Source organism: Hibiscus syriacus, unplaced genomic scaffold (genome assembly GCF_006381635.1).
Source record: "Hibiscus syriacus cultivar Baekdansim isolate YM2019G1 unplaced genomic scaffold, ASM638163v2 tig00016637_pilon, whole genome shotgun sequence".
Classification (NCBI taxonomy): domain Eukaryota; kingdom Viridiplantae; phylum Streptophyta; class Magnoliopsida; order Malvales; family Malvaceae; genus Hibiscus; species Hibiscus syriacus.
In genome coordinates, this window is record NW_024062389.1 from 593,665 (window position 1) to 665,753 (window position 72,089).

A 72,089-nucleotide genomic window follows, 5' to 3' on the forward strand; every position below is an offset into this window, starting at 1 on the left:
ATTTTAGTTTGTTTTTCATCGATTCACGACGATCGAGTCATCCGTTTACGACACCTCCTGCACCATTGTGTTCCTTGTTCCGTTCCGAGTCTGCCGGTGTCATCCTTGGTCTCTGTCGACGGCAGCGCATGAGGAGGTGAAGCGATCAAAGTTTCTGATTCGTTGAAATCGAGCTCTCCGCTGTTCAAAATTGTGAACCGAGCTTTGTAAGTATCTCAGAATCGCTCAAAATAATTTTTAAGAATTTTTGCATGATTTTTAGGTAGCCAGAAGAGGCCCCACGCGCCGCCACTGCGCGTGGGGATGGTCCAAATGATCGGTTTGACCAGTTTTGGAGCAGAGTTGACCGGTTTGACCGGTCACAACCCGACCCGACCCGTTGATCCGACCCGTTGCCCGTTGACCGGCGTTGACCAAAACTTTGACTGGCTTTGACCGGGCATTAAACGACCTTTGACTTTGATCGAGTATACCTATCCTGACATTTTTCGACGTTCCAAATCCGATTCCGCTGTTCGTTTTTCAAAATTCGAACCCGAAGACCTCAAAATTGCCGGTCAAACCCTTTGACTTTGATTTTGACCGAAAATTCCAAATTTCTGAAAAGTCATATTTTATGCTTTCGACGTCCTGAATCCGAATCCGAAGTTCGTTTCGCCAAATTCGAACCCGATAAGCTGTTTTTCACTGATTTATCACCCAATTCGATCCGTTTATCGTAATTAAGCTCCGTTTTTTATATAATTTATGTTGATATGTATCTGAGGAATTATTGGAAGTTGAATAGAAGATCAAAGGCGTTCGAATGGAAATTTTATGGTCGATCAATATTGCACGGAAATTGAGGTAATACTTTACTACCTCTTTATGCTTTATGGAACATGTAAATATTGGTAAATGCATGATTAAGATAATGTTGATCTCATTTGTGTAGTCAATTAGTTTCTACACTCGATCTGAATACGGTAAAAGGGTTCAGTAATTGATTATGGTTTAGATGATTTTTATAAGAAATTGAGGGATTGTTAGAATTAAATTACAAGTTCTATGCTTAGTGATAAAGAAATCAACATGGATTTGTAACTTATAGTTTATTTCATCAAAGGTTAAATGTTAAAGGTACTTGGATGGGAAATTATGATAATTCTCCGATAGGGTAAAATTACAAAAATACCCTTAAGTTGTAAGATGTCAAGAATTGTCCCTGGAAATTGATTAATAACTCTGGAAGGATATATTGATATGATAAAACTATAGATGTGCTTAAGAAATGCTAGATTTTGCTTACGAAATACGGATAACCGGTTTTTAACCCATAGAGGGTTTGTGCAAGGTATTAGAATTCTATTAAGGAATCATTTCAAGATAAGAGAATGTTCGGGAAAGCAATTGATCATAGGATCTCTAAATTATAATTATTTTCGTTAAGAGCTAATATTGAAATTATCTTGTTAAGAAATTACGAAAATGCCCGTGAGAGATAAAATAGTCTGAATTGACCCTGAATGAGAGATTACTTTGAGGATTTGTACTTAACTCGATTAAGTACGAATTTAATTGTTAAGATCCTGTCTTTGTACAGAAAAATTTATGATATTCTGTTTGTAGAATCTGAGAAGACACTTGACCCGAAAATATTCGAATAATGAGTAAATACTTGAAGAGTAATTTATCGGAGGTATTCTGCTGTCAGAATTGCTCGAAAGGACTGAAGTAAATGATAAGATTGAATTAAATAATAAGATCGAATGGAAGGAAATGATTGAAATATTCTAGAATTATAAAATGACCCAAATACCCCTTGAATGGAAATGACTCAAGAATGTCACCAAGCTCAGGAATGAATGGATACACTCAAGCTTTGAAATGAATAAAAAAACGTTGAGCACCAAAATGACCAAAATGCCCTTATGACCTAGAATAAGCAAATGTCTTGGATTAATTAAGAAATCCAAATAAACATGGATGTTGTGATACCAGTAAAAGTTGTGGAATGCAACTTAAGTGATAAACCAACGTTAGTGCTATATCATTACCTTAATGATATAAGTACCACTTGAATGTTTGTTTATCTTCTCAAATTTGGATCGATGATAATTCTGGAAGTACTTGGCTCAGCTCAACTCTAGAGTGCATACAGTACTAATAAGTGGGTATTCGTGAGTCAAATCAACCACGAATACCATAATGACTTTATTATATGAATAAATTGAACTGAAATGAAGTACAACGTGTATTTGAAATTCAAAAACGTCTGAATTATTCTGGAAAACTTTAAAGTTATCGGGATAGACTTGCTTACTAAACGAACCAAGTAACATCAATAACTGAGGATTAAATAGGTGATTGGATGAGTTTGGAAACACTGTTGAACTTACATGATGAATTGTCCTTATGGGTTATGAGCCATGGATCAAGTACGTCTGTATTTCCTGATATTGTTGAAACGTGAAAATGAAATAAAGACCGTTGGAAGATTTATTCAGTGATGATTATGGGGATGATCTATGGATCTGCATTATGGTATTAAAGAGTGAATACACTGGAAGGATAATGAATTGACTTGTTGACATGCATCAGTTTGGGAGTTGTGTAACTCGAGTTGTTTGATAATATGATCGATAGTCGTAGATTGTAAATGACTTGAATCTTCGATTCTATATTTTCATCTAAAATCACTTCGGTCATGTCGGAAAACACAAGTAACGCTGAAGGAAAAGATTTTGAATACCTCATTTGGTTCAATTGGGCTGAAATTCTATGAATTCAAAGTATATTCCTGAATACCCCTGATTGTTTGGGTAATGGAATCACTCGCAGTAAATCTGAATTTAGAATTATTATGTATAAAGGTTCCTGAACGTTTTCCTGATGCATATAGAAACTTAGTGGAATTCTAAAAGTATCAATCTGAAATGTCTGATTGGATCGGTTAGAAATTGATTCTCTTCAATAAGATCTATTTATTGGAATCCGATCAAATTGCACAGGTTCATGTTATCCATATTGATAACTACAAAATGCATATGAAAAATAATTGGATTCTCTAGTGTGTTCCTTATATTTTGAAAAATTGTTTTATTGTTTTAACATATGGTACACTGAAATCTATGGTTACTGTTTTATGGATGCACCGACTTAATAGTGATGGCTTATGGATTGTATCATTGTATAAACTGTATCTTAGAGATACCGATTTGTAAAGTACAGCTCTGATCAAGCTGAAAATTTTTTATGGACCTAATGTGACCCTTAGGTAGGCTCTACGGCCCTGAGATCATTCTCAGGTAGGCCTTGCGGCCATAAGATATGTTCTTAGGTAGGCCTCACGACCCTGAAATATATCTTGGGTAGGTTCTCAGGCCCTAAGATGTTCCCTTAGGTTAACTCTTTGTAAGATGGTTTTAAAATACGAGTTTAAAAAGCTCCACTACATTATGGTTTTTGGGATTTTACTGAACTATCATTTGATTAGTGTACCTATTATGGTTTTATCATACTAATAGAACACACTAGACATCCTATTCGACCTCATGAAAATGTGATAGTATGAAAGGTTTCTTATGAACTGAGATTCATGGCTTCTACTCGATGAACTTCTAAGAGAACCCCAAATTATTCCACCCACTGGTATACATATGATTCGATAAGGAAATTATGGTTTTTCAATTATCTGCATGTCATGTAGCATCGTCTGGTAGTTCTGTATTACTGAGCTTTTCGAAGCTCACTCTATTAATCATCATTGCAGGTTAAAAGAATTGTACCAGTATCACTATCAACATCAGTAAGGGAGTTTTCCGGTGTTGCTTGCAGAGTATGGTACATGTGTTTAGGGGGCATGTAATTGTATTTTGATTTATATACGAGTCTGGAAATCTATTTTATTTCTGCATACTGATAAATCATTTTATAAGTTACATATTTTAATAAAAGTTTTAAATTTTCCGCCATTTTTACAGTGGGTCGCTCCGGTGGCCCTAATCCCGAATCGGATCGGGCTATCCGCATCGGTCTGGGGGGTTACATTTAATGGTATCAGAGCTATTGTTTGAGTCAAACTTTTTCAAGATAGACCGGTCGGTCGAATGTCAAAATATGTTTGATCAGTACATGCCCTTAGAATACAATCGTACCTCTCTGAGCCGGAACACCAAGGTTGAGTCCCTATCTGTAACAAGTAAACCTAAGTTTCTATTCGTTAAAACTCTACCTTTGCAAAAAGGAATACTAGTAACATCTGTATAAATGCTATAAAGTACCTCATGAGCCATGTGAGAGTTAATTATCCGAGAAATTTGAATAGACTCCGGAAATGAAATTGGGATATGTTAATGCTCTATGAGCCTATTCTCATGACCAAGACTGAAATTGATTCTACAAGGATATTTCTGTTATGATTCTTTTTTTGAAATGAGGAAAAGTTCTGATAAGAATATATGCTCAACTGGTTAAGGATTAATGGAGGATCTGTATTTCTATAAAAGCTACATGAAAGATGTGAAAAAAACCTGATGGAAGTTTTATTTCTGTAATTATGTGACTTGAATGAATTTCGAGGACGAAATTCTTTTAAGGAGGGGAGAATTGTAACACCCTAATTTAGGGGCTAAAATTTAGAAATTATAAAGTGGTGAATTTAATTGGTATTTTTTGAAAGAAATTGGGGATTAAATTGTAAAATCGTAAAGTTGGCATACCATTTTAAGAAGTGCAAGAATTTCAGTGACTAAATTCATAATTTAGCCATTTTCCTTTATGAGAGAATTTATAACCCCCTCTCCCATGCTGCAGAATTTATTTTTTCAGTTTTTCTCTTCCGTTGACCTAACTTTCAACTCCGATCTACTCGTCGTCCGACCTCCGATCGATGAGCCGAAACCACCATCGTGTTCGCTGTCAACCAAGGAACAAAACCCCTCAAACCTTTCGTCGTGAATCGTCACCATTCGTAGTTAATTTCAGTCGGAAGTATCATCGGTAGCAACTCAATTTTAGTTGGTTTTTCATCGATTCACGACGATCGGGTCATCCGTTTACGACACCTCCCGCACCATCGTGTTCCTTGTTCCGTTCCGAGTATGCCGGTGTCATCCTTGGTCTCCGTCGACGGTGGCGCGTAAGGAGGTGAAGTGGTCAAAGTTTCCTGATTTGTTGAAATCGAGCTCTCCGCCATTCAAAATTGTGAACCGAGCTTTGTAAGTATCTCGGAATCGCTCAAAATAATTTTTAAGAATTTTTCCATGATTTTTAGGCAGCCGGAAGGGGCCTCACGCGCTGCCACTGCGCGTGGGGATGGTCCAAATGACCGGTTTGACCGGTTTGGGAGTAGAGTTGACCTGTTTGACCGGTCACAACCCGATCCGACCCGTTGCCCGTTGACCGGCGTTGACCACTGTTGACCAAAACATTGACTGGCTTTGACCGGGCATTAAACGACCTTTGACTTTGACCGAGTATACCTATCCTGACATTTTTCGACGTTCCAAATCCGATTCCGCTGTCCGTTTTTTGAAATTCGAACCTGAAGACCTCAAAATTACCAGTCAAACCCTTTGACATTGATTTTGACCGAAAATTCCAAATTTCTGAAAAGTCATATTTTATGCTTTCGACATCCTGAATCCGAATCCGAAGTTCGTTTCACCAAATTCGAACCCGGTAAGCTGTTTTTCACTGATTTATCACCCGATTCGATCTGTTTATCGTAATTAAGCTTCATTTTTTATATAATTTATGTTGATATGTATCTGAGGAATTATTGGAAGTTGAATTGAAGATCAAAGGCGTTCGAATGGAATTTTTTTGGTCGATCAATATTGCATAGAAATCGAGGTAATACTTTACTACCTGTTTATGCTTTATGGAACATGTGAATATTGGTAAATGTATGATTAAGATAATGTTGGTCTCATTTGTGTAGTCAATTAGTTTCTACACTCGATCTGAATACGGTAAAAGGGTTCAGTAATTAATTATGGTTTAGATGATTTTTATAAGAAATTGAGGCATTGTTAGAATTAAATTACAAGTTCTGTGCTTAGTGATAAAGAAATCAACATGGATTTGTAACTTATAGTTTATTTCATCAAAGGTTAAATGTTAAAGGTACTTGGATGGGAAATTATGATAATACTCCGATAGGGTAAAATTACGAAAATACCCTTAAGTTGTAAGATATCAAGAATTGTCCCTGGAAATTGATTAATAACTCTGGAAGGATATATTGATATGATAAAACTATAGATGTGCTTAAGAAATGCTAGATTTTGCTTACGAAATACGGATAACCAGTTTTTAACCCCTAGAGGGTTTGTGCAAGATATTAGAATTCTATTAAGGAATCATTTCAAGATAAGAGAATGTTCGGGAAAGCAATTGATCATAGGATCTCTAAATTATAATTACTTTTTTTAAGAGCTAATATTGAAATTATCTTGTTAAGAAATTATAAAAATGCCCTTGAGAGATAAAATAGTCTGAATTGACCCTGAATGAGAGAGTACTTTGAGGATTTGTACTTAACTCAATTAAGTACGAATTTAATTGTTAAGATCCTGTCTTTGTACAGAAAAATTTATGATATTCTGTTTGTAGAATCTGAGAAGACACTTGACCCAAAAATATTCGAATAATGAGTAAATACTTGAAGAGTAATTTATCGGAGGTATTCTGCTGTCAGAATTGTTCGAAAGGACTGAAATAAATGATAAGATTGAATTAAATAATAAGACCGAATGGAAGGAAATGATTGAAATATTCTAGAATTGTAAAATGACCAAAATACCCCTTGAATGGAAATGACTCAAGAATGTCACTAAGCTCAGGAATGAATGGATATACTCAAGCTTTGAAATGAATAGAAAAAACATTAAGCACCAAAATGACCAAAATGCCCTTATGACCTATAATATGCAAATGTCTTGGATTAATTAAGAAATCCAAATAAACATGGATGTTGTGCTACCAGTAAAAGTTGTGGAACGCAACTTAAGTGATCAACCAACGTTAGTGCTATATCATTACCTTAATGATACAAGTACCACTTGAATGTTTGTTTATCTTCTCAAATTTGGATCGATGATAATTTTGGAAGTACTTGGCTCAGCTCAACTCTAGAGCGCATACAGTACTAATAAGTGGGTATTCGTGAGTCAAATCAACCACGAATACCAGAATGACTTTATTATATGAATAACTTAAACTGAAATGAAGTACAACGTGTATTTGAAATTCAGAAACGTCTGAATTATTCTGAAAAGCTTTAAAGTTATCGGGATATACTTGCTTACTAAACGAACTAAGTAACATCAATGACTGAGGATTAAATAGGTAATTGGATGAGTTTGGAAACACTATCGAACTTACATGATGAATTGTCCTTATGGGTTATGAGCCATGGATCAAGTACGTCTGTATTTCCTGATATTGTTGAAACATGAAAATGAAATAAAGACCGTTGGAAGATTTATTAAGTGATGATTATGGGGATGATCTATGGATCTGCATTATGGTATTAAAGAGTGAATACACTGGAAGGATAATGAATTGACTTGTTGACATGCATCAGTTTGGGAGTTGTGTAACTCGAGTTGTTTGATAATATGATCGATAGTCGTAGATTGTAAATGACTTGAATCTTCGATTCTATATTTTCATCTAAAATCACTTCGGTCATGTCGGAAAACGCAAGTAACGCAGAAGGAAAACATTCTGAATACCTCATTTGGTTCAATTGGGCTGAAATTCTATGAATTCAAAGTATATTCCTGAATACCCCTGATTGTTTGGGTAATGGAATCACTCGCAGTAAATCTGAATTTAGAATTATTATGTATAAAGGTTCCTGAACGTTTTCCTGATGCATATAGAAACTTAGTGGAATTCTAAAAGTATCAATCTGAAATGTCTGATTGGATCGGTTAGAAATTGATTCTCTTCAATAAGATCTATTTATTGGGATCCGATCAAATTGCACAGGTTCATGTTATCCATATTGATAACTACAAAATGCATATGAAAAATAATTGGATTCTCTAGTGTGTTCCTTATATTTTGAAAAATTGTTTTATTGTTTTAACATGTGGTACACTGAAATCTATGGTTACTGTTTTATGGATGCACAGACTTAACAGTGATGGCTTATGGATTTTATCATTGTATAAACTGTATCTTGTAGATACAGATTTGTAAAGTACAGCTCTGATCAAGCTGGAAAATTTTTATGGACCTAATGTGACTCTTAGGTAGGCTCTACGGCCCTGAGATCATTCTCGGGTAGGCCTTGCGGCCCTAAGATATGTTCTTAAGTAGGCTTCACGACCCCGAAATCTATCTTGGGTAGGTTCTCAAGCCCTAAGATGTTCCCTTAGGTTAACTCTTTGTAATATGGTTTTAAAATACGAGTTTAAAAAGCTCCACTACAATATGGTTTTTGGGATTTTACTGAACTATCATTTGATTAGTGTACCTATTATGGTTTTATCGTACTGATTGAACACACTAGGCATCCTATTCGAGCTCATGAAAATGTGATAGTATGAAAGGTTTCTTATGAACTGAGATTCATGGCTTCTACTCGATGAACTTCTAAGAGAACCCCAAATTATTCCACCCACTGGTATACATATGATTCAATAAGGAAATTATGGTTTTTCAATTATCTGCATGTCATGTAGCATCATCTGGTAGTTCTGTATTACTGAGCTTTTCGAAGCTCACTCTATTACTCATCATTGCAGGTTAAAAGAATTGTACCAGTATCACTATCAACATCAGTAAGGGAGTTTTCCGGTGTTGCTTGCAGAGTATGGTATATGTGTTTAGGGGGCATGCAATTGTATTTTGATTTATATACGAGTCTGGAAATTTGTTTTATTTCTGCATACTGATAAATCATTTTATAAGTTACATATTTTAATAAAAGTTTTAAATTTTCCGCCATTTTTACAGTGGGTCGCTCCGGTGGCCCTAATGTGACACCCCGAATCGGATCAGGCTATCCGCATCGGTCTGGGGGTTACATTTAGTGGTATCAGAGCTATGGTTTGAGTCAAACTTTCTCAAGGTAGACCGGTCGGTCGAATGTCAAAATATGTTTGATCAGTACATGCCCCTAGAATACAATCGTACCTCTCATAGCCGGAACACCAAGGTTGAGTCCCTATATGTAATGAGTAAACCTAAGTTTCTATTCGTTAAAACTCTACCTTTGCAAAAAGGAATACTAGTAACATCTGTATAAACGCTGTAAAGTACCTCATGAGCCATGTGAGAGTTAATTATCCGAGAAAATTTGAATCGACTCCGGAAATGAAATTGGGATATGTTAATGCTCTATGAGCCTATTCTCATGACCAAGACTGAAATTGATTCTACAAGGATATTTCCGTTATGATTCTTTTATTGAAATGAGGAAAAGTTCTGATAAGAATATATGCTCAACTGGTTAAGGATTAATGGAGGATCTGTATTTCTATAAAAGCTACATGAAAGATGTGAAAAAAAACTGATGGAAGTTTTATTTCTGTAATTATGTGACTTGAATGAATTTCGAGGACGAAATTATTTTAAGGAGGGGAGAATTGTAACACCCCAATTTAGGGGCTAAAATTTAGAAATTATAAAGTGGTGAATTTAATTGGTATTTTTGGAAGAAATTATGGATTAAATTGTAAAATCGTAAAGTTGGCATACCATTTTAAGAAGTGCAAGAATTTCAGTGACTAAATTCATAATTTAGACATTTTCCTTTATGAGATAATTTATAACCCCCTCTCCCGTGCTGCAGAATTTATTTTTTCAGTTTTTCTCTTCCGTTGACCCAACTTTCAACTCCGATCTACTCGCCGTCCGACCTCCGATCGATGAGCCGAAACCACCATCGTGTTCGTTGTCAACCAAGGAACAAAACCCCTCAAACCTTTCGTCGTGAATCGTCACCGTTCGTGTTCCTTGTTCTGTTCCGAGTCTGCCGGTGTCATCCTTGGTCTCCGTCGACGGCGGCGCGTATGAAAGTGAAGCGGTCAAAGTTTCCTGATTCGTTGAAATCGAGCTCTCCGCCGTTCAAAATTGTGAACCGAGCTTTGTAAGTATCTCAGAATCGCTCAAAATAATTTTTAAGAATTTTTCCATGATTTTTAGGCAGCCGAAAGGGGCCCCACGCGCCGCCACTGCACGTGGGAATGGTCCAAATGACCGGTTTGACCGGTTTTGGAGCAGAGTTGACCAGTTTGACCGGTCACAACCCGACCCTACCTGTTGCCCGTTGACCGGCGTTGACCACTGTTGACCAAAACTTTAACTGGCTTTGACCGGGCATTAAACGACCTTTGACTTTGACCGAGTATACCTATCCTGACATTTTTCGACGTTCCAAATCTGATTCTGCTGTCCGTTTTTCGAAATTCGAACCCGAAGACCTCGAAATTGCCGGTCAAACCCTTTGACTTTGATTTTGACCGAAAATTCCAAATTTCTGAAAAGTCATATTTTATGCTTTCGACGTCCTGAATCCGAATCTGAAGTTCTTTTCGCCAAATTCAAACCCGATAAGCTGGTTTTCACTGATTTATCACCCGATTCAATCCGTTTATCGTAATTAAGCTCCGTTTTTTTATATAATTTATGTTGATATGTATCTGAGGAATTATTGGAAGTTGAATTGAAGATCAAAGGCGTTCGAATGGAATTTTTATGGTCGATCAATATTGCACAAAAATCGAGGTAATACTTTACTACCTCTTTATGTTTTATGAAACATGTGAATATTGGTAAATGCATGATTAAGATAATGTTGGTCTCATTTGTGTAGTCAATTAGTTTCTACACTAGATCTGAATATGGTAAAAGGGTTCAGTAATTGATTATGGTTTAGATGATTTTTATAAGAAATTGAGGGATTGTTAGAATTAAATTACAAGTTCTATGCTTAGTGATAAAGAAATCAACATGGATTTGTAACTTATAGTTTATTTCATCAAAGGTTAAATGTTAAAGGTACTTGGATGGGAAATTATGATAATACTCCGATAGGGTAAAATTACGAAAATACCCTTAAGTTGTAAGATATCAAGAATTGTCCCTGGAAATTGATTAATAACTCTGGAAGGATATATTGATATGATAAAACTATAGATGTGCTTAAGAAATGCTAGATTTTGCTTACGAAATACGGATAACCGGTTTTTAACCCCTAGAGGGTTTGTGCAAGATATTAGAATTCTATTAAGGAATCATTTCAAGATAAGAGAATGTTCGAGAAAGCAATTGATCATAGGATCTCTAAATTATAATTATTTTCGTTAAGAGCTAATATTGAAATTATCTGGTTAAGAAATTACGAAAATGCCCTTGAGAGATAAAATAGTCTGAATTTACCCTGAATGAGAGAGTACTTTGAGGATTTGTACTTAACTCGATTAAGTACAAATTTAATTGTTAAGATCCTGTCTTTGTATTGAAAAATTTATGATATTCCGTTTATAGAATCTGAGAAGACACTTGACCTGAAAATATTCGAATAATGAGTAAATACTTGAAGAGTAATTTATCGGAGGTATTCTGCTGTCAGAATTGTTCGAAAGGACTGAAGTAAATGATAAGATTGAATTAAATAATAAGACCGGATGGAAGGAAATGATTGAAATATTCTAGAATTATAAAATGACCAAAATACCCCTTGAATGGAAATGACTCAAGAATGTCACCAAGCTCAGGAATGAATGGATATACTCAAGCTTTGAAATGAATAGAAAAAATGTTGAGCACCAAAATAACCAAAATGCCCTTATGACCTAGAATAAGCAAATATCTTGGATTAATTAAGAAATCCAAATAAACATGGATGTTGTGCTACCAGTAAAAGTTGTGGAACACAACTTAAGTGATCAACCAACGTTAGTGCTATATCATTACCTGAATGATATAAGTACCACTTGAATGTTTGTTCATCTTCTCAAATTTGGATCGATGATAATTCTGGAAGTACTTGGCTCAACTCAACTCTAGAGCGCATACAGTACTAATAAGTGGGTATTCGTGAGTCAAATCAACCACGAATACCAGAATGACTTTATTATATGAATAAATTGAACTGAAATGAAGTACAACGTGTATTTGAAATTCAGAAACGTCTGAATTATTTTAGAAAGCTTTAAAGTTATCGGGATAGACTTGCTTACTAAACGAACTAAGTAACATCAATGACTGAGGATTAAATAGGTGATTGGATGAGTTTGGAAACACTGTTGAACTTACATGATGAATTGTCCTTATGAGTTATGAGCCATGGATCAAGTACGTCCGTATTTCCTGATATTGTTGAAACGTGAAAATGAAATAAAGACCGTTGGAAGATTTATTCAGTGATGATTATGGGGATGATCTATGGATCTGCATTATGGTATTAAAGAGTGAATACACTGGAAGGATAATGAATTGACTTGTTGACATGCATCAGTTTGGGAGTTGTGTAACTTGAGTTGTTTGATAATCTGATCGATAGTCGTAGATTGTAAATGACTTGAATCTTCGATTCTATATTTTCATCTAAAATCACTTCGGTCATGTTGGAAAACGCAAGTAACGCAGAAGAAAAAGATTCTGAATACCTCATTTGGTTCAATTGGGCTTAAATTTTATGAATTCAAAGTATATTTCGGAATACCCCTGATTGTTTGGGTAATGGAATCACTAGCAGTAAATCTGAATTTAGAATTATTATGTATAAAGGTTCCTGAACGTTTTCCTGATACATATAGAAACTTAGTGGAATTCTAAAAGTATCAATCTGAAATGTCTGATTGGATCGGTTAGAAATTGATTCTCTTCAATAAGATCTATTTATTGGGATCCGATCAAATTGCACAGGTTCATGTTATCCATATTGATAACTACAAAATGCATTTGAAAAATAATTGGATTCTCTAGTATGTTCCTTATATTTTGAAAAATTGTTTTATTGTTTTAACATGTGGTACACTGAAATCTATGGTTACTATTTTATGGATGCACCGACTTAACGGTGATTGCTTATGGATTTGTATCATTGTATAAACTGTATCTTGGAGATACAGATTTGTAAAGTACAGCTCTGATCAAGTTGGAAAATTTTTATGGACCTAATGTGACTCTTAGGTAGGCTCTACGGCCGTGAGATCATTCTTGGGTAGGCCTTGCGGCCCTAAGATGTGTTCTTAGGTAGGCCTCACGGCCCCGAAATCTATCTTGGGTAGGTTCTCATGCCCTAAGATGTTCCCTTAGGTTAACTCTTTGTAATATGGTTTTAAAATACGAGTTTAAAAAGCTCCACTACAATATGGTTTATGGGATTTTACTGAACTATCATTTGATTAGTATACCTATTATGGTTTTATCGTACTGATGGAACACACTAGGCATCCTATTCGACCTCATGAAAATGTGATAGTATGAAAGGTTTCTTATGAACTGAGATTCATGGCTTCTACTCGATGAACTTCTAAGGGAACCCCAAATTATTCCGCCCACTGGTATACGTATGATTCAATAAGGAAATTATGGTTTTTCAATTATCTGCATGTCATGTAGCATCATCTGGTAGTTCTGTATTACTGAGCTTTTCGAAGCTCACTCTATTACTCATCATTGCAGGTTTAAAGAATTGTACCAGTATCACTATCAACATCAGTAAGGGAGTTTTTCGGTGTTGCTTACAGAGTATAGTACATGTGTTTAAGGGGCATGTAATTGTATTTTGATTTATATACGAGTCTGGAAATCTGTTTTATTTCTGCATATTGATAAATCATTTTATAAGTTACATATTTTAATAAAAGTTTTAAATTTTCCGCCATTTTTACAATGGGTCTCTCCGGTGGACCTAATGTGACACCCCGGATCGGATCGGGCTATCCTCATCGGTCTGGAAGGTTACAACCTCATTCTTTCCATCAACAATTACATACACACGCATATATATATATATATGTGTGTGTAAACTTATCTATTTCTACAATTTTGTTTTAGTCGTTCAATCATATTTTCTTTTAAAATTATATCTAATATTACGTTTTAGTTCTATTTTGATTACCAGTCGTTAAAAATGAACGATGATGTTGAATTATCGCCATAAGAGAATGTCACGTCATCGTTGAAAAAAATTCATATCAACAACACTATTTATTTTTTAGCGGTAGGTGACCAAAATGGAATCAAATCGTAATATTGATATAATTTAAAAAAAATAATTTGGTGACCAAGACAAAACCATATGAATAGATGAGTGACTAAATATGTAACTTATCATATATATATATATATATATATATATATATATATATATATATATATATATATATATATATATGTGGAATGCGTCGTGAGAAATATTAGAGACGACAAATATAAAATTTCATTCGTCAGAAAATCGTAAGCAGAAAAATAACAATACAAAATTTCAAATCCTCATGAGAAACATAATGCGGAATGCATCGGATATATAATTCTGAATCACGACGAGGACGATCAAAAAGCTCAACATGTGTCCTATTTTCATCCTCGTCTAGTTCCCCATTGATTTTCAACATCCTAATCTTCTTCTTCTTTTTCCTCTTCTTCTTCGTACTCACCTCTTCTTCCATGGTCTCCGCGGGATCATCATCTTCATCAAGATCAATCCTGCCAGCAGACTCAACAGGCTGTTCAAGCTCATTTCTTCCTACAGAGAATAAGGGGCTCTTCAATCATCCTCAACTGAAATTACATTGCCATCCAAACTTATAAGAGAAGCATGAGCAATCTTGGGCCAATCCACTCCAACTTCTTGTTTGCATCTTTCACTTAAAACAGGACAACCTTCAATATGCAATCGTTTGAGGAGCTGCATGGTTTCTGGCAGACTTGATAATCGTCGGCAACGTGCGATCTCAACTTTTTCAAATGATGTGAGATCGTGCCACTCCGGTGAAGCTGTGAGATTCTCACAGTCTTTAATTATCAGATTCTTAAAAGTGTTGGCAGATCGCCGTAGAAGCCAATGGGGTAGAGCCTCCAGCTTTGGTAAATATGTAGTTTCCAATGATTGAAGGCTGAAACCTTGATGATCATCATCTTCTTTCTCTTTGAATCCCTGCAGCTCACTCAAAACAAGCTTCTCACAAATCTCAATGACTAGAGTTTGTAATGCAGTAAGATTATTCAAACCATGTGGAAGTGATACCAAGTTCTTGCAACTGGCAACACCCAATGTATGAAGAGATGTGAGGTTTTGAATCCCTTCAAACAAATATTCCAGATTATCACAGCCCCATATGATCAAGAATTGAAGAGATTTCAAGTGTTCTAATCCATGACCATTAAGGTCTCGTTGTTTTGTAGTTAATGATAAGAATATGAGACGGGTCATCTTCCTCATATCCTTAGGTAGCTCTTCAATTTGATCACAACCAGCAAAACCAAGACTGAGCAGATTCTGCAACTCGCAAATGGAGTTGGGGAGTTTCTTGATGTGGTGACAGTCACAAAGGTTGAGATACCTTAAATGCTTCAAATTACCAATCCAGTTGGGCAACACCTCGAATGCAGACCCAAAAAGATCAAGCACCCTCAAACGTTGGAACCTACTGAGACAATTTTCATCCAAGGATTTGCTGGTTGCAGTCTTTCCCATATTTGTAAACCTTAGTGTACGCACATGTCCTAATTTACCAAGGAAATCGGAAGCACTTTCGTTGGAGGAATCGGAGTTTATGAGGCACACATGCCGGATACTTGGGGCAATCTTTTGCTTGAAAGTGTTTTGTCGTAACTGGTTTTAGTCCGGGCACGAATTATTACTTGACGGGAAAATTGATGTGAATAAATGGTTTTGAAAATAATTTGGGAGTCGCCATCGGCCTTTTGGGTCAGGTAGGTCGAATACCTAAAAATTATCTTTTAACAGAGTTTTTAAGAAAACATCAGTTAAAAGATGAATTGATCTGCGTTTATAACCAAAAATTCTTTCTTTTTAATAATAAAAAGGGATTCGTGGTCGGTTACGTTTAGGGAAGGATTAGCACCCCTACAACGCCCAAAATTGGTACTTTTTAATTATAAATTGTCTCTATTATTAGAAATTTAAAAATTCAAAATATATTTAATTTATAATCCTATTATTTCAAAATTATAATTATGAGAAAAAAGAAAAAAAATAATTTATATATTTATAAATAAAATATTTATTTATTTAGAAATATCAGAAAAGGACTTCTAGGTGCCTTAAGACAGCTCTTTTCTTCGATATTAATAAATATTAATATAATAATTTAAATAAAATTATAATTTTTTTATAATATTTAATTTTAAAATACCAGAATAGGACATCCAGTTGTATTAAGACTGCCCTTTTCTTCGATATTGAAAAATAAATAAATAAATATTAAAATATGATAAAAATAATTTATGTAAAAAAACACATAAATTATTATTTATTATATATATATATTTATATGACTATATAATATTAATAAAAATAATATTTATTTATATAAACAAGTAAAATTAAAACGATAAAAATACAATTAGAACTATATATTTAAAAGCAGTAAAATAAATGAAAATTTTTAAAATTAGTGACTAAATTATAATTAAATTAAAATTAAAAACCTAATTCAATATTAATTAAAATTTTAGGGATTAAACATGTTATTTTCCTTATTTATTAATTTAGTGACTAAAATAAAATTATATAAAATTCGGATATTAGATTAAAATAAATTAAAACATACTATTCAGATTAAAATATTAATTATTAAAATTAACGGACTAAATCTGTTATTTACCCTAAATATATTATTTTAATACAAAGGACTAAAATAAATAAAATTAAAATTAAAGAACCGAATTAAAAGGATTATAAATTGATTTAGTGACTAAAATGGAATGTTTACAAGTTAGGATGACTGCGGACGGGATTTAACCTTTAAAAATTAAACAAATAGCCCTCCCCGAAACGACGTCGTTTGGGAAGGGCTATTTAAGCCCGAAACCGGCTGGCCCTTCGGGCCATCTCTCATTTATTTTTTTTATTTCTCTCTCTAACTGAGAGAGAATAAAAAGCTCTCCCTTCTCTCTAGCTTCCCTCATCGGAGGGAAGCCGGTCACCGGGCGGCAGTCGTCTGCCGTCGTGATTCTCACCGCCGGCCACCGCATCCGGTGGTCGGAAAAATCTATTTTTACACCACAATATAGATCGGACCGTCCTAATGACGGTTCCAGTGATCTTTTCTTCTAATTAGCTCCCGATTGGAGCAAATCTAAGAAAGTACCTTCGATTTTCGAAGGTTTTGGTGAGGTTCGGCGGTCGTGGCTTCCTCGGTAAGCTTCTCTTTTTTTTTGTTGTTGTTGTGTTGTTGCTTTCTGTTTTTTTTGTTCTCTGTTTTTGCTGGGGTTTTTTTTTTGCTTGCAGGGGAACTGAGGCTTTATAGCCTCAGTGTGGCTCTCGTCGGACCGGTCTGAAGGATGAAACGTTCGGTGAGTCACCAAAGCTATGCTGGTGACTCACCATAGAGGCGACGTGGACAGTCGGGGTTGTGGCAGCAGAGCTTCTGGAGGCTTCTTCGGGGCGGCTTCGTGGCATTGGTGGAGTGTAGGCAACGGACGTGTGGCCTTCTGGAACCAACGGCGGTGGCTGAGGACTTCTGGAGGCGGCGGCAGCAGTAGTGCTAGGGTTTAGAAACCCTAGCTAAAACCCTAAATTGGTTTAGGGTTTCCTTTTGGGTCTGGGCCGATTCTGGTTGGGCTTGGGATTTGGGCTTGTAAATTTTTTAATAATAATAATAATAATATATATAATAATAATAATAATAATAATATAAATAATATTTAAATGAAAAAAATGAGTATCTTCAGCTGCCCCTCTTTGTTTATTCTTGTGTTAATAAGAATATAGCAAAGACGAAAAGATAATAAGTTTTTTTTTCATTTGACTTTACTTGATTATGATGGAGATGTTGATCTAATTCTTCTTTGGGATTAGTTCTTCTCATTATGAACTTTTCCACTGGGGATGATGTTGACCTATTTCCTTCTGTGATAGAGTCATTCAAAAGATTGAATAAGCTCTTCTCATTATGAACTTCTTCTTTCTCCTTCAGATGAGTTCTTCATTATGAACTTTCTCTGGAAAGGTTGATGCTAATCTATCTGTTTCTGTGATAGAATTATGCAAAAGGTTGAATAAGATATTCTCATTGTGAACTTTTTCTTCAGATGAGTTCTTCTCATTATGAACTTCTCTGGAAAAGCTGCTCCATCAAGTGATGGATTTGAGCAAAAGGTTGAACAAATTCTTCTCATTATGAATTTCTTCTTCTTCTTCAGATTACGAGTTCTTCTCATTATGAACTCTACCTGGCAATGTTAATCCATCAAATGATGAATTTAAACAAAAGGTTGAACAAATTCTTCTTATTATGAACTTCTTCTTCCTTCTTCAGATGAGTTCTTCTCATTATGAACTTTCTCTGGAAAAGCTGATCCATCAAATGATGGATTTGAGCAAAAGGTTGAACAAATTCTTCTCATTATGAATTTCTTCTTCCTTCTTCAGATGAATTCTTCTCATTACGAACTTCCTCTGGAAAGTTTGTTCCATCGAGTGATGGTTTTGAACAAAAAGTTGAACAAATTCTTCTCATTATGAATTTATTCTTCTTCAGATGACGAATTCTTCTCATTACGAACTTCCTCTTCCTTCTTCAGATGAGTTCTTCTCATTATGAACTCGACCTAGCAATGCTGATCCATTGAATGATGGATTTAAATCTTTGCTAAAATCTTTGAAATTCCTGTTAAAAATTCAACATGGATGAAAATGAATGAAAATGCACCTATTTTTGCAAACACCTAAATATGATGCATGAATGTTAAGTTATTTGATTTCAGATTGGTGAACTGAGTATTTCTTCAGTTGTAGAAACCCAATAGATCTTTCTTCTTCAAATCAGAGAATCTATCATCTTTGACAAATGTAGATGTAGATATAATGTCACAAAACCTCTTGAGAATAAAACTCAATAGTATAAGCTCTTGAAAAGCTTGCATTCATGCAACATGTTAATTCTGATAACAACTCATCTGATTATGAAGTGATCTTTCAAGATGATTTCACAGATATCGATAGTTCTTTTAATACCGAGAAATCTTGAATTCTAATTCTGATGAGGAGAATAAACTGTTATACTTGACAAAAATGGGATTCTCAGAGGTTGAAGCTTCAATAGCCATGGAGAGATGTGGTCCAGATTCATCAATTGCAGAATTGACAGATTTTATATGTGCTGCTCAAATGGCTAAGGCTGTTGACACATTTCTTCCGGTAAAAAATGGGAAGCCATTATGCAATGATCCCAATTACAAGAAAAAGCAAAACTTGGGCTATGATTTTTAGGAAAGGAATAAACAGAAGAAGCTTGAAAAGAAGCTTCTTAATGAAGACGATCATGCAATTCATCTTTTAATTCCAATGATTGGTTCTGGGTTTTATATTAAACCAGATCAGATAACTCAAAGAACACTTCCAGAAGATGCTATGAGCACATTCATCTTCCAAATTCAATGATTGGTTTTTCGGGGTTCATACCAAACCAGATCAAATAACTCAAAGAACACTTCCAGAAGATGCTATGAGCACATTCATCTTCCAAATTCAATGATTGGTTTTTGTGGTTCATACCAAACCAGATCAGATAACTCAAAGAACACTTCCAGAAGATGCTATGAGCACATTCATCTTCTAAATTCAATGATTGGTTTTTGTGGTTCATACCAAACCAGATCAGATAAGTCAAAGAACACTTCCAGAAGATGCTATGAGCACATTCATCTTCCAAATTCAATGATTGGTTTTTCGGTTCATATCAAACCATATAAGATAACTCAAAGAACATTTCCAGAAGATGATATGAGCACATTCATCTTCCAAATTCAATGATTGGTTTTTGTGGTTCATACCAAACCAGATCAGATAAATCAAAGAACACTTCCAGAAGATGCTATGAGCACATTCATCTTCCAAATTCAATGATTGGTTTTTGTGGTTCATATCAAACCAGATCAGATAACTCAAAGAACACTTCCAGAAGATGCTATGAGCACTTGTTCTACTTGAATCTGATGAAGTGGAAATACTTCTAGGTTTCCCTAAAAACCATATACAAGGATCTGTATAGAAACATGTTCCATGGTGGTATCAATGTCCTGTCTCTTTTCTCTGGGATCAATGATGCAGAGGTTGCCTTTTACTGTCTTGGCATACTTTTGAAAATAGATGTGCAAGAACTGAATAATGATCGGTTGGAACAATTGATGAGTAGTTTTAACGGTCTTGATCTTGTGGTCGGTGGCATCCAGCGTAACAACCTTATTGGAAGAAAAAACATCATTCATGGGCTTGAAGATTTTTGTTGGTGCATTTACTTGCAATGATTGCTACAACAAACTGTCTCTTCTGCTGCTCCAATATATCCCATTCTTTTTGAATCATGGAACAGTTTAGTTGACAGTAAAACTTGTCATCTTCAACTTTTGGAATACTGTAACTAATGTTACCCTATATAACCAGAGTGCAGATAATGACTTGTTCATGGCTTTATGATGATGATTTGCTTACTTTGTATTCCATGCCTTTAAAAGTATTAACATAAAGTGATATTCAGAAATCTTTAACTTATTTCAAAATTATGTTAATTCATAGAAGAATAAATTGAATTTTCAAAAATAAATTGAATCTCAAATAGATAGAATTGTATTCAAAGTTATGGCAAGCATAAGATTGATAAAAATTCAAATGACTCAACAAATTATTAGCATAAGTATTTCTAAATTAATCAAATTGACACAATTTAGAGTAATGATGTAAGCTATTGTCTGAAAGATCTCAAACGTTGTCAAAATGCTTGTAGATGTGAAGTTTCTCCCAAACTGTCAAAATCTTAAGAGGGTTCAATCGCCAGATGCCTAATATCAATATGCATTTGAGTCGCCCATTCAGGTTTTCAACTCAAATCCTTCCTTCAATTTCCAGATGCCTAATATCAATATGCATTTGAGCCGCCCATTCAGGTTTTCAACTCAAATCCTTCATTTGGTTACAAGATGCCCTTTGCGGGTTTTCATCTTGACCCCCCTTTTTTCTTTTTTCTCTTTTTTTTAAGCATAATATTTCTTGACAGAATCCGAGTTTATTGGATTTCTCAGACTTTTTCCATCCATTTCTGCCAAGATCAATGCTCCTCCAGAAAAGGCCTTTTTCACAACGTATGGCCCTTCCCAATTAGGCATCCATTTCCCACGGAAATCTTTATGTATAGGCAAGATCTTTTTTAGTACTATATCACCCTCTTGGAATTCTCTTGGATGTACTTTCTTGTCATGAGACTTCATCATCCATTTCTGATACATCTGTCCATGGCAAATAGCTTTCAATCTTTTCTCTTCAATAAGGTTCAATTTATCAAATCTAGCTTGGGTCCATTCGGATTCATCTAATTTTGTTTCTCTCAGCATTCGAAGTGATGGAATCTCAACTTCAATTGGTAAGACTGCTTCCATCCCGTAGACTAAAGAAAAAGGTGTTGCCCCAGTAGATGTTCGAACAGTAGTTCGGTATGCATATAAAGCAAAAGGTAACTTCTCGTGCCAATCTTTGTAAGTTTCAGTGGTCTTTGTAATGATTCTCTTGATGTTCTTATTTGCTGCCTCAACTGCCCCATTCATCTTTGGACGATATGCCACTGAGTTTGCATGTTTGATCTTAAACTGTGCACAAAGTTCGGTCATCATTTTGTTGTTCAGGTTCAGAGCATTATCTGTAATGATCCTTTCTGGTAGGCCATACCGACAAACTATCTCTTTCTTTATGAATTTACAGACTGTGGACCTCTTAATATTGGCATATAAAGCAGCTTTAACCCATTTGGTAAAATAATCAATTGCCACAAGGATGAAACAATGTCCATTCGATGCTTTTGGTGTGATTGCACCAATGACATCTATTCCCCACATAGAAAACGGCCAGGGCGCTGTCATTACATGTAAAGGAGATGGGGGTACATGAATCTTGTCTGCATATATCTGGCATTTATGACATTTCCTTGCATAATCAATGCAATCTGTGTGCATGGTAGCCCAATAATATCCATATCTCATTATTTTTCTGGCCATGGAAAGACCATTTGCATGTGTTCCACATATTCCACTGTGTACTTCTTCAATGATGCTTCTGGCTTCGCTGGTATTTAAACATCTCAATAGCATTTGATCATTGCTTCTTCTATACATAATCTCTCCATCAAGAAAATATCCAGCAGCCATTCTTCTCAAGGTTATTTTATCAATTTAAGATGCATTTTGTGGATAACTTTGATTTTTGATATATTGCAGGATATCATAATACCATGGTTTACCATCTACCTCTTCTTCCACACTATAACAATGTGCAGGAATTTCATATACTTGCATTTTGATTGGCATCATATCAACTTTCTTAGTTGCCTGAAACATAACAGCTAATGTAGCCAAAGCATCTGCCATTTGATTTTCTTCTCGAGGAAGATAATTGAAGGTGACTCTCTCAAATTCTTTCACTAAGTCGAGGGTAAAATTTCAGTATTCCAACAATTTGGGATCTTTTGTTTCCCATTCTCCTCGCAATTGATACACCACTAATGATGAATCTCCATATATTTTGAGACATTTGATTTTTCTTTCTATAGCTGCTTTCAATCCCATGACACAAGCTTCGTATTCCACCATGTTATTGGTGCAAAAGAACTCCAGTCTACTTGTAAAGGGATAATAAATATTTTCTGGAGAAATTAACACTGCCCCGATTCCTCGTCCCAAGGCGTTGGATGCTCCGTCAAAGTAAAGCTTCCAAGATGCAGATGCATCATTTGTTCTGACTTCTTCATTCATGTATATGCACAACAAATCTTCATCGGGAAAATTGAAATTCAAAGGCTGATAATCATTTGATACATGACTGGCCAGAAAATCAGCTATGACACTTTCTTTTATCGCTTTTTGGTTGACATATACAATATCAAAATCAGATAATAACATTTGCCATCTAGCCATTCTGCCTGTCAAAGCTGGTGATTCCATTAAGAATTTCAAAGGATCAAGTTTGGATATCAACCAAGTAGTATGATATAACATATATTGTCTGAGTCTTCGAGTAGCCCACACCAAGGCACAATATAATTTTTCTATTGGTGGATATCGAATTTCACAATCAGTAAATTTCTTGCTCAGATAATAAATAGCTTTTTCTTTTCTTCCAGATTCATCATGCTGTCCTAGTACACATCCCATCGAATTTTCAAAGACCGTCAAGTAGAGAATTAACGGTCTATCAGGCATTGGTGATACTAAATGGGGGCATTGGATAAATATTTCTTAATAATATCCAAAGTTTCTTGACATTCATCATTCCAGACTTCAGGATTGTTCTTTCGAAGTAATTTGAACACTGGATCACATTTGTCAGTTAATTGAGAAATGAACCGAGATATATAATTTAATCTTCCCCAAAAACCTCGAACTTCTTTTTTTGTATTGGGTGGTGGAAGATCTTGAATTACTTTTACTTTATCTGGATCAATCTCGATTCCTTTTTTGCTGACCACAAATCCCAAAAGTTTCCCGGAAGTTACCCCAAAAGTGCATTTAGCGGGGTTGAGCTTTAATTGATACTTCCTCAATCTCTGGAAAAGCTTTCTCAGATTTTGAATATGTTCTTCTTCAGTTCGGGATTTGGCAATCATGTCATCTACATATACTTCAATCTCTTTGTGCATCATGTCATGAAACAAAGTTACCATGGCTCTTTGATACGTTGCCCCTGTATTTTTCAATCCAAATGGCATCACTTTATAGCAGAATGTGCCCCACATGGTTACAAATGTTGTTTTTTCCATGTCTTCATGATTCATTTTTATCTGATTATATCCTGAAAAGCCATCCATAAATGAAAACCATGCGTTTCCTGCAGTATTGTCTACCAAGGTGTCTATGTGGGGTAATGGAAAGCTATCTTTTGGACTAGCTTTGTTAAGATCTCTGTAATCCACACACATTTGAACTTTCCCATTTTTCTTCGGTACGGGAACAATGTTGGCTACCCATTCTGGGTATTTGGCTGCCTGTAGGAAACCTGCATTAATCTGTTTCATTACTTCCTCTTTGATCTGTAACAACATTTCTGGCCTCATTCGCCTGAGCTTTTGTTGGACCGGTTTATATTCTGGATTGATTGGAAGCTTGTGCATCACTATATCTGTACTCAAACCAGGCATATCTTGATAAGACCAGGCGAAGATATCTTTGAATTCTTGAAGAAGATTTATCAATTCTTGTTTTATCTGGATTGTCAGAGTAGTACCAATTTTCACCTCTTTCATTTCTTCATCTGTTCCCAGATTTACAGTTTCAATCTCTTCTTTGTGAGGTAGAATTTGTTTATCTTCTTTTTCTACCAGTCTTAATAATTCAGTAGGAACATCACATTCCAGTTCATCCTCATACCCATTGATTTCTTCCAGACATATAGGCTGCTCTAAATTTATCTCTTGATTAAATTTAGGAATAAACATGCTATTAACGTTGTGACACCTGCAAATTTAAGTCGGACATATTTCTGAAAGAATATAGTAAATTTATGAAATAAATAAATGTAAAATGTAAGAAAATGTAAAGAATGATTGACATCTAAAAATTTTGAAGAAAATTTCTTATATTCAACCTAATTTCCTTTACAAGATAACAAAAAGTTTTCATACTTTTGAGCTAAACATAAAGATTAGTTCTGAATATTACTCTGTGTTAATATTAAAACCTATAGGAAGGTCTTCAGTGGTCCAATTGTTGAGTGTTTCTCCAGGAAAACATGGGCGAATCCTATCCAAGTATTTTCCAGTCTTGTTGTCATTCCTGATCATGTTGATAAATAATCCATTCATAGCTTCTTCAACTATTCTTTGATCTTTCGTCAACTTTTCTTCTTTAAAGGCCTCAACAAGCTGTTGTTCTACATTAATTGTTCCTCCTGATCTGAATGTGGTCTTCAATTGTGGGAATTTCATGTGTTCCCAAAGGATTTCTTCCCCTTTCAACCTTGCCTTTCTATCTTCACACCTTCTTTTCATCTCTTTGTTCTTTTGCTGAAAATTGGGCTTAAATCTAAGCCCAAAACGATCTTTCTTCATCTTTATACTTACAGGAACTGAAATCCCTTGAAGATTCTTTCCTAAACCTTTCCCAGCTTTAGCTCCGATGCCTAAAGTTTGTCGTACCGTCATCTTGGTACAATCAGATAATCTGGGATATGGAATTTTGCTTCCTTCTGCAATAAAGGTTGCATTGACAAATTCAAGAGCTCGGAAAGAGCATTCGAGAGCATCATCATTGGTTTCAATATATGGAACATCACTTGTTACAGACGAAATGATTTCTTCTTCAGCTCCAACGCATATTAGTTGTCCATCAACAACAAATTTCAATTTCTGATGTAATGAAGAAGGAACGGCTCCTGCTGAATGAATCCATGGCCTCCCTAATAAAAAATTATATGTAGGGTGGATGTACATCACCACAAAGTCAATATTGTACACGACTGGTCCAATTAACAACGGTATTTCCATTTTCCCAAGCACCTCTTTTTGAGTACCATCAAAGGCTCGTACTACATTCTGATAGCTCTTCATGTGTGATTTATCCACAGGCATTCTTTGAAGTGTGACTAGAGGCATCAAGTTGAGAGCAGATCCATTGTCAATCAATACTCCTGGCAAAACATGACTATGACAATGTGTAGTGATATTCAAAGCTTTTACTGACCCCATTCCGCCTTCAGGTATTTCATCATCCGTGAACGTTATGTAATTGTCAGCGGCTATATGTCCCACAATTCTGTCAAGTTTATTGAGGGATATATCTTCAGGGATAAATGTTTGGTTGAGCATTCTCATCAAAGCATTTCTATGTGCTTCTGAATTCATCAATAGATCAAGAATAGAAATTCTCGCTTGTTGTTTGTGTAGTTGTTCAACCACACTATACTCACTATGTTTCAGGAATTTCAAAAATTCTTGAGCTTGTTTTTCTGTTACAGGCTCATTGAATACTGGAGGGGATTCATCATCAAATACTTTTTGGGGTATTACCATGGTTTTTCCTTTTGTTTTCACTTGTTCTGAAGCATTGGATGTTTCGGGAGAGTAATATCTCCCACTTCTTGTAAAGAATCCGACTTCACTTACTACTTCAGACGTCGAACCCAGACTCTGTACTTTTTCTTCTGTTTTTTCTAGAGAAACAGATCCTCCTACCATTGAAACATTGGTAGTATAATTCCAAGGTACTCTGCGAGTATCTTTGTATGGAAATGGTAGAGGAGTGGTGATAACTACTTTCGGCTTTATTGGTGCAGGAATCACCGTAGATGATTTCACATTAATGATCACAGGATCATTTGTTCTTTGACTAGGTTTAGAATCCTCTGATGAGCAAACATCATCTTCTTCTTTTTCTGGTTTTTCTTCAAAGAATTCTATCTCTCTGCTATTCATCAATTTTTGAACCAAATCCCTAAACTCAGGACAGTTAAATTTCATGCCCCTTCTCTTGATGATATTCACAATAATTCTTGCCTTCATTATGCTTTGGCCTGAATTGTTGTGGAATTATACCGGCTAAAGAGAGTTATTGGAATACCCAAACAAAAGGAGATTTAATTTCAGAAATGTTAGTTTTTGCTTTCTTTCTGTCCTCTTCCTGAATTGCATTCACGTTTTTATCTCCATGATTCGGCAATGGATGATTTGATGTAGATGGTGAATTGAATTCCAACTTTCCAGTGTTGATCAAATTTTGAACCACCCTTTTGAATGCCAAACAGTTTTCAATAGAATGACCCATAATTCCTTCATGGTAAACACAGTGTGCCTTTACATCATACCATGGAGGGAATGGTGGTTGCATGGGAACCAAAGTATAAGGCCGTATGACATCTGCTTTTAACAGCGAATCATAAATCTCAGCATATGGTACTGGTAAAGGTGTAAAAGACAACCTTTCATTTTCCTTTCGAGATCCTCTGGACTCTGCTCGATTAGTGTTTGTTTCCTCTTTCTTAACCCTTGGCTGGGTTATTGTAACACTTTTCGATGAATCCTTGTTGTAAGAGTTTGCATTGTTGATTTCATTCTCTTTTTTCCTGTATATAGGTCTTTTGGAACTAGACCCCTCATTTGATTCAATTTTGCCACTTTTCAAGACATTTTCAATGAGTTCTCCAGAAATGACCAAATCTGCAAAATTTCTGGTTGCATTCCCCATTAGATGATTTAAATAAGGAGCTTTCAATGCATGGACAAATATTACTGTGGCCTCTTTTTCTGACAAAGGTGGTTGAACTTGGGCTGCTGTGTCACGCCATCTCTGAGCATACTGTCTGAACGTTTCGTTATTCTTTTTCTCCAAATTTTGGAGAGTCCATCTATCAGGGACCATGTCTGTTACGTGGCGGTACTGCTCTAAGAATGCTTTAGCCAGATCTTTCCAGGATCTAATGTTGGCTTTGGTCAATTGAGTATACCATTTTAAAGCTGGTCCTATCAAACTATCTTGAAAGCAGTGAATTAACAATTTCTCGTCTTTCACATATCCTGCCATTCTGCGACAAAACATAGTAATGTGGGATGAAGGGCATGTGGTACCGTCATATCTATCAAATTCGGGAGCTTTGAACTTGATGGGGAGAATTAAGTCTGGAACCAAATTCAACTCACTAGCGTCAAACCCATAGAATGATTCAGTTATTTCCACGGATTTCATTCGTTCTTCTAAGCTCTTGATCTGTCTGGTCAATTCTTCATTTACTTTTTCTTTTTCATTCAGCTCATTCAAATCTGGGATTAAATGCTCAGTATTAAAATCCCCTATTTTCACATCTGATATAAGTGGATTTTTGCTTGAAGATGCAGGATCCACTTGTCGATTTTCATATGGTTTGGCTTCTTGAAATGCTGATGTGCGGGCATTGATTTGTATAGGTGTAGTACCAGAGTGATAAATTGGTTCTGGTGGAAAACCTAAAGGATACATAGGTTCTTGGTCGAAAGATACATGATTTTCATGCATTTTTCCAATGATAGCCTGCCTTTTAAACATGTCTTCTATTTTCTGCATCATGCTGTCTTGTGAATTTGCAATACTGGCTTCAATTTTTTCCAGCTTCATTCTCATTTCTGCTTGTTCTTTATTATGCTGTTCCTCAATACGTTGTATTTTATCCTCCATAATTCTCTTAGTAGCTTGTCTAGTACCGTAGTGATGTTGTATTTCTCTTTTGGCCAGAATAACTGCGATTGAAAAATCTTCTGATATTATTATAAATTTTTTCAAATTTTAATTAATGAATTTTATCTTAATAAAAAAAATCCATAAAGAAAATCATGAAATGAATAATGAATGTATGCAAAATGCATGTATGCAAAAAGGTATTGATCCCAAAAAAGTTAACTGTCATAGAACAACTTTCATCGGCATACAAAAGTTTCTTTATAATAGTTCATAACTACAGATAAGGCGTAGCTTTCCTATTAAGCTCTATAATTTCTTTCATTAGCCATGACACATTCTTTCCGAACTTAGAAACTGGATCAACGTGATGCTCAATTATTTTAGCTTCAACAGCTAGTTCCCCAACATATCTAGAAACTTCGCTCATTTGTACCATGGCCTCGAACACCATATTACTTCTTTCTTCACTTCTTTCAACATAGAAATCAGTTGACTTTTGCCATTGTTCATTAGTTCCTTCAAGAGTTTGCTCTAACTCAGTGATTCTGACTTGGCAATTGTACAGAGTTTTTTCAAGATCTCTAATGCGTCTTCGCAGTGAAGCACTTTCCTCATTACTTTCTTTGAGACCATTAGGTCCTAGACGAACCTTTTCTTGAAATAACGACTCTTCAAGTTGCAAAATGTAAGCATTAAACTCTGCATTTTTGTTTCTAGACTGATCCAGATCTTCTTCAAGTTTTGTTCGTGTTTCTTGCGTTCTTTGATTAATCTTTTGGATTTGAACATTCTTGTTTCTGTATCTTTGCATCCAATTGCTAGCCACTTCTTGCTCTACCTCAAGTTTGGTGTTGAAATTCTTTCTTTCCAACTCCCATTTTTCTTTTTCAATATTGAACTCTTCAATCTTTTGGCCTCTGACTTCAAGTTCGGCAATCAACTGGTTCATTTCAGATTCAAATCCCTTGAACATGATATTTTTCTCACCTTCAAATTTATCAAAGATGTCATTTTTCATCTCTTCTAAATCTTTGGCTTGATCCCTTTCTCTTTGCATTTCATTCATGATTTCGCGGTGTTCAGCTTTGTGTTTTATAATTCGCTCTCTTCTGTCAACCTCAAAATCTTCTATTTTTTGCTTTCCTTTCTCAAGGCTTTTGAGTAGACGGCTATTCTTTCCTTTCAGATCTTCAACTCGTCTTTTCTCGATGTTCAATTCTCTGGTCATCTGTACTGTTGATTGGCTTGGTCCTGATGCTTTCCGGGATTTATATAACTTCTGGTAATTTTTCTTTAATGCTCTGAATTCATCATCAACTTTTTCTTTATCTTCTCTCAACATTGCACATTGTGATGAATGAAAGTCAATGTCAACACCCAACATAGCTTTATCTTGTCTCATTTGCTCTAATTCTTTCGACCAGCCTTCTCTTTCTGCTTCAAACTCAGCTCTCAGGATTTCAATCTCTGATGGAACCACCTTAATGCGATCTTCCATAGAGATATCCTCTTTTTGATCTGGTAGAGGAATATTTTCATTTTTCCTGACAGATCTCCATTCCTCATAATCAGGAGTTAGCATTTCTTTTGCTGCTTTAGCTCGGATACAAAAAGTTGTTTTCCAAGCTGTAACGGCTTCCATGATATTTCTTTTATAATTTTTGCTGTGGAATGCGAACTCAGATGAATGTAATCCAGCGGTGACAGGTACAAATTGACGACCTTCATATTGTCTTATGACCAGAAGTGGTGCATATCCAATTTCTCCCCATAATCCGAGCAGCATTATCCAGTTGTAATCACCACATATGTAAAAGAATTCTCTTTGGATTTGCCACGGGGCTCGCCAAACAATGTCATTGCTTTGCAGATTTCGAAAGACATTAATCCACATATATTTCTTAATTTCTTTCGGCCATTCTTGCTCCAGAAATTCTTTTAATGGTGAATAATCCGTATTAAAGCGCCGGTATGAAACCTTTTTTGTCCTCCAGAAATGGCTACGGATCCAAACATATAACAACTGGGTACACCCTGAGAATCGTCCACCTCCTAGCTTTCTACAAGCATTTAATAATCTGAAAGTCTCTGCTAGAATTGCAGAAGCAGGATTAATCTTTTTTGGTAACTGCTCAAACAAATCTACTACTGCAGCTTCAACATATCCCAATACTTTTGGGAAGATGACCACACCATACATACCCAGTGCAAATAGATCGAATCGTACTTTAGTGTCTAGATGACTCTGAATAAGTTCTTTAATGTTGGTCCAAGCAATGCCTTCGCTTTCGCCTTTTTGTTTTGTACGGGATGCCACCCATTCTTCTCGTACTCTGGCAATCTTTGCTAATTTAACTCGAAAGGTTTGAGTTTTAATTGACTTTGAATAAATTCGATTTTCCAAAGCCCCTTCTATATGTAGCAAAGTTGTATACTCTTCAATAGTAGGGACCAAGTCCTCCTTATTGAGAGTGAAGCAATTGTACCCTGGATTCCAGAATTGAATTAGGGCTCGAAGTAAGTCATCATCAACTTCGACATAGAGCAAATATGGGATGTCTCCGTAAGTCTGATAAAACTGTAACTTTTTGTTTGAGTCCCAACTTTCCCAAATGCTTCGCAAATCTTGCATGTCATTTCTTTTTAGCGAAACTGGAGCATAACTGGCCAAGTCTGATACATAATCATCTTGCAGGCTGTCTCCTCCTTGTCTTTGTAAGTCCTCAGTCCACTGTCTTACTTCTGAGTTTAGAATTATTTGATTTGAACACTTTTTATCCATGGATGAAGGCTTTCCAATGAGATAATTAACACGAGGATCAATGCCTTTTATCCTGTATGATGCTATGCAAACAGAAGAAATAAAGAACACACAAAAAGAAATGAATTAGTTTATGTAATAAAGAAATTTAATAATAATATCTACCTAAATATCTTTATTTAAACATGCTTTTTCATAATAATTTAAATAATTTAAATTTACATGTAATTTAATCAGTAAGAAAATAAATAAATAAATTAAAAGGAAAGTTAGCATTCATTTATCCTGTGTGTACACTTATTTTGGATAAAATTTTGGCATGACTTCCGATCGGAATAGTTTCTAGGGTTTATTATATGCAAGGTTTCAGATCTAAGAATAAAGGTACCCGAATTGTCCTTGTTAGTGCCCCCTTGGGTTGCTAACCCTCAATCCTAGTCCATCACAGACTAAAGTGGATCGAGTTCAATTCGAGGGGATACATTTCTCTATGCCTGACACGGAGAATAAATTATCACGAAGACATAGAGCATATGAACCCCGAAAGTTACTTGCTAGGTCTGACACGGAGAATAAATTCTCACGAAGACGTCGCTTTCACTCCCACTTAAAAGGGACAAACTCAATTATAGAGCTTTATGTTATGCAATGCAAGTGTTGTGTGTGAGGAGAAATGTTCAAACCTCTGACAGAAAAATAAATAATGAAATAAAATACTTGCAAATAAAATGAAATATTAATAAGAAAATATATAAATACTATGAAAATAATAAATATATAAAAAATTTGAAAAGAAAGAATTATAAATAAAATATATGAAATTTTAATTTATAATTAATAGAGACAATTTATAATTGATTTTAAAAGTTTGACCAGATCCCCAGCGGAGTCGCCAAGCTGTCGTAACCGGTTTTAGTCCGGGCACGAATTATTACTTGACGGGAAAATTGATGTGAATAAATGGTTTTGAAAATAATTTGGGAGTCGCCATCGGCCTTTTGGGTCAGGTAGGTCGAATACCTAAAAATTATCTTTTAACAGAGTTTTTAAGAAAACATCAGTTAAAAGATGAACTGATCTGCGTTTATAACCAAAAATTCTTTCTTTTTAATAATAAAAAGAGATTCGTGGTCGGTTACGTTTAGGGAAGGATTAGCACCCCTACAACGCCCAAAATTGGTACTTTTTAATTATAAATTGTCTCTATTATTAGAAATTTAAAAATTCAAAATATATTTAATTTATAATCCTATTATTTCAAAATTATAATTATGAGAAAAAAGAAAAAAATAATTTATATATTTATAAATAAAATATTTATTTATTTAGAAATATCAGAAAAGGACTTCTAGGTGCCTTAAGACAGCTCTTTTCTTCGATATTAATAAATATTAATATAATAATTTAAATAAAATTATAATTTTTTTATAATATTTAATTTTAAAATACCAGAATAGGACATCCAGTTGTATTAAGACTGCCATTTTCTTCGATATTGAAAAATAAATAAATATTAAAATATGATAAAAATAATTTATGTAAAAAACACACATAAATTATTATTTATTATATATATATATTTATATGACTATATAATATTAATAAAAATAATATTTATTTATATAAACAAGTAAAATTAAAATGATAAAAATACAATTAGAACTATATATTTAGAAGCAGTAAAATAAATGAAAATTTTTAAAATTAGTGACTAAATTATAATTAAATTAAAATTAAAAACCTAATTCAATATTAATTAAAATTTCAGGGATTAAACATGTTATTTTCCTTATTTATTAATTTAGTGACTAAATAAAATTATATAAAATTCGGATATTAGATTAAAATAAATTAAAACATACTATTCAAATTAAAATATTAATTATTAAAATTAACGGACTAAATCTGTTATTTACCCTAAATATATTATTTTAATACAAAGGACTAAAATAAATAAAATTAAAATTAAAGAACCGAATTATAAGGATTATAAATTGATTTAGTGACTAAAATGGAATGTTTACAAGTTAGGATGACTGCGGACGGGATTTAACCTTTAAAAATTACACAAATAGCCCTCCCCGAAACGACGTCGTTCGGGAAGGGCTATTTAAGCCTGAAACCGGCTGGCCCTTCGGGCCAGCTCTCATTTCTTTTTTTTTTATTTCTCTCTCTAACTGAGAGAGAATAAAAAGCTCTCCCTTCTCTCTAGCTTCCCTCATCGGAGGGAAGCCAGTCACCGGGCGGAAGCCGTCTGCCGCCGTGATTCTCACCGCCGGCCACTGCATCCGGTGGCCGGAAAAATCTATTTTTACACCACAATATAGATCGGAACGTCCTAATGACGGTTCCGATGATCTTTTCTTCTAAATAGCTCCCGATTGGAGCAAATCTAAGAAAGTACCTTCGATTTTCGAAGGTTTTGGTGAGGTCCGGCGGTCGTGGCTTCCTCGGTAAGCTTCTCTTCTTTCTTTTTTTGTTGTTGTTGTGTTGTTGCTTTCTGTTTTTTTTATTCTCTGTTTTTGCTGGGTTTTTTTTTGCTTGCAGGGGAACTGAGGCTTTATAGCCTCAGTGTGGCTCTCGTCGGACCGGTCTGAAGGATGAAACGTTCGGTGAGTCACCAAAGCTATGCTGGTGACTCACCATAGAGGCGACGTGGACGGTCGGGGTTGTGGCAGCAGAGCTTCTGGAGGCTTCTTCGGGGCGGCTTCGTGGCATTGGTGGAGTGTAGGCAACGGACGTGTGGCCTTCTGGAACCAACGGCGGTGGCTGAGGACTTCTGGAGGAGGCGGCAGCAGTAGTGCTAGGGTTTAGAAACCCTAGCTGAAACCCTAAATTAGTTTAGGGTTTCCTTTTGGGTCTGGGCCGATTCTGGTTGGGCCTGGGATTTGGGCTTGTAAATTTTTTAATAATAATAATAATATATATAATAATATATATAATAATATATAATAATAATAATAATAATATAAATAATATTTAAATGAAAAAAATGAGTATCTTCATGTTTACCAAACAACACTCGTTCTTTGCTACCAATAAGGCCAGATCATGTAAAAGATCATGCATTTTGAATACACTATAAAGAAATGCCACCCTAAAATCTTGAAAAAGAGATCTTGACGACAGTTCGTTCAAATACTGCCTACCAATATCAAACGGATTTTCATTTTCATCCGATGATTCAAGCAGACCATGAGCCATCCAAAATGAGATTAACCCAAACTCGATAAATTCATAATCCTTGGGGAAGAGTGAGCAATAAGCAAAACATTGCTTCAACCTAGGAGACAGTTGATCATAACTTAGTTTCAGAACATAAACCATTTCATCATCTTTCTCCATTAATCTCCAAGTCTCACTATTTTTCACAAGTTCCCACTCCCGCTCTGCAGTTTTGGAGAAAAGCATACTCCCCAATGTCTTCAGTAGCAGTGGAACTCCATTGCATTTCTTGACAATTTCCTCGCCAATTTCCACAAGGTTTGGATGTTGTTTCTCTTCCCCTTTCTTGAAAGCAAATTTGAGAAACAAAGATAAAGATTTGTTGTAAGGAAGAGCTTTCAAATTGTGTGGGGAGACTGTACCTGTGATCTTTGCTACTTTATTGCTTCTAGTGGTAACAATGATTTTGCTTCCGGTAGCTCCTCCGGGTAATAGCTGTTTCAGTTCCACCCATTTTTTGTTATCTTCATTCCAGACATCATCTAACACAAGCAAATACCTTTTACCATTCAAGCAGTCTCGCAATGCCATCTGCAATTGTTGCAAGTTCATGCTTCCAAGGTCTCCATCACCACCCATTTCGGCTTTAAAGGATTTAACGAATTTTAGCACCAATAGTTGCAGATCAAAATCTTCGGAAACGCACACCCAGAGTTTCAACTCAAAGTGATTATGCACACAAATGTCATTGAAAACCAGTTTGGCAAGAGCCGTTTTCCCCAGACCTCCTAATCCAACTATGGCAAGCACCGGTATGTCTTCCTCACCAGCTGGATCATCTTGCGTTAACATGTTCACAATTTTTTGTTTCTCGTCATCTCTGCCAATTACCTCCGATGCTTGCACGAAGGAGTGGGTCTCCCTGTCGAAGCGCCGGTCATGCCTTGACCAATCATATATCTCTGTGAGATGAAAGTTGTTTTTCAACTCAGGAAGATCATGGAAGGTCTGTAGTACTTCTTTAATCTTTTGGGCCATATTAAATCGAAAAGCAAGTGGGTTTGAACTTGAAAGGAAATAACCTACCTTCTCTCCGATCCTACTCTCTTTCCGATCTTGCTTCCTCAATGCTTCAATCTCGAATTCATCCAATACATCTTCTGTGTCGTAACAGGCGTCCCTCAGCCTTTGTAGCCAAACCCGGAGTTGATTCCGATGAACCTGTTTCTCTTCAGCATCTAAAAGCACAGCTTTGATGGTGGTTAACGTGCTTTCAAGCTTTTCAAGGTCCGCCCGAATGCCCCAAGCTAGGCTAATTTCTTGGCGAGCAAGATCGCATAGTTTCGAAATGACGTTTTCTGCAACGTTAAATACAAAGGATTCGGCCATGATTTAGACAAGGAAAAGAGAAATATTTGAGGGAAATGGATAGAGAAATGTAAAGCAAACTTGTGGTTTTGCAATGGTTGGTTTTATGTGGAGCTTGGGATTAGGTTAGTAGAACAATTTTTTTACTTTTATTGTTTGTGTGGAACGTGTTGCTTTCAATGCATAGAATATAATAGTGTCATTATTAAGACATAATTATAAATATAGTTATTTCTTAAGTTTTTCTTATTTAAACCTTACGAACGATCAATGTCAAATGATTTAGAATTGTTTTTGAACACATATTACCTTATAATAATTAATTAATTAATTAATTGACTCTATTCCCATATATAATGAGATAAGAGAGAAGTAAGGTAGTAGGTTGCCCCCAACGCTAGGTTGAGAGCAACATTTGTAAAAGAACTCCGACAATTATGAATTTAGTACAATTATTATTATTTTTATCTCTCCATCTTATTATAGCTTAACATAATAATAAGAGTTGAAACTATACTTCTTTCCTCGCTTAAATGTCTAAATTTTTTCTTGATCAATTTGGGTGTCTAACCCCAATCTTATCATCTCCTTTACCCGTTACAGTTATAGTCGCCACCACCGCTATCCTTGCCATTTTTTTGTCGACCGTGGTCACCTGCAAATCGTCTTTAAAAGAAATTATATTTCATTGTAATTCCATGATAATGGAATCAAAGCCGTTGCGCAATATCTCCCAAACATCACCTGGCAGAACTCACGAAAAGGAATCAACCATTTCTCAAATCTAAGTTATTGAGCTGAGAGCCAGTAGTGAGCAAATTAAAACCCATACAAAGAAAAACAACATAAATGGATCAAAATCATAAACTTCCCTCAGAGGGAATATGTGATTGTTTTTCAAAGTCCTATTTTGCTTTTGCGTCAATGGAACTCAAAGTCCTATTTTAAGAGTTATATGCGACGACAGCCGACAAGGATGGGTAAGTTAGGTTAGGGATTTTGTTTTTATATATATATAATTTTAGGGAAAATAATTTTTTTAAAAATATAATAATATTTTTAAGATTTTTTTAAAAAATAAAAGTTTCAGAGTTATATTAATGCAACACAGGTCATTTAATGGAAATTTTTAACAGTCATTACGACATAGATACTTAAAATATAATTTTTATAACATTAAACATCTAAATTGACCAAAAATATTTAAACACCTAAATACAAAAAAATATATAATTTAAGTACTTACTTTTATATTAAAATTAGGGTAAATTATACAGGTCATCCCTAAATTTTATTCTCTCTCCTATTTCACTCATTGTACTTTTTTTCAATTTACTCTTTGAACTTTGACATTGCTCATGTTTTGGTCAATTTGCCGTTAATTATTTAACGGCGTTATAATATGATACATTTCATCAAAATGATGTGTTTAAAAAACTAAATTTCTACCAAAATATTGTCGTTTTGCATCTATATAAAAATTCAAACTTTCTTTCACTTTCTTTTTTTCTTTTCTTCTTTTTGTTCCTTCCATTTTCTTTCAACTTGTTCGAATTCCGACCACCGTTCGTCGCGGCCAACTAACGCGCCGACCACCGTGTCAGTCATCGTCGGTCATCGTTTATAGTAGCTAATTAGTCTCAATTTTTTTTTACCAAACGCGTTTTGTCCTCTTGAACACAAATCGGATGTCCATTTAACCTAAAAATATCTTAAACTTCATGGATCTAGCCGTTCGTCGTTTCATCATCCTCCGAAGTTGGGTCACAAATCCGATGGTTAAACCATTGAGTGATTGTATCGCCAAGCTAAACAGCTTGGAAAAATTGGACCATATGCTATACTTAAAATAGAAACATTCATTTTTTAAAATAATTTCTTGCTCATTTTCGTTATCTCAAATAGGGGTTTTTTTTTGTTACTTTCATCTTTTGAAGTCAGAAAATATTCTGAACTCAAAAAATTCATTTTAAAAAGCATTGTAAAAGTTGGGTCAACTCAATTGTTTCCCATTTTAGCTTCACTTGAAAAGTAAAGTCATTGATGAAGCTTTGATCTTTGAGAGTAAAATTCATGTGTTTTTGCATTGTGATATAACGGTTAACTTCTTCTTCTTGTTGTTTTAATTGGGATTAGTGTTTAAAGATGAAGATTTTTGAATTGGGATTAATGTTTAAAGATGGAGATGAAACTCACCTTCAACCCTAAATAGATTTAAAATTACAGTAGGAGGGTAAGGGTGGGGTTTTAATTTAATATTTGGGTTTAGTGTAAATTTAAGAATTTTTTTGTTTTATTTTAGATATTATACATCATAAATTAATAATATATATATATATATATATATATATCATTATTATATATTAATAAAAAAAGCCACATCATCCAGTTGTTAGAGAAAAATGGTATAGTGACAAAAAAGTTTAATCCATAAAATTCAATTTAAAAAATTAAAAGTATAGTAAATTAAATAAAAGAGAAAATAAAATTTAGTGATGCTTGATGTGATTTACTCTTAACATTATCATTTATATGGACAACTTTAATATTTAATAAATTATGTTGTTTTCATAGTAGACTCTCACAAGTATTAAGAAACATCTCGCGAAATTCAAGGGAATGGGATAGGTGGAGTGCAATATAATTCCAATAAACTAGCCTTCACTAATTCCAAATATAACAACCAATAGACAATCGATGTGAGTGAGTAAGAATATCAAACATAAGAACAAACAACGTTGAGAGATGTATAAGAAAAGGCAGATTAATATAAAATTATTTTTTTATAAAAAAATTTAATAACTTACACGTTGTTGTAAGAAACAAAGAGAAAATGAAGAGCCCAAAAATTAATAATTTAATTTAAGGTTAAAATCATCAATTGAGTTTCAGCCGTTATATGAGTTATTTGAAAAACATAATTATTGTTGGATGTAAAAAATTTGTGAAATCGAAAAATATTAAGTCCCGATAAATATTGATACTTAATATCAAGTATTTGTTATGAATTACAACAGTAACATTTTAGAAACTGTATGGGGGTGTGTTGCTTTCAATGCAAAGAATATAATAATAATATTATTAATACGTGATTATAAATTTATTATAGTAATTATCATTATTATTTAAATAATCTGAGATGGTTATAAGATATTATTTATTTATAATATTTTTTAGTTATTAATAACGTATACATGCATATCTTATAGACGCATCTATTCAAATTTATAACCTTAAGAAAGAACAACACTTCTTTTAATCAATATGACCACTCTAAATGTTTTATTTTAGGACAAAAAATAACCTCTATGTATGAAAATATTTAGTTAACAAACTGTTAACACTTTAAAAGAGGGACATTTTTTACCTTAAAATTAAACGTTGATGGTCAAAATGCTTTAGAAAAAAATAAGAACTAAATTGGTTATTCAGTTGAACGTTAGGGGACTTTTTTTTACCTTAATATGAGACAAAATGACAATTTTAGTAAATATTGGGGGTTGATTTTGATTTTATGTCAAAAGAAATTGACCCCAACTTTATATATATATATATGATTTAGTTAAATATCATAATTTAAAATTATGATACTATAATTTAAAATTTATAGCTCCGCCCCTAAATGACATGCTATCTAATCCTTATTATCCCATAAATCAAGAAATTAAATAGAAATAGAAAATTAATGAATAAAAAACATACTAATAGTTTTTTAATGATTGGGATGATTTTAAAGTAATATACATCTTGTAGATACAACTTATTAAATCTAGAAATTTTAAGAAAAATGGTACTTTCTTTTCTCACTAGGATCACTTAATAGAATCAACTTACTTGTATTAAACAACTTTAATTGTTCACATGGGTTAAAATATTTTTATTTTAATTCTAATTATTGAACATAACTTGATATTTTGATATACCAAAAATGTTAAATATTTTTAACAAATTTTAGATTATATTCGATTTGTTCATTCGAATATATAAATTATTTTTAATGTCAAAAACTCTATTGTACTCCTCGTTCTATTGAAAAAGTGAGTCTTATATTGGAAATATCTTCGAAATAATTTTTACTAAGGCTTTCAAACTTCAATCGAGTCAAAAATGTATTTTAAGCATAGTAGTATCGATACTACAAGAACAATATCGATACTATTCATGAAGTAGATAGTAGGTTTCACAAAACAAAATGCTATTTTGTTACTGATACTAGCTCAATATAGTAGTATCAATACTCCGCATAGTTGTACTGATACTTCTCTTTTGGTTTTGAAATTATCAAATTCCAATATGCTCATTTGGTACCGATACTAGACCTAGTATCGGTACTACTTATAAAAGTAGTACCAATACCCATTGTACCAGTATCGATATTGCCATTCCCCAACGAATATATTTTTGTATTTAATGTAGGGAAACCGATACCCAAAGCCTGAGTATCGATACTACAAGCATCTAGGCAACATTTATTGTAGGAAAATACCTCCCAATGGCTCTATTTACTCCTACAACAAACCAAACAAGTATAATTAATAGAGGGATTATAAAAACAAGATTCCAAGTCATATTTGAAAACGAGATCAAAGAGAAAGCCAAAAGCAATCAATTTGAACATAATCAAGTCAACATTCTTCGATATTCTTTTTGTTTTCAAAGATAACTTTTGCACTCATTTGTTGTTATTTCTCAATTGTTCTTATTTGTTCTTGAATTGTGCAAACACATTTCCCTTGAGGTTTTTATAAGTTTGCAATTTGTAATTTTCTCTTTGAGAAAGTGTCTCATGAATTTGGGATATAATTCTTGAGGGAGTTGTAAGGTTACACCTTATTCTCAAAGGTTGCTACAAATAAATGAATTTTTGAAAATCCTTAGTGTGGTTAGCTAAGATAGTCGATGTAGACTTTGGTTTAGAAAGTCGAATTACTCTAAATTATTTTGTTCATTTTTTTAATTTCTTTTCAATCTTCCACCAAAATTTTTATTTCCCAATTCACCTCCCTCTTGGATATTTTATCCATCAGATTGACTCAACAATTGGTATCATAGCTTAACTCATTAGAAGGATTAACATCATTTTGAAAAGATCCTTTGAAGAGTTCAATCATTTCATCATCAATGGCCACTCTATCCATTTTTGAAAATTTTGGTGAGTCTCAATCCATATCAAATCCTCCTTATTTCAATGATGCTAACTATTCTTATTGAAAGAATAAGATGATGCTATTTGTACAAGCCACCGATTATTCGGTGTAGGATGTCATCACCAACGGATCATCCATTCTTTCAAAGAGGCGATGAGAGCTAGTTATACCAAAGGTCAAGTCAAAATGGTCTGATGAAGACCGAAGACTCGTTCAACTCAATGCCGAGGCTATGAACATTATCTTTTATGCATTCAGCCTCGACAAGTATAGTAGAACGTCTACATGTTCCAATGCAAATAAAATTTGGGACAAGCTTGAAGTCACTCATGAAGGCATAAGCCAGGTCAAGAAATCAAATATTGGCCTCCTCACTCTCAATTATATGAATTTAAGATGAAGCCCGGTGAAGATATCAAGACAATATCCGATCGATTAATCACCATTATGAATGAGTTAAAGGGTTTCGGAAAGGTCTATCCAAATGAATAAATTGTGAGTAAGTTTATTCATAACTTACCAATGTCTTGGGAATCCAAGAGGACATCTATTAAAGATGCTAAGGTTTTTGATATTCTTACACTTGACAAACTCATTGGGTCTCTTCTTATTTATAACCCCCAAGATCCGACTTAGACTTTACAGTCGAATCTTGAAAGTCACATTAATCACCGAAGTGATCTAAAATTTAATTCAAAACAATTTATCATATATTAAATAAAAATTGTAAATAATTTATACAGTTATTATCATTTTATCGAAAAATAATTTATCAAAATATAATTTAAACCTGAGACTCCAATCCTCGAGATGTCGATCTGATTCTAACATCCTGAAATATCTGAAAGGGAGAAATAAAGGGGGTGAGCTATAGAGCTCAGTACGATTAAAATGTGTGAATAAACAAAATATTCAGAAAAGTCAACAAGCATATTAGTAGTACGAGTCATAATATTTATGGTATGAATAAATATGTAGATAAAAATGCACCCATACACCATACACCGTCTGAAGAGTAGGTTTCCCAGAACCACTCTAACTACAACATACCATCCGAAGTGGAGTCCATCACAAAGGCAGAGGCCACTGAATCCAAAGTGAAATTCACCCCGTCGGGTGAATACACTAAACTTCCCCTATCAATCCCAACCCAGAATGACATGACAACATGATATACATACCCGAATTTCGATCCGATCTGAATGTAAAAATATTTACATACTACCAAAGTTCGAATGCATAGCATAAATTCTGAAGCTGATATATAACATATGTCACATAACATATTTATCCAAATTGAATTTAATATAGCAACATCACAGAACAGTCATGCTTCAAACCAATTTTCAACCAGTCAAACAATTATCACATAACAAAGCACCAAAAAGAGACACACAGAGATTCAATTACATCATCACAACATCGATAAAAATTTAATTATTCCAGATTTAACAAAAAAAACTATTAAACATAATTAAAAAAGTTATAGCACGGTAAGTCACTCACCTTAAATCATACAACGATAAATATATTAACGAACAAAGACTTTTTTGGTCAAAATCTTGAGTCGAAAGTTTAGTGGAGAGGGGCCACACGATTTTAGAAAAGCTAACTAAATTAATAGTCTCAAAATTTGAAACAAAACAATAACGGAGATGATGAATTCATTGTCTCTTTATTTTGTAGCAATATATAGAGTTTAGGGAAAATAGAAAAAACTTTATAAATTGATAAGATCAAATTCAATTAAGATAGAGATAAATATAGAAGTTCTATTTAAATTTCAGCGCTAAAATAAATAGTTTATGGAATATATTTTAGAATTAAAATAAATAAATAATATAATAGATAATATAAAATAAATAATTTAAGATAATAAGATAATATTTATGATATAATAAGGAAAATGACTTGAAATAAAACAAACCTAAGAATTACACTTTAAACAGAATTCCAGAACCGAAAATTTGAGAAAAACTGTAACACCCCCAACCCGTATCCGATCCGGATGCAAGTCTCAGGTGTCACATTAACTTTTCAAGGCATATACTTGAACAAGATAATGATCATTTAAACTTATTTTAAATAAGACTGCTAATGTATGCATTTTCAACCAAAAGTTTTACAAACCGATTAGAGCGTATACAATTTAAATCCTTAAATATATGCCAACTACCTTCACTATAACAAAATAATAATAATTACATTCTTTTCTAATCTGATCTTCAGAAAGGAGATGCTGACCTGACTTGCCTATCATTGCTTACTTTCTCTTATCGAAACCTACGTGTGAAATATTCACACGCTAAGTCGATGACTTAGTGAGGCATAAATAAAATGGATAATGTAACCTTAATTATTTAACAATACAAGAACATTTAATATTATCATATCAAACAAAATCATATAATATTACATATAACGAAATACATACTTACACATCTATCATCATTATCATCATCAATAGTATATTCAATCAATAATTCATTTTATCACATAATCTTGAATTTATTATATATACAAAGCATATAACACATTTCACCAAGAAACACACATAACATCACACAAGGTTTATTTTTGTTATCTATTTTATTAGCCCATGGTACATTTGTGAGAACTAATGATATGTGAGTGTATTGAGGTTGTGCACAAATGATGTCACCACAGCTCTTAATTTTCACCGAAGTGCCACATAGGTTTGCACCGAAGTGCCACATAGGTTTGCACCGAAGTGTCACATAATTGTCCCGAAGGACCACATATAACCCTCGACTCTTGGCATGCTAACTATACCCCTGGCTCTCATATCACATAACATGGGAATTATCATTTATTCTTGTCATATTTTCACATAGTCAGAAAATCATCACAAAACTTAGAGTATTTCACATGTAGTCACATGGGTCATATCTCATAACGTATATCACATGGTTCATGTAACATTTTCATGTAGTCACTTAGATCATTGTCTTATAACACATATCACATAACTTCATATCACATAACATGTAATTCAAGCAAGATGTACTAATACATACATGTATTCACATAACTTATATCATATAACTTAATCTTTATTCTCTTATGATCACCTTTGAACCCATATCATTTAAGTAGGTACTCTTATACATATCTTAATATAATTCGTATATTAATACATTATAGCTTATCTTACATATTTCCATGATCATCTATATCATATAAAGTTTATACTAGTCTCATATATTGATAACTCCGTAAAACGGTCACATTTTGGGACCTTTTCACTTAAGTTATTGAATGTCTAAGAGCTCATTTAGGACCGTATAGATGCATTTAGGACCGCAGATGCATGTGGTGGAATTATGTTTGCCACGACATTTTATTTTGTAATCAGTGCTGCTTTATGGGGAAGGTGTTTGTTTGATGATGTGCAGGATTTGAGAGCAAGGAAAAGAAAAAGGAAAATGCCGTGGCATAAGGAGACTACTGAGCAGAATGAAAATGCCAAGTTGGATTGGCATTTCGAGAGCGAACAAAATGAAAAAAGATATTTTTGGAGTCAGCTGTCCCTATTTTCACGGGATCTATGACCATGACCGAGAAATCTGCCAGGATCAGCGCAGATCCTTACCTGCTGTAGCAGGATCATGTCGGGTGCTCAGTCAACCACCCAGGCTGGACCATTGCCAGCTACTCAGTAGGATCACTGCCAGCTCTGCCCAATCATCACTTGAATTAAGCATGATTTGGGGTATTTTTAGAATTTTGGCATAAATCTTTAGGGTTTTTCTCCCCTATAAATAGAGGATGAATCCACAATAGAAATTATACTTTTACAAGCTGCCAAGAGCCTAAAAATTCAAAGAAAAAGTTCTATGCCAATCCAATTTACCGTGGAATTTCTCCATTGACACGCTTGTGACAGTGGCATTCAAAACATCTGAGAGGAGTTAGTTCGCTGGGGGAAGTTCGTGGTAGCCGAGAGAAGCTCTGGCAGTGCACGCTGAAGGCTTTTTCTCCTCCCCTTAGATATTTTCTTTCATATTTTGTTATTCGGGTTGTAAGGAACGAATGATGTTTGCTTTGTGCTTGGTTATTTCGTACCCCACCATGAACTAATCATATTTGGTCGGAGTTTGCTTGGATGTTTAAGTTTTTATTTCAATGAATGGTTGCTTTTCTATGCTTTATTCTATTTTATTTATGAAACTTAATGCCTTAAAGTTGTAGGAGCTACGAGAGTAGTCTTTTTTTAGGAGGTTTTTAGGGTTTAAGAGAATAACTTGGCAAAATATCCTTAGTATTCGAGAGAAACTAGGGAGAAACTACATAAACAAGGGGTTCTAGGTAGTAACTAGGCCTAATCCACCTTAGAGATAAGGCTAGGATTTCATTCGACTAAAAAGAGTTGCGCATGAACGATAGATTAGATGTTAATGCTGCCGCAAAAAGGTATTATCGAGACATATCCTGTTATCTGGACCAATAGGAACACTACAGGAGTTTACGCCAACCGGTTTTGCCAGGGCATCTTCAATCTGTCGAGTCTCTTACTAGAGATAGCATAGGGCATCTTAGTATACTCTGTCGGGCAGAAGAGGCATAGAGATAAGATCATTCCGAGAGGTAAACTTAGGTTTTCCAGAGTGACTCTCATCATTCATTCCCATAGTAGCTTCTTGTAACCCCCTCAGTCCGATGCAGATAGCCCGATCTGATCTGGAGTGTCACATTAAGGCCACCGGAGCGACCCACTGTAAAAATAGCAGAAAATTTAAAACTTTTTATTGAAACGTGTAACTTATAAAATCAGTTGTCACTATTTAAAAATAAAACATATTTCCAGAATCATATATAAATCAAAATACAATTACATGCCCTCTAATCACATGTACCATACTCTGCAACAACGCCGGAAGAACTCCCTTACTGAAGTCGATAGATGTACTGATACAATTCTTTTAACCTGAAAAGGTGAGTAATAGAGTGAGCTTTGAAAAGCTCAGTAATACAGAACTACCAGATGATGCTGAAGAATGTGTAGATACAGATAAACATATATATCCTTATTATTTCCGAACATTTATAGATTTTTATGCTAAGCAGTGATCCTACTGATATTTCAGATGGTAACGAACAATGAGCTTTCAGTTCAGATTAATATTTCGGATGACTGAGTTCAGGAGATCAGAATAGGTTATCTAGTGTGTTCCCAAAAACCAGTGAAAAGATACATATCTTTTAAAAACAGTAGCAATTTAAAACATATTTACCCGTGCACAAAGCAGAGGAGCATGCAAAAGCGATAAGGTCTTATCCTTGCACATAGCAAAAGAGCCTGGGGAAACTGTAAGGCTTACCCTTGTACACAACAAAGGAACCTGGGAAACTGTAAGGCTTACCCTTGCACACAGCAAAGGAACCTGAGAAATTGTAAGGCTTACCCTTGCACACAGCAAAGGGACATGGGGGAACTGTAAGGCTTACCCTTGCACACAGCAAAGGGACCTGGGGGAACTGTAAGGCTTACCCTTGCACACAGCAAAGGGACCTGGGGGAACTGTAAGGCTTACCCTTGCACCCACTAAAGGGACCTGGGGGAGCTGTAAGGCTTACCCTTGCACACAGCAAAGGGACCTGGGGGAACTGTAAGGCTTACCCTTGCACACATCAAAAGGACCTGGGGGAACTGTAACGGTAATTAATCCTTTAAAATATGAAGATGTTCCATATTTAGAAATCATGTCCAAAAATACTGTAACCAGAAACCATATCAAAATATGTGGTAAATCAGATATAAAAATAAACTGTATTCAAAACATCGGGTATTGTCTCATAAAAATATCCAGTATGTGATTTATCAAGATCATATTTTCCAATGAATATAGGAAACCCGATAACATATTTCAAGTAAACATAGTTCATAAAACCAGTAGATTCCATGATGTTATAAATCAGGAATAATTCATATTTTTCGGTAAAACTCGAAATCGAAAAACATATAACATGTTGCCATGGTTCATAAACCAGTAAATCAATAATTTCGGTGAAACTCATTTAAAAACATATAAAATCGTCATGTCGTACATGTGGAACACACTAAGATATCCAAGTATTTCTCAGAGACACTTAGTAGTTATCAGAATGGATAACATGAAACTAATGTAATTTGATCAGATTCTAAAAATGAGGTCCTATTGAAGGAAATCGGTTGCTAACCAATCTAATCTGACATTTAAGGTTGATACATTCAAATTCTGCTATGATTCATATGCATCAGGAAAGTGTTCAGGAATCTTTACACAAAATATGTCGTTTGATCTGATTATCGAACAACTCTTAGATGAATAGTTCCTAGAACTAATGCTTGTCGATTGGTCAATTCATTGATCTTCCAGGATATTTACTCTTTAATACCATAATTTCTAGTCCATATATCAACTTCGGAATCATCGCTAAATAAATCTTCCAATGTCTTTATTTCATGTTCACGCTTTCACTATATCATGAAATGCTGACGTGCTTGATTTGTAATTCATAATCCATAGGGATGTTACATCACGTAAGTTCATCCGAGTTTTCAGGCTTATTCCAATCTTTTACTTAATCCCCAGTCCTTGAGGTTACCTAGTTCCTTTAGCAGTCAAGTCTATTCCAGTTACTTTGGAACTTTCCAGAGTAATTCTCGACGTTCCTAATTTTGGATACATACGGTACTTCCGTTCAATTCAATTTGGTCTTCGTGGTCGATTTATCTAACAAATATCCATTTCTTATTTCCGAATGCGATCTAGAGTTGAGCTGAGCTGAGTATTTCCAAAATTATCATCAAACCACACTTGAGAAGACGAACACACCTTCAACTGATACCTATGTCGTTTAGGTACTGGCATATCATTACGGTTGATCGGCTCAATTAAGTTATTCCATAACTTCTAAAAATAGTATAACACCTATGCTTATTTGGATTCCTTAATTAATCCAAGACATTTACTTAATATATGCCATAAGGGTATTTTGGTAATTTTGATGTTCAGTTTTATTCCATTCATTTCAGAGCTCGAGGATATCCAATCATTCCTGAGCTTGGTGATATTCTTGGGTCATTTCTATTACATAGGTATTTTGGTCATTTTACATATTCAGTGTATTTTAATCCTTTTATTCCGTCCGATCTTACTATTAAATTCAATCTTATCATTTATTTCAGTTCTTTCAAACAATTCTGATAGCAGAATACCCCCAATAAATTATTCATAAAGTATTTACTCATAACCCGAATATTTTCGGGTCAAGTGCCTTCTCATATTTTTACCAACGGAATATCAAGAATTTTTCTACACTAAGTCAGGATCTTAATAATCAAATTCATACTTAATCAAATCAAGTACAAATCCTCAAAGTACTTTCTAATTCAGGGTCAACTCGGACTATTTTACATCTCAAGAGCATTTCCGTAATTTCTTAACCAGATAACTTCGATATTAACTCTTAACGAAAATAATTATAATTTAAAGATCCTATGTCAATTGCTTTCCTTAACATTCTCTGATCTTGAAATTATTCCTTAACAAACTTTTAGTATCTTGCGCAAACCGTTTTTGGCGTTAAAACCAGTTATCCAAATTTTATAAACAAAACTATTATTTCTTATGCACATCTGTAATTATATCATATCAATATATCCTTTCAGAGTTGCTAATCAACTTCCAGGGACAATTCTTGACATCTTACAACTTAAGGGTATTTTTGTAATTTTACTCTACCGGAGTATTCGCATAATTTCCCATCCAAGTACCTTTAACATTTAACCTTTGATGATATAAAATATAAGTTACAAATTCAGGGCTGATTTCTTTATCACCAATCACAAACTTGTAATTTAATTTTAACAATTCCTCAATCTCTTATATTAATCATTCGATCCGTATTGAGATACCAAATTTCTACCACATTCATATCGAGTGTAGAAACTAATTAACTACACAAATGAGACCAACATTATCTTAATCATGCATTTACCAATATTCACATGTTCCATAAAGCATAAAGAGGTAGTACAGTATTACCTCGATTTCAATAAATCAGAAACTTTAACCACTTCACCTCCTCACGCGCCGCCGTCAACGGAGACCAAGGATGACACCGGTGGACTCGAAACGATGCAAAGAACACGATGGTGCGGGAGGTGTCGTAAACGGATGAGCCGATCGTCGTGAATCGATGAAAAACCAATTGAAATTGAGTTATTACCGACGATACTTCCGACTGAAATTAACGACGAACGAAGACGATTCACGACGAAAGGTTTGAGGGGTATTGTTCCTCGGTTGACAATGAACAAGATGGTGGTTTCGGCTCGTCGTTCAGAGGTCGGACGGTGAGTAGATCAGAGTTGAAAGAGGGGTTGACGGGAGAGGGAAAACTGGAAAAATTTCCAGAAACATACGGGAGATTGGGGGTTTATAATATCTCATAATTAAAAATGGCTAAACCAAGAGTTTAGCCACTAAACTTCCTGCACTTCATAAAATGGTCTGCCAACTTTAAAATTTTACAATTTAACCCACTGTTTCTTTCAAAATACCAAATTAAATCCACCACTTTATAATTTCTTAAATTTAGCCCATAAATTGGGGTGTTACACTTCCCGTGTGAGAAAGATAAAATCCTATTAGTTAAATCGTATATTTACATTTCATTTTGCATTGACCTTTCCATTTATTTTCACTCAACACATTTCAACTTTTCACGACATATCCATCTGCTACCATATTACCACTATTCCATTTCCACACCAGTCATTCCATTTTGCCACAACATTATCATTTGTACATACCATCACTAACTTTACTTAGGTGACAGAGTAAAGTTCCTTGGCAAACTTATTTGATTTCCCCCAATCCCTGTGGAGATGATATTCAACTTATCACTGTATTACTTGTTCGATTGTGTATACTTGCACATATTTTCGCACCATATTTTAGTACTCACAAACATGCGGACAATTTTTTGGTGCCGTTGCCGGGGATTGGCAATTGGAAGTTAATTAGTTTTGTCATAGCATTTTTATTTTACTTGATCATTTTTTTGTATAGTTTTACTTGTTACTTTCCTTGTCTTTTTTAGGCTTTTATTTTATGTACTGAACGTGCTCAAGCAAAGATGTATCAAATTGGATATCAAGGCATTGGTCATGAGGAAGATCCGAATGTCGAGGCAATTCCAAATGCTGTGAATGCAGCAAGGCCTCGTAATATTCGAGATCATTCCCTATTATGGACGACCTAAATCCTGGAATTGTGGCATCCATGATTCAGGCAGCCACTTTAAGCTCAAACCGGTTATGTTCGACATGTTAGACTTTATTGGACAGTTTGGTGGTGCTCCTCATGAGGATTCAAGGTAACATGTTCGGGCATTTTTAGAGGTATGTGACTCCTTTCGACAACAAGGTGTGCATGAAGATGTGCTGAAATTGAAGTTATTTCCATATTCTTTGAAAAATCACGCCAGGGCATGGTTCAATGGATTACCTCCCGGCTCGATAAGGTCATGGGTAGACTTGTGCAAAATTTTTTTTGCTATGGCATAATCCACTAAATATGAACAACTATATTAGAAATGCCATAGCATATTTTCACCAAGGCAATGAAGAGTCTATGTATGAGTGCTGGGACCGATACAAAAGTTTGCTTCGCAAGTGCCCCAATCATGGATTCCACGACTGGACTCAAGTTGTGATGTTTTATAACGGAGTTAATGCATCCACGAGGATGATGCTAGATGCCTCGACAAATGGGAAATTACTTAACAAATCACCTATAGAGGCATTTGAAATTCTGGATATGATTGCTAACAAGGATTATCAATTTTTGTCTACAAGGCTTGGACTTGGGTGAAAATCACTTGGATCTTTCGAGCTAGATTCTAAGGATTCGGTTTCCGCCCAACTTGCTGTTATCACTAATATGTTGAAGAATTTACAAAGGCCAAGCGAGGTGAGAGAAGTGAAGGCAGCCAATTCAGCATGTTTATTATGCCACGACAATCACAATGAGAGTGCTTGCCTGACCAATCAAGAATCCATCAATTATGTTGGCAACCTCAATCGAGGTAACAACAACCCCTATTCTAACATATATAATCCTGGATGGAGTCAACATCTGAACTTTTCTTGGGGAAATCAAGGAACCAATAATGCTCATCAATCGGCTTGGCAACAGAACTTTAGTGACTCTTAGGGTTTTCAAACGAATATATCATGGCATAATTCTAACAAGGGAGTACCATCTTCATCTAACACAAGCTCTTTAGATACCACGATTCATAATTTTATCACAACCGCGAAGACCATGTTACAAGACCATGCGACCTCTATAAAAAGTCAATAAGCTTTACTTTAAAGCCACATCTCGTCTTTGAGGGCATTGGAAGGTCTGGTTGGCCAAATTTCCACGTCATTACATTTTTGCCCACATGGCAGTCTACCTAGTGATACTGAAGTCACTAAGGATTAAGACAGGGAGCATTATGGTATATTCACCTTAAGGAGTGGCACCCAAATTTATAAAGATGCTAAGTTTGGGGGGGGGGGAGGAGACACTCGGATAGCCAAATTATGAGATTGTACACGAAGATTCGAAGGTGCAAGAAGATTTATATTCACTGGAAAATAAGGATGAGGGTTCGAAGAGTGCAGCCAATGAAGAGAAGAAATATTTTGCCACGGTAAAAGAAAAAACCCAATCAGTTGGAGTTGATGACCAAAAGGAAGCTGCACAATTTTTCCATAACAAATTTTTATGTACTGATAATCACTTGAAGGAGTTCGAGGATATTCCAAAGGAGATGAGTCAGTCTAGCTTACCCATAGCTAGACCAAGTATGAAATTTGAACATCTGGATTCTATTGAATTTACTTATCCTAAACCCTAAGTAATTGTCCATCTGTCTATGCTAGAAATTATAAATGAATTAAGGAATAAAATGGAGATTAAGGAAAGATTTCCTAATGAAAAATTATTATTTGCCACATCAATTTTTGTGGTATACTAACATTGTCAATTTTCTCGTTAGTGTTGTTTTGCTTCCTTACTTGAATAGCCTAGGAAAAAACAAGGTCATACACGATGGTGGCTACTGTCATAGGGATAACCCCGACCTCTTCAACAAATTTGCTGGCCAAATGATTTCAAGATGCCACATCAAAAAAGAGCGAAAAGAGATATCATTCGACTACCATTCAACTACTTGCAGAGAGCACTTTGAAGGAGAGAGGACTACTGCAAAGATCCTATAATTCAAACGTGAAATACACAAAATGCCAGGACAAAATATTTTGAAGGTGGAACTGTTATATGTGTGGGGCATTTGTGTCTACACTGGCGCTCCGATCGAGCGTGACAAATCTGCACTTCTCATGCATGATGTTGAAACTGGAAAAGTATCTTGAAGATGCCGTGACATTTTAGTTCAGTTTTACCTTAGTTTTTAGTAAGCATTGAGGATAATGGTTCTCTCAAGTTTGGGGGAGGTAGGGTTCTCAAATCATTGCATGATAGTATTAGTAGAATGAATATGCCATGACATTAGTAAGTGTTCAAATAGTTTTTTGGAATAAATTAAGGATGTCCGATGATGATGAACTCTTTATGGATAGAATAGAATGTGCATGACTGTTGAGGATGATAGAACCAACTCTAGGACTTGCTTCTTTGAAACCTTTGAATACACGATTTTATGTTTTCCATGCTTGAGAAACTTAGAAATTTTTTATAAGAGAATTATTAAATGTCGTGGCATAAAACTTTGAATGATGAAAACCCCACATGCTAAAAAAAGAATGAAGTTATGAATAAATGCCTTGACATATCTGTAGAGGGACACTCCGCTATGCCATAGCATTGTCTGGAAACTACATTTAAATAAATGGCAGCCACAACATATGAGTGAATGAAAGTAGTCATTGGATGACTCTACCGGACTAGCTCGGGGGTGGAAGGTATGCTCCCTTTCTCCTAAAGTGTGGGATGGTAGATGTGATGGGCTGACTACCCTCGTAGCAGCGTAAAAAAAAGAAAAAAAAGAAGACAACAATGTGGGAGTAAACTTTTAAATGTCGTGGCAAAACAAGAAAGCTTGCGTAGAAAATTTTAGGTTTGTTAAGCATGGACTGGATACAAACACACACAAACCCACACAAAGAATCTTTTCAAAGAGGATAATACTTGATTAATCAAACTAGTCTAGCATGTTGAACCCAAATGTTCTAAGGGCTGAAATTATATCCCATATAACTATTCTGCTTCTGAACTTGCCATGGTATTTTTGTTTTTCTTACTACTATCCATTGTTTGAGGACAAGTAATAGTTTAAGTTTGGGGGTGTGATAACTCCGTAAAAAGGTCACATTTTGGGACCTTTTCACTTAAGTTATTGAATGTATAAGAGCTCATTTAGGACCATATAGATGCATTTAAGAGCATATAGTTGCATGTGGTGGAATTATGTTTGCCGCGATATTTATTTTGTAATCAGTGCTACTTTATAGGGAAGGTGTTTGTTTGATGATGTGCAGGATTTGAGAGCAACTAAAAGAAAAAGGAAAATGCCATGGCATAAGGAGACTGCTGAGCAAAATGAAAAAGATGAGTTGGATTGGCATTTCAAGAGCGAACAAAATGAAAGAATATATTTTTGGAGCCAATTGTCCCTATTTTCATGGGATCTCTAACCATGACCGAGAAATCTACCTGGATCAGCGCAGATCCTTACCTGTTACAGCAGGATCCTTTCGGGTGCTCAGTCAACCACCTAGGCTGGACCATTGCCAGCTGCCTAGCAGGATCATTGCCAGCTCTGCCCGATCATCACGTGAATTAAGCATGATTTGGGGTATCTTTAGAATTTTGACATAAATCTTTAGGGTTTTTCTCTCCTATAAATAGAGGATGAAGCCACAATGGAAAATATACTTTTACAAGCTGCCAAGAGCCTAAATATTTAGAGAAAAAGTTCTCCGCCAATCCAATTTGTCGTGGCATTTCTCCATTGACAGGCTTGTGGGAATAGCATTCTAAGCATCCGAGAGGAGCTAGTTCGCTGGGGGCAGTTCGTGTTAACCAAGAGAAGCTCCGGCAGTGCACGCTGAAGACTTTTTCTCCTTCCCTTAGATCTTTTCTTTCATATTTTGTTATTTGGGTTGTAAGGTACGAATGATGTTTGCTTTGTGCTTGGTTATTTCGTACCCCACCATGAACTAATCCTATTTGGTGGGAGTCCGCTTGGATGTTTAAGTTTTTATTTCAATAAATGGTTTTTTTTGTATGCTTTATTCTGTTTTGTTTATGAAACTTAATGCCTTAAGGTTGTAGGAGCTACGAGAGTAGTCTTTCCTTAGGAGGTTTTTAGGGTTCGAGAGAATAACTTGGCAAAATGTCCTTAGTATTAGAAAGAAACTAGGGAGGAACTATATAAACAAGGGGTTCTAGGTAGTAACTAGGCCTAATCCACCTTAGAGATAAGGCTAGGATTTCATTCGACGAAAAGGAGTTGCACATGAACGATAGGTTAGATGTTAATGATGCCGCAAAAAGGTATTGATGAGATATATCCTGTTATCTGGACCAATAGGAACACTATAGGGGTTTACGCCAACCGGTTTTCCCATGACATCTTTAATATGTGAGTCTCTTACTAGAGATAGCATAGGGCATCTTAGTATACTCTGTCGGGCAGAAGAGGCATAGAGATAAGATCATTCCGAGAGGTAAACTTAGGTTTTCCAGAGTAACTCTCATCATTCATTCCCATAGTAGCTTGACGTGTGAGAAAGATAAAATCCTATTAGTTAAATCGTATATTTACATTTCATTTTGCATTAACATTTCCATTTGTTTGCACTCAACACATTTCAACTTGCCACGACATATCCATTTGCTACCATATTACCACTATTCCATTTCCACACCAGTCATTTTGCACAGCATTATCATTTGAACGTTCCATCACTAACTTTACTTAGGTGACAGAGTAAAGTGCCTTGGCAAACATATTTGATTTCCCCCAATCCCTGTGGAGACGATACTCAACTTATCATTGTAGTCCTTGTTCGATTGTGTATACTTGCACATATTTTCGCACCATATTTAGATCATATATTTTAGTCTCACATATTCACTTAGTTTAGCTTCACATATTTTGTTACCTAAACATGTATTCTCATATGGTTTCCTATATAATTGCCATACAACTAATATTACATGTTAATATAATTACTTATGCCAGTATTTCCTATCTTATATCTAATTCACATTTTATTATTATATATATAAATGCTACTTAACTTATCTCAGTCTTCATTTAATCACATAAGTCCACTATATCTGTCCACCTAGATCTAATTCATATAACTTATACCTTGTTATCATATATTCACCTAAATCATTATCATACAATATAGCTACGAAATTCCTTAAATCGATAACACCTAGGTACGAAATTCCTATTACATGGTTAATATATTATTATTATATCTTCTCACAAACATATAGACACATATCATCATTACCTAACTTATATTACATGTCCATGTAATCATTAATATTTACACCACATAGCTTGTACCACTTCATCTTATTATTTCTTAAGTCATTGTTATTTACATAATTCATCATCATGTAACTTATATCACTGAGTCACATCATTACATAAATCATATCACATAATCCAGCTACCAACTATACTTATTTGCATTCATTCATAAAATCAAAACATGGAAATAGACTCATCACAAGTCTAATTTTCATATAATCATATACTATAATCATATGCACTCACCTGAGCCTCACTAGTCAATACAAACACTTACGACCCTTGCACATTCTTGTAGCTTCGAATCTTCTTGAACTTATCTTCGATAGATATCTACATGAATATACGATTTATATGAATATCAGAGTTTGAATTACTCGAAAAGATTCTTACTAATATAAACTAAACAAAGTACAAATTCCTTATTTCCAACTTAGGTAGTATCGGTACTACAAGCACAGTACCGATACCTCTATACTTATAATATCAATACCATCCCACGGTATCGATACCCATTTTGAATTCTGAAATTTCGTTGCAAGAAATGGTATCGATACCTCCCCATTGGTATAGATACCCACGGTAGCGATACTATCACTTCTGTATCGATACCCCATGAAGATTTACCACTCTTCTTCCTTATGGTATCGATACTGTTCATTCAGAATCGATACCGTACGCATAATTTTCCCATAAATTGCCTTGTAGTATTGGTACTTACTCAACCAGTACTGATACTACTATCCCAGAAAATATTTCTTAAACACAAAATTTACCAATAGTTTACTTAAACTCCCTTTATTTAATTCCCTTCATTCTATTACACTCAACTATACTTACTTAAACCATCTTTTAGCACTATAATACCTCATTATCTTCAATATTTCAGTATAACTCTTGAAACCGAGAATCTTACTAAATTTTCAACATGTTCCAAATTCATGTCTAACACTTTGAATCTCTTATTTCAACTCATGACAAGTTAAATTTAACTTCAAAATACCTTTACTCTTTCTTTTTCAACAATTCACTCAAAAACTTGTTTTTACTTAATCTCCCATAACTTGTCCATATTTTAATTTCTAATTCTCTTTAAGCTTCCTTATGCTTTCATAATGCTCCTAGAACCAAAACCAACCTTAAAATGAAAGGAATGGACACTAAAAAAAATATACTCACCTTATGCAAGAACCCACAGTGGAGAGGAAGAAGAAAGCTGAAGAAGGCTCTGGATAAGTTTTTCTCATTTCCCACGTATTTTAGATCACTTAAAGAGGGGAGAAAAAAATCTTTCCTTCGAAAAGATAATAATAACCTTATAATAATCCAAATTTAATATCAAGTCCTAAACAAAATTTCTAAAAATACATCCTTAAACTTTTCAAGTTATTCTATTTAAACCACTAAATTTTTAATTTTTACAATTTGGTCATTGGCCTTGTTTTGGAGATATTACAAATCTCCCCCTTAAGAAAATTCGTCATCGAATTTTCTCTGCACAAATTGATAGAAACATTATCTACATATATCTTCAAATTTTCACATACTGCTTCTATTACTTTAACCTTTCGAAGTTGCACTTAATAACTTGTCTTTAATTTCCAAAGAACTCAATCCATTTCCTATCTTTTCACTCCTTAGATTCTACACTTACCTTTGAACTTTAAAAAATCCATATAATGTTACTCATCATGTATACAGTAACCCCAATCCTTACCACTCAAGATCATGAATCAGTTGATTTCTTTCATCATTCAAAGCCTTTACTATTCTACAATCCTTATCTGAATTACGATGCACATAATCTTTTCATATGACCTTAAGTACTTATCCAAGGAATATTCACCTCTTTATAAATCTTTTCATACTTGATCCTTTAAACTCTATCTTTTAACTTCCTTATCTATTTATTCTTGCAAAAATCAATATCTCATTGTAACATAGGTCACATCATTTCCTTTATGCTCATATACTCTTTTTATATAACTCATATTTATCTCTTATTACCAATATTTATCATATCCTCATAACTTTGATAAGCAATTCTACTTGCACAAAACCTTATTCTTGTAAAATCCTTGTTCTAACCACAATACGCATATCATTTTTATCATCTCATGATCAGAATATACATATCATTTCTAACCACAATTCTACATTCTTAGCTTCCTTCAGATATATGAATCCTTATCTCTTTGACTAAATCACATCTACATGATCAGAATACACCACCATATCCAAATCCACATCATACTTGATTAACTTAACCTTATATATTTTTCAAATCTTACAACTCTATTACCCTTACCATTACAATTAGTTAGTATCAAATTTTCAATCTAGGGCATAAGCCCTAATCAAACCAATCATATACATCCTTTTCAGTCGAGATTAACTGTATTTTACTCAACTTATTAAACACACACTCTTACACCTACACAGTACTACTCCCATGTTTGAAACTCATAAACTCTAGCTTCATTTGTCTTATAAACTTGTCACCGATGTACTTATTCTTGAACTCTTCTACAAATTCTAACCACATCATTTGATCTTTTAACGTTCTTATGGTGACATTTGTCCACCATTTTCTATCTTATCCATATAATAACAAAACTACTCTATATAACTTCTCCTATTCAACGCAGTGGAGAACCGCTAACGCTATTCTAACGTGTTTTCAACTTTCTGAAAATATCCTTTGATCTTACAAGGCACTTCCTAAGGTGTTCGCTCTTCATCATGCCTGGCCAGGACAGGTGAATTGCTGCCACCATCAGGTCTATCACCTTTCGCTTATTCGAAACTTTCATTACTATATTTATAATATAACATAATATTCATACTCTATTAACAAGACAACTCACTCCTTACTCTATCAAATTAGAAAATTTTCACTTTGTGTTGAAATGTACAAATTTTAAAACTCATTTAACTTCGGATTAAGCCTAGAGTTGGCTAAACCTTAGCTTCGATACCATTAAATGTAACACTCCAACTCAAATTCGACCCGGATACAAGTCCGAGGTGTCACATTAACTTTTCAAAGCATATACTTGAACAAGATAATGATCATTTAAACTTATTTTAAATAAAACTGCTTAATGGATGCATTTTCAACCAAAAGTTTTACAAACCGATCAGAGCGTATACAATTTAAATCCTTAATTACATGCCAACTACCTTCACTATAACAAAATAAGTATAATTACATTTTTTTTCTGATCTGATCTTCGAAAAGAAGATGCTGACCTGACTTGCCTATCATTGCTCCTTTTCTTTTCTCGGAGCCTACTTGTGAAACATTCACACGCTAAGTCGATGACTTAGTGAGGAATAAATAAAATGGATAATGTAACCTTAATTATTTAACAATACAAGAACATTTAATATTATCATATCAAACAAAATTATAATATTACATATAATGAAATGCATACTTACAGATCTATCATCATTATCATCATCAATAGTATATTCATTATCAATAATTCCTTTTATCTCATAATCCTAAATTTATTATATATACAAAGCATATAAACACATAACATCACACAAGGTTTATTTCTGTTATCTCTTTTATTAGCCCATGGTACATTTGTGAGAACTAAATATATGTGAGTGCATTGAGGTTGTGCACAAATGTTGTCACCACAGCTCGTAATTTGCACTGAAGTGCAACATAATTATCCTGAAGGAGCACAAAGGTTTGCACCAAAGTGCCATATAATTGTCCTGAAGGACCACATAGAACCCTCGACTCTTGGCATGCCAACTATACCCTTAGCTCTCATATCACATAACATGGGCATTATCATTTATTCTTGTCACATTTTGACATAGTCACAAAATCATCACATAACTTATAATATTTCACATGTAGTCATATGGGTCATATCTCATAACGTATATCACATGGTTCATGTAACATTTTCATGTAGTCTCTTAGATCATTGTCTTATAACACATATCACATAACTTCATATCACATAACATGTAATTCAAGCAAGATGTATTAATACATACACATATTCACAAAACTTATATCATATAACTTAATCTTTATTTTTTTATGATCACCTTTGAACCCATATCATTTAAGCAGGTACTCTTATACATATCTTAATATAATCCGTATATCAATACAATAAAGCTTATCTTACAGATTTCCATGATCATCTATATCTTATAAAGTTTATACTAGTCTCATATATTCACTTAGTTTATCTTCACATATTTTGTTACCTAAACATGTAATCTCATATGGTTTCCTATATAATTACCATACAACTAATATTACATGTTAATATAATTACTCATGCCAGTATTTCTAGCATATATCTGATTCTTATTTTATTATATATATATATATATATATCAATGCTACTTAACATATCTCAGTCTTCATTTAATCACATAAGTCCACTATATCAGTTCACCTAGATCTAATTCATATAACTTATACCTTGTTATCATTTATTCACCTAAATCATTATCATACAATATAATATATGTAACATAGTTCCCTTAAACTTAGAACATTTCATAGGGTTCATATTCACATGCCACCTGTTCACATAATTACTTAAATCGATAACATCTAGCAACGAAATTCCTATTACATGGTTAACATATTATTCTTATATCTTCTAATAGACATATAGACATATAGATCATCATTACCTAACTTATATTACATGTCTATATAATCATTGATATTTATACCACATGGCTTACACTACTTCGACTTATTATTTCTTAAGTCATTGTTATTTACATAATTCATGATCACATAACTTATATCACAAAGTCACATCATTACATAAATCATATCACATAATCATCTACCAACTATACTTATTTTCATGCATTCATAAAATCAAAACATGGAAATAGACTCATCGCAAGTTTAATTTCCATATAATCATATACTATAATCATATACACTCACCTGAGCCTCACTAGTCAATACAAACACACATGAGCTTTACACATTCTTGTAGCTTCGAATCTTCTTGAACTTATCTTCGATCGATATCTACACGAATATACGATTTATATGAATATCGGAGTTCGAATTACTCGAAAAGATTCTTACTAACATAAACTAAACAAAGCATTGATTCCTTAATTCCAACTTAGGTAGTATTGGTACTACAAGCACAATATTGGTACCTCTATACTTTTAGTATCGATACCATCCAATTGTATCGATACCCATTTTGAATTATGAAATTTCATTGCAAGAAATGGTATCGATATCTCCCCAATGGTAATAATACCCATGGTAGCGATACTATCACTTTAGTATCGATACCCCATGAAAATTTATCACTCTTCTTCCTTATGGTATTGATACTGTTCATGCAGTATCGATACCCTACGCATAATTTTCCCATAAATTGCCTTGTAGTATCGATACTCACTCAACCAATACCGATACTACTATCCCAAAAAATATTTCTTAAACGCAAAATTTACCAATACTTCACTTAAACTCCCTTTATTTAACTCCATTCATTCTATTAAACTCAACTATACTTACTTAAACCATCTTTTAGCACTATAATACCTCATTATCTTCAATATTTCAATATAACTCTTGAAACCAAGAATCTTACTAAATTTTTAACATGTTCCAAATTCATTTCTAATACTTTGAATCTCTTATTTAAACTCATGACAAGTCAAATTTAACTTCAAAATACCTTTACTCTTTCTTTTTCAACAATTCACTCAAAAACTTGTTTTACTTAATCTCTCATAACTTGTCCATCTTTTAATATCTAATTCTCTTTAAGCTTCCTTAAGCTTTCATAATGCTCCTAGAACAAAAACCAACCTTAAAATGAAAGGAATAAACACTAAAAAAACATACTCGCCTTATGCAAGAACCCACGGTAGAGAGGAAAAAGAAAGCTGGAGAAGGCTGGATAAGTTTTTCCCATTTCCCACGTGTTTTATATCACTTGAAGAGGGAAGATAAAAATATTTCCTTTGAAAAGACCATAATAACCTTCCAATAATCTAACTTTAATATCAAGTCCTAAACAAAATTTCCAAAATTACATCCTTGAACTTTTCAAGTTATTCTAATTAAATCACTAAATTTTTAATTCTTATAATTTGGTCACTGGCCTTGTTTTGAGGATGTTACAAATCTCCCCCTTCAGAAAATTCATCCTCGAATTTTCATTGCACAAATCGATAGAAACACTATCTACATATATCTTCAAATTTTCTCATGTTGCTTCTACTACTTTAACCTTTCGCAGTTGCACTTAATAACTTGTCTTCAATTTCCAATGAACTCAATCCATTTCCTATCTTTTCACTCCTTGTATTTTACACTTACCTTTGACCTTTAGAAAATCCATATAATGTTACTCATCATGTAGACAGTAACCCCAATCCTTACCACTCAAGATCATGAATCAGTTCATTTCTTTCATCATTCAAAGCCTTTACTATTATATAATCCTTATATGAATTATGATGCACATAATCTTTTCATATGACCTTAAGTACTTATCCAAGGAATATTCACCTCGTTAGAACTCTTTTCATACTTGATCCTTTAAACTCCATCTTTTAACTTCCTTATCTATTTATTCTTCCAAAAATCAATATCTCCTTGTAACATAGGTCACATCTTCTCCTTTATGCTCATATACTCTTTTTATATCACTCATATTTATCTCTTACTACCAATCTTTATCATATCCTCATAACTTTGATAAGCAACTCTACTTGCACAAAACATTATTCTTGTAAAGTCATTATTCTAATCATAGTACACATATCATTTTTATCATCTCAAACTTTTCTACTACATTCTTAACTTCCTTCAGATATATGAATTCTTATCTCTTTAACTAAATCACATCTACATGATCAGAATACACCACCAAATCCAAATCCACATCCTACTTGAATAACTTAACCTTATATCTTTTTCAAATCTTACAACTCTATTACCCTTACCATTACAGTTAGTCAGTAGAAACTTTTGAATCTAGGGCTTAAGCCCTAATCAAACCAATCATATACATCCTTTTCAGTCGAGATTAACTCACTGTACTTTACTCAACTTATTAAACCTACACTCTTACACCTACACAGTACTATTCCCCTGTTTAAAACTCATAAACTCTAGCTTCATTTGTCTTATAAAATTGTCATCGATGTACTTATTATTGAACTCTTCTACAATTTCTAACCACATCATTTGATATTTTAACGTTCTTATGGTGACATTTTTCTACCATATTCTATCTTATCCACATAATAACGAAACTACTCCATATAACTTCTCCGATTCAAAGCAGTGGAGACCATCTAACGCTATTCAAACGTGTTTTCAACTTTCTGAAAACAATATTTGATCTTACAAGGCACTTCCTAAGGTGTCCGCTCTTCATCCTGCCTGGCCAGGGCAGGTGAATTACTACCACCATCAGGTCTATCACCTTTCGCTTCTTTGAAACTTTCATTACTATATTTCTAATATAATATAATAATCATACTCTATTAACAAGACAACTCACTCCTTACTCTATCAGATTAGAAAATTTTCACTTTGTGTTGGCATGTACACATTTTAAAACTCATTTAACTTCGGATTAAGCCTAGAATCGGCTAAACCTTAGCTCCGATACCATTAAATATAACACCCTAACTCGTATTCGACCCGGATACAAATCTGAGGTGTCACATTAACTTTTCAAAGCATATACTTGAACAAGATAATGATCATTTAAACTTATTTTAAATAAAACTGCTTAATGTATGCATTTTCAACCAAAAGTTTTACAAACTGATCAGAGCGTATACAATTTAAATCCTTAATTACATGCCAACTACCCTCACTATAACAAAATAAGTATAATTACATTCTTTTCTGATATGATCTTCAGAAAGAAGATGCTGACCTGACTTGCCTATCATTGCTCCCTTTCTTTTCTAGGAACCTACGTGTGAAACATTCACACGCTAAGTCGATGACTTTGAGAGGAACAAATAAAATGGATAATGTAACCTTAATTATTTAATAATACAAGAACATTTAATATTATCATATCAAACAAAATCATAATATTACAAATAACGAAATGCATACTTACACATCTATCATCATTATCATCATCAATAGTATATCCATTATCAATAATTCATTTTATCACATAATCTTGAATTTATTATATATACAAAGAATATAAACACATAACATCACACAAGGTTTATTTCTGTTATCTCTTTTATTAGCCCATGGTATATTTGTGAGAACTAAAGATATGCGAGTGCATTGAGGTTATGCACAAATGCTATCACCATAGATCGTAATTTGCACTGAAGTGCCACAAAATTGTCCTGAATGACCATATAGGTTTCCACAAAAGTGCCACATAATTGTCCCGAATGACCACATAGAACCCTCGACTCTTGGCATGCCAACTATACTCCTAGCTCTCATATCAAAGAACATGGGCATTATCATTTATTCTTGTAACATTTTGACATAGTCACAAAATCATCACATAACTTATAATTTTTCACATGTAGTCACATGGGTCATATCTCATAACGTATATCTCATGGTTCATGTAAAATTTTCATGTAGTCTCTTAGATCATTGTCTTGTAACACATATCACATAACTTCATATCACATAACATGTAATTCAAGCAAGATGTATTAATACATACACATATTCACAAAACTTATATCATATAACTTAATCTTTATTTTTTTATGATCACCTTTGAACCCATATCATTTAAGCAGGTACTCTTATACATATCTTAATATAATCTATATATCAATACAATATAGTTTATCTTACAGATTTCCATGATCATCTATATCATATAAAGTTTATACTAGTCTCATATATTCACTTATTTCAGCTTCACATATTTTGTTACCTAAACATGTATTCTCATATGGTTTCCTATATAATTATTATGCAACTAATATTACATGATAGTATAATTACTCATGCCAGTATTTCCTAGCTTATATCTGATTCTCATTTTATTATTATATATCTAGCAATGCTACTTAACTTATCTCAGTCTTCATTTAATCACATAAGTACACTATATCAGTTCACCTAGATCTAGTTCATATAACTTATACCTGTTATCATATATTCACCTAAATCATGATCATACAATATAATATATGTTATATAGTTCCCTTAAACTTAGAACATTTCATAGGGTTCATATTCACATGTCACATGTTCAAATAATTACTTAAATCGATAACACCCAGCTACGAAATTCCTATTACATGGTTAACATAATATTCTTATATCTTCTCATAGACATATAGACACATATATCATCATTACCTAACTTATATTACATGTCCATACAATCATTGATATTTATACCACATAGCTTATACCACTACCTCTTATTATTTCTTAAGTCATTGTTATTTACATAATTCATGATCACGTAACTTAGATCACATATTCACATAATTACATAAATCATATCACATAATCCAGCTACCAACTATACTTATTTTCATGCATTCATAAAATCAAAACATGGAAATAGACTCATCGCAAGTATAATTTCTATATAATCATATACTATAATCATGTACACTCACCTGAGCCTCACTAGTCAATACAAACACTTATGACACATGCACATTCTTGTAGCTTCGAATCTTTTTGAACTTGTCTTCGATCGATATCTACACGAATATACGATTTATATGAATATCGAAGTTCGAATTACTCGAAAAGATTCTTACTAATATAAACTAAACAAAGCAGTGATTCCTGAATTCCAACTTAGGTAGTATCGATACTACAAGCACAGTATTGGTACCTCTATACTTGTAGTATCGATACATCCCACGGTATCGATACCAATTTTGAATTATGAAATTTCATTGCAAGAAATGGTACTGATATCTCCCTATTGGTATTGATACCCATGGTATTGATACTATCACTTTAGTATCGATACCTCATGATCATTTATTGTTCTTCTTTCTTATGGTATCGATATTGTTCATGCAGTATCGATACCCTACGCATAATTTTCCCATAAATTGCCTTGTAGTATTGGTACTTACTCAACCAGTACCAACACTACTATCCATAAAATATTTCTTAAACCTGAAATTTACCAATACTTCACTTAAACTCCCTTCATTCTATCAAACTCAACTATACTTACTTAAACCATCTTTTAGCACTATAATACCTCATTATATTTAATATTTTAGTATAACTATTGAAACCAAGAATCTTACTAAATTTTCAACATGTTCCAAATTCATTTCTAACACTTTGAATCTCTTATTTCTACTCATGACAAGTCAAATTTAACTTCAAAATATCTTTACTCTTTCTTTTTCAACAATTCACTCAAAAACTTGTATTACTTAATCTCTCATACCTTGTCCATCTTTTAATTTCTAATTCTCTTTAAACTTCCTTAAGCTTTCATAATGCGCCTAGAACCAAAACCAACCTTAAAATGAAAGGAATAAGTACTAAAAAACATACTCACCTTATGCAAGAACCCACGATGGAGATGATGAAGAAAGTTGAAGAAGGCTCTGGATAAGCTTTTCCCATTTCCCACGTGTTTTATATCACTTAAAGAGGGAAGATAAAAATCTTTCCTTTGAAAAGACCATAATTCCCTTCTAATAATCCAACTTTAATATCAAGTCCTAAACAAAATTTCCAAAAATACATCCTTGAACTTTTCAAGTTATTCTAATTAAACAACTAAATTTTTAATTCTTATAATTTGGTCACTGGCCTTATTTTGGGGTTGTTACAAAAACTAAATACTAAAAATAAGTTGGTAAAATTAAAAGATATGTTAATATATTTAAAATTAACATTTATTCAATTTAGTTCAAAATTAAATAATTGAAGCCAATAACTATTTTGATTTATCAAGACTAAAATATTAACCTAGATTTTGGGGCGTGACAATTCTCCCTTCCTTAAGAAAATTCTATCCTCGAATTTTTTTTCCGACTTGATGACAGATTTATGTCACAGAGTTAACAAGAAAACATTTACCCAAACACAGAGAAAACCAAAGTAACTAGACTTAGGATCGACATTGGAATCTCGAAATATGTCAAAAACAATTTGAAAACATTTGTGACATAAAACTAATTTAAATTTTCATTTTCTTTATTTTCAAATCAGGTTTACAAATGAATTTTATTTATCAGTTTAAAATATTATGATTCTAGTGGGCTTTATAGTTCGAGATTAGTTAACCTAGCTCTGATACCACTAAATGTAATCCCCAAGACCCAACCTAAACATTACAACGGAATCTTGAAAGTCACATTGATCACCGAAGTGATCCAAAATTTAATTCAAAACAACTTATCAGATATTAAATCATAATTACGAATAATTTATTCAGTTATTATCACTTTATCGAAAACTATTTTATCAAAATATAATTTAAATTCGAGAATCTGGTCCTCGAGATGTTGATTTGATTCTAACATCTTGAAATATCTAAATGGGAGAAATAAAGAAGGTGAGCTACAGAGCTCAGTGCGGTCAAAATGTGCAAATAAACAAAGTATTCAGAAAAGTCAACAAGCATAATCATAGTACGAGTCATAATATTTATGGTATGAATAAATATGTAAATATAAATGCACCCATACACCGTACACCGCCTGAAGAGTAGGTTCCCCATAACCACTTTAACTATAACACACCATCTGAAGTGGAGTCCGTCACAAAGGTAGTGGCCAGTGAATTCGAAGTGAAATTCACCCCGTTGGGTGAATACACTCAGCTTCTCCTATCAATCCCAACCTAGAATAACATGGAAACATGATATATATATACCTAAATTTTGATATGTTCCGAATGTAAAAATGTTTATATAATATCAAAGACCAAATGCATAGCATAAATTCTGAAGCCAATATATAGCATATGTCACATAACATATTTATCCAAATTGAATTTAATACAATAATATCATAGAACAGTCATGCTTCAAACCAATTTTTAACCAGTCAAACAATTATCACAAAACAAATTTAGCACAAAAAGAGACACACAGAGATTCAATTACATCATCACAACATCAATCAAAATTTAATTATTTCAAATTCAACAGAAAAACTATTAAACTTAATTAAAACGGTTGTAGCACGGTAAGACACACACCTTAAATAGTACAACGATAAATATATTAATGAACAAAGACTTTTGGTAAAAATCTTGATTCGAAGGTTTAGTGGAGAGGGGCCTCACGATTTTTAAAAAGCTAACTAAATTAATAGTCGCAAAATTTGAAACGAAACAATAACGGAGAAGACAAATTTGTTCTCTCTTTATTTCGTGGCAATATATAGAGTTTAGAAAAAATAAAAATATACTTTATACATTGATAAGATCAATTTCAACTATGATAGAAATAAAGATAGAAGTCTTATTTAAAAATAAACTCTAAAATAGCTAATTTATGGAATATATTTTAGAATTAAAATAAAGAAATAATATAATACGTAATAAAAATAAAAAATTTAAGATAATAAGATAATATTTAATGAGATAATGAGGAAAAGAATTTGAAATAAAAACAAACTTAAGAATTACACTTTAAATAGAATTCTAAAACCGAAAATTTGAGGAATATTGATTACTAAAAATAAGTTGGTAAAACTACGAGATAAGTAAATATATTTAAAATTAACATTTATTCAATTTAGTCCAAAACTAAATAATTGAAGCCAATAAAAATTTTGATTTATCAAGACTAAAATATTAACATAGAATTTGAGGTATGACATTACCCATAAGATAAGACTCAAAAAATGAAGAAGAAAAGAATGTGGATAAGAAGAAGGTTGGAATTGCTCTCTTGTTGGGCCAATCTTGTAATATTATTTTTTGGGTCTGTTTTGTATTGGATCTGTAAAATAAATATAAAAATATCATACTTAGGGTGCGTTTGGTTTACGAAATATAAGATTACCGGTGGGAATAAAAGATTATCAGGTAATAGGATTACTGGGAATGTTGTATTTTGTGTTTAGTTGGTTTAGCAGGAATATAAGATTACCGAGTTTGGTTAAAGGAATAAAAGATTATTTGAATGTATATTTAACCAAATTGTCTTTATTATATATATTTTTTAACAAGTTGAAAAATATTTATATATTTTCTTTAAAAATTTTGAATTCATAAAATTTATATAATTTTTTTACAAAATTGAAAATATAAAAAGGTTTAATGAAAGGGTAAAATTTTATTTTAACCCCTGAATTTCATATAAAATTTTAATTATAAACTTTTTTTGTAAATCTAAAATAGTTTAAGGATAAATTTGTAATTTAACATTCGTAGAATTTTTATTATTCAATGACAGAAGAATGATATTTTTGAAAAAAAGATTTTAAGGGCATTTTAGTCCAACACGCTTGTAATCCAACAATACCTAAGGAAAGGAAGGTAATGACATTCCCGGTAATATACCCCAAAAAATTCACTATTGGTAATAAAACATTACATGGAATGAGATTCCCGGCCAACCAAACATGGGAATGAGATTCTCGGCTAACTAAACACGGGAATGTGGATTCCATTCCAATGAGAATCCCACATTTCTTGAACCAAACAGCCTCTTACTTTTCATTATTTATAACCATTATATCATATTATATAATAATAATAATAAAAACTAAAATTAAAATTTAAAAATAAAAATACCAAACTTAATTATATTTAATTATGATATTAATAATAAATAATAATATAATATAATATAAATAAATGATAAGTAATAGGAGATAGCAACAACAACAACAACAATAATAATAGTAATAAAAGTTAAATAAATAAACAAAATAAAACAAAATAAAAAAAGTAAAAAATGAAATAGAAAAGAATAAGAAGAAAATGAAAATATCCTGAACAAAATTTAGTGTATACAATAAAAAGTTCAACATTAGTTATTTTCACCCTTTTGGGTGTAAGTAATTTGTTTTAAACAATGAAAAAGACAATTTTGATACAAAAAGTGAGAAAGAAATATTTCTTGAATATTCCATGAATTCTAAAGTTTTTCGAGTCTTTAATAAAAGAATTCTATTGGTAGAAGAGTCTATTCATATTGTTTTTGATGCTAACCCCCTTCTAAGGAAATATTCTTATATTGAGGATGATGTAGGTATTATGACCTTAAATGAAGTTGGTGAACCATCATCTAAAGTGGATATGCAAGAACAAACACAAGATACTCTTGATGTGATAACTCTAGATGAAAAAGAGGTCCCTTACCAAAAAGTAGTATTACTATGTTAAAGATGGTGAGATTTTGGGTGATCCATCCAAAGGGGTAACTACTAGATCATCTCTTAAAAATATTTGTAATTTTGTTGCATTTATCCCATGCATAGAGCCTAAGAATATCAAAGAAGCATTAAATGATGGATTTTGGGTAATGTCTATGCAAGATGTGTTAAATCAATTTGAGAGGAGTCAAGTATAGGTGTTTGTTGAAAGACCTAGTGACAATTCTACTATAGGTGCTAAATGGGTATTTAGGGAAACGAACGATAAACTTTCATTTTTCCTCTGACTGCCTTCTTCGACGACCGTTTGAAGCTGAAATTTGTAGACTTATTCTCTCAGTGTCGAATTGTTAATTCTTTCTGATCTGAATTCAGTTTGTTTGCTCATAATCCCTCCGTGGAAATTTCATATTTTTCCCTTTTTACCTCTGGGTTTACCTTGATTTATCTTGCAATCTAATGTTATGTTGGTTTTGGGTTAGTTTTAGTTTAGAGCTAATTGGTTGATAGCTTTTGTTTTTTTAAGTATATTTTTATGTTATTAGTTTTATCTGCTCAATATTGTAGAGATTCTACATTATTGATTGTATTTCTGATGTGGGTTTGCCATAATTTCTTCTAAGTGCTTGATTTTGTTAAATTTTGGGATCTAAAACCTTTTTTCCTTCTCCATTCTACTGGTTACCATTGGTGAAAAGGGCCTTCCTTTTATCTTCTTTCGGATGATCATATTATTTTTTATGTAATTTGTGTAAGCATTTTTCATTATTTATTTTCTTCTTCCTTTCCAGTCTCCATTTTCCCTTCTCCTTTTCATTCAGATCTGGTTTAGATCTAGGATTTTTGTTCTTTGTTATTTATCGGCTGTTTATTTTCATGTTTGTTCTACGGTTTGTAAGAACTTTCCATTTTTAGCTTGGTTTCATATTTACTTGCAAGTGACACCATTTTGACTATACCTGTTGATTTTCAGGGTTTTCATTGTTATGATCTGAAACGATTCTATTTTCAACTTGGGTTTCTGAAAAGAAAAGTCATTTCTGTTGTTTTTTCCTCTCTATTGGTAATATATGCTAGAAAGTTTAAGCATTGGTCAGCTTTTCTTTTTATATATATCCCGACAATTTCAGTTGTTTCCCCCTTTTACTATTTTGTTAGCGTTTGATAGTTAACTCGAAGAAGTGCGCTTTTGTTCATTTTTCATAGTTCCTCATAGCTTCGGCTATTGATGATCACTTGAGGTCATGTCTTTTTTTAGAGCCCATAGGGCATATAAGGGGAGGACTCGATAGAGTGGTGTCAAAGAGTCTAGATTTAGAGTTTGTACGTTGAATGTAGGCACATTAAATGCTAGGCTGTTGGAGCTGACCGACGTACTAAGTAATAGGAAAATATATTTTGCATGTATTCAAAAGACTAGGTGGAAAGGGGCTCGCTCCAGAGAGTGTAATGGGTACAAGTTATGGTATTCAGGCGTAGATAATACTAGAAATGGGGTGGGTATCTTGGTATGCTCTAGGCTGAAGGAAAATGTAGTTAATGTTTGTAGATACCGTGATAGGATCATGATTATTAAGGTTATTATAGAAGTGGAAGTGGTGAATGTCCTTTCAGTGTACGCCCCACACGTTGGCCTGGGGGAGGAGGAGAAACTTTGCTTCTGGGATTTGTTAGATGATGTACTTAGGAGTATTCCAGAGGACCAAAGAGTTTTCATAGGGGGAGACTTCAATAGCCATATAGGTAGTGCAATCGACGGGTATGACGGTGTTCATGGGGGTTTTGGTAGTAGGAACGAGGAGGGGTGTACGTTGCTTGAATTTGCTATTACATACGATATGGTGGTCACTAACTCCTTCTTTAACAAGAGAGATGTGAACTTGATTACGTTCAATAGCGGGGGACATTGTACCAAAATCGACTACATCCTGGTTTGAAATCGGGATCGATGGGCTTGCATTGACTGTAAGGTGTTCCTTGAAGAGGCATGTGCATCATAAAATAGATTATTGGTGTTGATGTTCCGCGTACGCCATGGGACAGAACACTCATAGGAGGGCTAAACTAGGTAAACCTAGTATCCTTTGGAATAACTTACATGGAGTGACAGCTGATGACTTTAGAAGTAAGGTTTTGTCTCATACAGGTTTTGGAACTACAAACTCAAATAATGCAGATATGTTATGGAAAAATATGGAAAATTCCATCAGAGAGGTGGGAAAAAAACACCCTTGGGTTGTCGACAGGGAAGGTTAAGGAACATAAAGAATCATGGTGGTGGAACGACGAAGATTAAACTAAGGTGTAGACAAAACAAACTTGCTTCAAGGAGTTTCTACAATGCAATAACGATGAAGAAAGATTGAGAGCTAAACAAAGATACAAGGAGGCAAAGCAGGAAGCCAAGAAAACAGTGGCTAAAGCAA

The 72,089-nt window shown here is 33.7% G+C and overlaps 1 protein-coding gene across 1 annotated transcript; it reads right to left on the reverse strand.

Moving 5' to 3' along the window:
* Positions 1-14,699: 14,699 nt before the first annotated feature.
* LOC120208584 (putative disease resistance protein RGA4) lies at positions 14,700-35,700 on the reverse strand. The gene is made up of 2 exons (XM_039207811.1): positions 34,094-35,700; positions 14,700-15,775 (listed from the first exon to the last, which is right to left on the reverse strand). The coding sequence occupies exons 1-2, from the start codon at positions 35,639-35,641 to the stop codon at positions 14,720-14,722; spliced, it is 2,604 nt and encodes an 867-aa protein (XP_039063742.1). The 5' UTR covers positions 35,642-35,700; the 3' UTR covers positions 14,700-14,719.
* Positions 35,701-72,089: the final 36,389 nt, after the last annotated feature.

Excerpts from the sequence above, each read along its gene's own strand:
- LOC120208584 (XM_039207811.1), bottom strand. The coding sequence starts at position 35,641 with ATGGCCGAATCCTTTGTATTTAACGTTGCAGAAAACGTCATTTCGAAA. Across the intron at positions 15,776-34,093 it reads ACGAGTGTTGTTTGGTAAAC|ACTTTCAAGCAAAAGATTGC; the intron begins ATGAAGATACTC and ends TTACGACAAAAC.